This window comes from Pseudorasbora parva, chromosome 10 (assembly GCF_024679245.1).
Source record: "Pseudorasbora parva isolate DD20220531a chromosome 10, ASM2467924v1, whole genome shotgun sequence".
In the NCBI taxonomy this organism is placed as follows: domain Eukaryota; kingdom Metazoa; phylum Chordata; class Actinopteri; order Cypriniformes; family Gobionidae; genus Pseudorasbora; species Pseudorasbora parva.
The window spans coordinates 29,190,593-29,251,540 of record NC_090181.1 but is presented as its reverse complement, the minus strand read 5'-3'; the positions used below and the strand labels follow the sequence as shown (position 1 = coordinate 29,251,540).

The window sequence follows — 60,948 nt, the reverse complement described above, 5'->3', positions numbered from 1 at the left end:
TTTGTGGGATTCTTTGAAAATTGCTTTCTTTTGTTAATCAAATCTTGATAAGTCGTGACCTCAATGTTCATATTCTGTATTTGTTACATTCTTGAATGTGTCCACATTGAATTTGTCTACTAGGATATTAAATAAATTGCCAAGCATGTTTTATTCAGATTGAGTGATTTTTGCATCATTTGCTCTGAGGAGTATCACATTTGCATGGTCTGTATTCACCCTGAATTCAAACACAAACACTTTTGGAAATAAGAAAACTTTTTATTTTCTTCATAATTTGATGTAAGATTCCATCAGCTTGCATCACATTTTATGGATGTAAGCTAAATGATTTAAAAATGTTTTGTTTTTTTGCCAGCTGTCTGAAGGTCTGAAGCTTTTATAAATATGCACAGATGTCTTTTGGCTTCCATAATTGGACATGGAAAATAATTACACTGTGCTTTACTGGTAAATTAAGGTACTTTCCATAAAAAATTAACGGTACAAAACAGCACTATTTATGCCACAATAAAGCTGCATTAAACCAGTGCTTTCCAAGCAGAGCAGATCAGTGTTAAACCATTTGTCGCTGATATCTCCATTCATTTCTGCTCATGAACGGCCTGTTACATTCCTGTTGTCCTTCTGTACTTCTCACTTTCACTTTTTCATGATTGAAGAGATATCCAAAAATACACTCTGTAAAAAAAAAGGAAATGTTAGTAAAGAAATTAGGCACACATTTGAAAAACAATAACTTATATTATTCCTTGTTTTTTCATTAATAATTTCATTATTAATATAAATAAAATTTCTTGAATGTAGATGGCATTTGGTGATTTTTTAGAAAATCCAATAAATTTCTTAGTTTTAGCAGAAAAATCTATTAATTGTACTGTTCCAAAATAAATACGTAAGTTTTTATGTGGCTCTATGCGTGTCTTTTGTGTCTATACTTGCCATAGACATCCGTCGTCCCCCCCCTGGTGGTGGGTTCATGGGCAGGTCGTTGAGGGATCCCAGCTCAGACTCCGATCCTGAACTTCTAGTGGAGGGACAGGACGGACTGCCGGACATGCTGTCCGAGGGCATACGGGCCATGAAACTGGCTTTTCTGTTTGGTGGACAAAAGTCGCTCTCCGAGGACCCTAAAGCATCGTCCCCCAGGTCCGCCACACGGCTGGGCCTGTGCAGAGCGTTTCGAAGGCAGGCTGGTATTTCAGTATGACCCTCAAAAACCGAATGTCCCGAGTTAAAAGGCCTAACGTCCCTCTCTGAGCCGTTAATGCTCTCTAGATGCTGGTCTCGGTTTTCCCGGTCCTCAAGTAGCTCCATGGACGCCTGGGAGTGCAGTTCATGGATCATTCCCTGGCTGGGCTGGCGCATTTGGCGGGGCTGCTGGGTTATGCAGGACACCGGGAGGGTGGCCGCGGCGAAACTGTTGTGCCGCAGCATGTCGTTGCTCGAGGCGATGCATGCATTGCTTAAGAACAGCGGTGGGTCCATTTGCCCTTGCGGGATAAAAGTTTTCAACTGCGGATTTTTGTGGGGCGACAAGTTCGTCATCACACACAGTTGCTGAATGGTCGAATGCTTGGGTTTGCAAAGACTGTCGTCCTCGGCAAACTGGAGACCGCTCAGAGTCTGTTTAATTTTTTTCACCCCCAGGTGGGATATTTCCAAGAGGTTCAGGAACAACGAAACCCCTGCAATGACAATCATGAAAACCATGAAGATGGTCTTCTCCGTCGGCCTGGAGACGTAACAGTCCACGCTGTTTGGGCAAGGCACCCTCTCGCACTTGTACAAAGGATCCAGTCCTATGCCATATAAGATATACTGCCCCACAATGAACGCCACTTCCACCACTGATCTGGTGAGGATATGAATAATATATGTGCGCAGCAAGGAGCCCCTCAGAGGAGCCTTCTTCACTTTCTTTTGCTCTTCTAGCCTCCTCAGTTCCTTCTCCAACTTCTTGTGCTCCTCCAAGAGGGGCTCCGTCTCTTCCAGCTCGGCTCTCAGCTGGATTTTCCTCCTGTGCCGTTCTTTCTCCAAAGCCCTCAGCCGATACAGAGCATGTCCCATGTACACCAGCGAAGGCGAGGAAACGAAAATGATCTGCAGTACCCAAAAGCGAATGAGCGATATCGGGAACGCCTGGTCGTAGCAGACGTTCTTGCATCCCGGCTGATCCGTGTTGCAGATGAACTCGCTTTGCTCGTCCACCCAAACGTCCTCGGCCGCCACGCCAAGAACCAACATCCGGAATATGAACAGGATGGTCAGCCAGATTTTACCCACGATGGTGGAGTGAATATGAACCTCCTCTAAAATGCTCCCCAACAAGTTCCAGTCCCCCATCTTCACCGCCACATGTCCGTGCTTAGTTTAAGACAAAAAAATATGACTTTAGCCTACTGTTCAATTGGGTTTATTCTTAATTTCTCTGCATTTATGCATTAGCCGTCATGCATGAGGCTTTTGCGTGTGTCTAAACTAAACAAAAAAAGGATGTTTGATATAAATCCCAAGTCTAAAAGACATGCACATGCAACAACAAACTGCTCGTATTTAATTTTGCACCAAATGATGACAAACAAAATGACATGACTAAGCTAATCAAAGCATTATCTGCAGAACCAAACTAAAATCACTTACATTTCAGTGGGATTTGCTGTCTAGTTTCCTTGGTATATAAACAACCATGTTTTCCCCAACAAGGAAAATCTTTCCTTCATTTTACAGCCATGGAGTTTGCACATTAAAACGCAGCCAGTCTCTCCGCATAACGTCGGCTACAGTGAATGTTCCCCACAGTTGTTGCATGCAGCGAGTTCACAGGATGTAGAAATTGATCAGAAACTGACGGGACAATGCCCCATGGCGGATCTTATCAAGCAATTGCTGAAAAGAGCACCCCCTCACACACAAAAAGTTGCCCACGATGCCAACCAACCAAAATGTCCCTCATGCAGTCAATACAATGTTCTGCCACACAAAATATCATGATAATGCTCTTAAGCGAGCTGTGTTCATGCAATCCCACTTATTTTAGCTCAACCGGGTTGACTTGAACAACAAAATGGCTCTCAAAGTTTTGTAAGCATGCATATTCATCCTATTTAACCATTAATCTTATATGTAATCTATACTGCAAGTCAATTAGTCAATCCCAGACTCAGAACGAACTGCATCGATTGTGCATGTCTGTCGTATGGGGTTACCAAAATGTGATATTTTATCCGACCCAGCACCTAACACAAAACAACACATGTGAAATCTATCAACTCTATTTCACCATTTTCCTTCGTGTTCCCCTTTGAGTTTGTGCCTAAGCTTTCTGTGTTGTTTACGTTTGTGAACACTCAATGTCAAATGAAAGACCTTGCACTCGATTGCATCAGGCCGCCCCCCCTCCTAAACTCAATCCATCAATACTGCAGTGATTTGTTTAGCATGTTCTTTTTTCTGGTATTATGCACCACAAATCTCACTAAAAGCCCATTTGCACAATATTGTCCATTTACCTTATGAATCCAATAGCAATTGATACAAAAAAACATGGTTTTATATTGAAACAACAGGAGGGATGGTGGCAAGCCGTGATCCACCAATCAGCACGCGCACGTGATTTTGTTGTCCTGATTCGTCCCTGCCCGAACCTCTCAGCTACTGCACAACTCATCTCGCCGATCACACTACATGCTTCATAAAATGACCAGCCGTCCCTCAGGGCCTTTAATTAGCTTTCCATCACATGCTGACAGAGTCAATGGGGGATTGATTTGATTTTCCCTTGCAGAAGCTTGAACAGCAAATGCCAGAAGTCACATCAGGGACGTCGCATTACATAATGAGTTCATATGGTACCAAGCGAACGGCGGAACATCATCTATTGGTCTTTGTTCTGTGGTGCTTCATGTGATCTAATTGCCTTGATTGGGGCCAGAATGTGCACAGTGAATTATATGCATTTTTCGAGTGCAAAGTGCAAAAATAGTCATATGTGCTGAAACCATATGACAGCTGGACATTAGCCGACAATAAACCCTGACAGTCTTGCTCCAATATGAAGGTGCGGTTGTTCGCATATGAAGAGTTCCAATGCAAAAGCCTCTAAAAGCCACCTTGGTCAGAAATGAGATAACAATACTGAGTGAATTCTTTCCATACATAGTATACGTTCATTAAATACTTTCACGTTCACCAGCCTCAGCCCATTCAGAAGTACTGGTGCTTAGGTAGACACCTATACATACCTGACAAAAATGTTAATTTTAACGAAAAACGTCAAATGGCGTTTTCATCGCAGGCCTTCACATTGTTTCACTACTGTTTCATTATTATGTGGCTGCTCATCAAATAAATTATAACGTTCTACTCAGAAAAAAATAATAATAATTGGTCGCTGAATTTAGCCTTTCAAAAGCATTGTTTACTTTTACCCTTTTACCCCGTTACGTGCTGTGTTTGTCCAGTCAGTAACAATGACAAAAGGTTTAGGAATATGCAGTCTGAAACAGCACTTTATGAATACCCAGGATTAATTGTAAAAATTTACCCCAGGTAAATTATGAGCAGTGTGAAATGTAAAGAAAGATAACCCAGGATTCAGCATGACCCAGGGTTAACTATTTCAAGTGTGAATTGTGAAAAGCCCTTGAAGGGTTTCACAACCCTGGGTAAAAAGCAGTGCTAACCCCACTTCACACTAAATTGCAAGTGTGAAACGCTCCTTTACCCAGGGTTAAACGCGGTGTTTAGAATGACGATAACCCAGGGTGAAGCACACTGTGAAAAGCCCTAATGTGTGAAATGGTGCAGTGTTAGAATGTACGTTAATGCTTAGCAACGGACAACCAATAGTGTTCCTCGTGTTCACATGCTTTGGACAGTCACTGAAACAATGTGCATTGTATGGTCATGGTGGATCATGACCCGTGTTATACAACATCTGACCCGCCAAACTTTGATTGCAATTACGGCAACAACAACAAAAAATGATTATGCTCTGAAATACAGCTTAGAGACAATATTTGTCAGCAGAGGGGGAAGTTCCATAGTTGAACAATTGAACAGAGCCTATTATATAAATACCTTTGCAAATTGAAATATTAAAAAATAAAAATGTAATATTTAAATGTGTGACAATGTAACAGCAGTGTTTTTGTTGTAGTGTAAAAACATTATGTTGTTGGGGCGGGAGTTGGATGGACGTCCACCATGCTGATAGATCCATTTCAATCGATACGGACTCGTGCAGCCCTGATCTGACTGTTTGGACATAATGAGATTCCAGTACGCCTGCAGATATTTACCAAGAGGAGATTTTGGGTGTGAACGAGGTAACGAACAGAACGTGAAAAGCGTTCATTTGAAAACATATAAAAACATTAGACGTGGAGGATTCGATTTTTGTTTTGTTTAGTATTGCTTGAGTTTCAACGTATTAAATAGTTTTCAACCTCAGATTTATTATGGACACAATCATTAATCATTTAGTGGAAAAGATACAAATTCTTAATGAAAAGTGTGAGACGAGGAGAATCACTGATGAAATCATACACTATCTAGGATGATTATGCATATGACCCTTTAGACCCCTGCAAAAGAGAAACGTGGCGCTGCAGAGGTCATGGTGGATCATGACCTATGTGTTATACAACATTTGACCTGCCAAAGCTTTCACATGTATCATCAATCACGACAAAAAATACTGCAGTCTTTGCACACATTTCTCTTTATTCTCAGGTTAAACTGCTATCACTGCAGTTTTAATTCAAATATTTTTAATGATATTTTGTATGTACAGGTACACAGATGGAAAACTGAACAATATATCATACTTTACAACAACAAGCATCTAACTTAAAGTAATTCTAACTAGGGTAAAATAAAAGTCTTTACTATTTATTTGGATTGCCTGAAATATTTTTTTTTCCTGATTCACAATATTACAGTCCACACAAACTATAACTTACGGAAGAGGATTAGGACCAAGCAAAAAAAAAAAAAAAAAGCATCTCGAGATTTAAGTCATTATAATGCGGGATTAAACTCGTTAAATTTCGAGAAAAAAGTCGAAATAAAATCTTGAGAATAAACTCATTAAATATCGAGAATAAAATCGTTGTGTTTCGAGAAAAATCTTGTTATATTTCGAGAAAAAAAGTCGAAATAAAATCTTGAGAATAAACTCATTAAATATCGAGAATAAAGTCGTTGTGTTTCGAGAAAAAACTCGTTATATTTCGAGAAAAAAAGTCGAAATAAAATCTTGAGAATAACACATTCGATCAGTGTTCATTGCATAGCATACTGATAGAGGACATGGCAGAGTTGGATCACTTAGTCAAGCTTTCAGTAACAAAGAAATACTATCAACTTTAGCTAATTATGACAAAATTATATTAATGTCCTCTATCAGTATGCTATGAAATGAACACTGATCGAATGCGTTATTCTCAAGATTTTATTTCGACTTTTTTTCTCGAAATATAACGAGATTTTTCTCAAAACACAATGATTTTATTCTTGATATTTAATGAGTTTATTCTCAAGATTTTATTTCGAATTTTTTCTCGAAATATAACGTTTTTTTTTCTCGAAACAGAACGACTTTATTCTCGATATTTAATGAGTTTATTCTCGAGATTGTATCTCGACTTTTTTTCTCGAAATGTAACGAGTTTAATCTCGCATTATAATGACTTTAATCTCGAGATGCTTTTTTTTAAAGATAATTTATTCACATTAAAAGTAATAGTTTATACATATATATGAAAATTCTGCCATTTTTACTCACCCTGATGCCATCCAGTATAATAAATATATATAGCCTATATAGACTGATCAGTCATAACATTTTATTATGTTGGTCAATAATATTGTGTTGCCAAAACAGCTCAGACCTATCGAGGCATGGATGGACTGCACTGGACCCCTGAAGGTGATTCATCAGACCAGGCCTTCTTTCATTGATCTGTAGTCCAGTTCTGATGCTCACATGCCCACAGTTGGTGCTTTCAGCAGTGGACTGGGGTCAGCATGGGCACTCTGACTGGTATGCGGCTATGCAGCCCCATAAACAACATGATGAACTGTGTATTCTGACACCTTTCTATTTTTTTATTTTCTTTTTGAGCAATACTAGTAAAACTACAGTAGCTCATTTGTCTGATTGGACCATACAGGCCAGCCTTCGCTCCCCATGTGCATCAATGAGCCTTGGCCGTCCATGACCCTGTTGCCGGTTCACCACTGTTCCTTCCTTATAGGAGCACGTTTGATAGATACTGACCACTACAGACCGGGAACACCCCACAAGAGCTGCAGTTTTGGAGATGCTCTGACCCAGTCATCTAGCCATCACTATTTGGCCCTTGTCAAACTCACTCAAACCCTTCCGCTTGCCCATTTTTCCTGCTTCTAACACATCAACTTTGAGGACAAAATGTTCACTTGCTGCCGAATATATCCGACCCGCTAACAGGTGCCCTGACTTCACCTGTCAGTGGTCATAATTATATGCCATATATATACTAAAGTGTATATATATATATATATATTATATATATATATATACACACACACTTTAGTTACAACTACATGTTGATGGAGATAATTTAGTCAAATTTAAAGTAACAGTTTCACCATGATGCCATCCAGTATAATATATATTTATAAAATATTATATATTATACATACACACACACACTACTGATTTATCTGGTTATCTTTAAAAGCAGTATTTTATGCTCATCCAGGCTGCATTTATTTGATAAAAAATATAGTACCTACAAATATTATAAACATTATGATATTGTAATATTGTAAAGCATTATTATGATTTGAAATAACTTTTCTATTTTTATATATTTTCAAAAGTAATTAATAATTAGATATTAATAATATGTTTGGCAAAGCTGAATTTCAGCCTCATTATTCCAGTCTAATAGGTCTCATTAGTCTTCAGTGACATGTGATCCTTCAGAAAATATTCTAATATTTACTTATTTACATATGCTTATTTAGTGCTCAATATATATTACTTATAATATTTGTATATGTTTATATCTATATAATTATTCATTCATTTTATTTTGAAGGTTCCCTAGAATGAAAAATTAACCTTGCCATAGTGAAATAATAAGAGTTCAGTACATGGACATCACATACTGTGAGTCTCAAACTTCATTGCCTCCTCATTCATATGTAAATCTCGTAAATCAAAAACTCAATGGAAAAAAAAGTGCTTCTCAACATAAACCCAACCGTGACGCAAGCGTTGGGCATTATTTATATGCACACCCCCAACATTTGCATCTGTCCAAACAAGCCGAATCTACTGATGGTAATCAAGACACTCGAAGATAGCAAAAACGGCTTTCATGACACATGGTTGAGGTTTATTATAATCGGATACCACAACAAATCGTTCGTTTGTTTGGCCCATTTCAAGCAAGCTTTACTCAGATTCTTCAACTAAAGAAAGGGGCAACTGTATTCCTGCAAGCAGTAAGTAGTGATTTATCCACTTATTGACTGTTTAAACAATTTCTGATTAAATTGAAAGTTTCTTAGAGAGACCGCATTGTCTAGATGAAGCAAGATGCAAGTACAGAAACAATAGGAAACTCCAAGTACCATACAAAACTAAATAGTGTGTCTAATGACAAAGGGTAATATTATTTTGTATTACAAAATACAACCGTAGATACTTTGCATACGATCGTTCACGCGATCCTTCAAGCAAACATCACATTTTCCACCATATAAGTTAAAACGATAGTCAATGGAGATTGTTTTCAGATCGTCCGTGCGCGCGAGAGAGCTCGCGTGCATATGGTTGCTAGATTGGACATGTTTAGGTAAAAACCGGAGTGTATACGGGTTTCTTTTCTCAGAAAAGCTCTGTTTGGGGGATTTAATTACTGAAATCTGGCAACCGCACAAACACAAGCTCTTTCTCGCGCGTGGATGATCTGAAAACACCAATAAACAAGTAAGCTGCATTTGATCAATCTCCATTAGAGATGTTTTGCTTAGTTTCATTTAGTCTGTCTATGTTCTGTCAGGATGGTCAGGACTCACGAGCCGCTTTTATTGAACTGCTGTGAGCTGCTGAAATAAGCCAATCAGAGCAGAGCTCAACATTAATATTCATGACTCTTCCAAATAAGGCAAAAACAGACCATTACATCCAAGGGACAATTTATAGGGTTGTAAATGGACCTGTAAAACTGTATCTGGACATATTTTCCCCCTTAAATAAGCCAAATACCCTCTATGTAGATATCAGAGAACAATTTAACATATTGGTTAAAATCATTCTCGGGCACCTTTAATACATTTAATAGACCTTATTAACTTTCATTGCATATAAATTTATGAAATGCCACCTTTCGAAGTTTGTATTCACTTTATGTATTTCTCCAGAAAGGGAACAAAACTTCATTTCCCAGAATGAATTACCTGTTCTGAATTTAAATTCTTCTTCCTGTCATTCAAATTAAAATCCCAGATGAACTTCCTGTGGGGTGTGACCAATCCAATTCACATTCCAGCTCAATGAAATGGAGCCAATTTCTCAATTCTGAATCTTTATCAATCGTTTGAAAGATGGTGAGTAAATGATGACAGAATTTTGTATTATTCCATAATACAATTATGGAATAGTCAGAATGGAATATGGAATAGACAGAATACACTATTCCATTGATGACCTGATGTGAATTCACTTTGAGAAGTTGTAAATATACCCCATAGTTTTTTCTCTCAGTCTACTTTAAATGTACTGTTAGCATAACCACAAACCTAGATATAATGATTCTTGTCCAAATTAAAAGTTTGATTTGCAGTCCTATACATTTTGAAAGAGTTTGCATCCCTGTGTTTTACTATAGTAAAATAAAACTCTACTTTAAAGTTTACTCTGATACATTTTACAAAGTTCCAATATTGTTTATATTGCCATGACTTTTAAATTAAGTGGAATCCAGGTATGTGGGCATTACCGTATATGTGTCAGGAGCTGTTTTTCGTGTTAGTGCGAAGCCTCTGTAGCTCTTCCTCCAGTGTGTTGATCTTCTCCAGTAGACTGGATCTATCCCGCAGAGCTTGCTGCTCAGCCACCTTCTGCGCTTCCTGGATCTTCCTCTCATACCAGCGTTCCAGCTGCGTGGAGACCGTCTCAAAGAAACGCTGCGTCACCTCCATGGCGTGCAAGTTTGCCCGCTCTTGAGTGAAGGAGGCCTCTGCAGGCCGCTGGGAAAACACCAGGGTCTTCATGGTGCCGTGCTGCTGGGTATGAGCGTGATGTGCTTTGATCCTATCCCTCAGGTGCCTGCTGTGTCTCCTGGCTGGGTCCAGCGCTGGTTCTGTATCGCTGTCATTGAATTGCTTGCTGGATGTGGACAAGCTACTGCTGGCACTGCTGTCACAGAGTTCATCCCCCTTGTCTGACCTGGACTTTGAGACATCAACTTCCTGCTGTTCTGCTCGATGCCACTTGGGGTCAGCAGTCGCCAGCTTCCTTGAAAGAGGTTTGTGTTTAACCGTGGAAGGAGCTGTCAGGTTAAGACAATCATCTGTGTGAATATGGAAAGACATTTTAGTAAAACACATTTATTTATTTATTTATAACATTTTTGATTATTATTCATATAAAATATAAATCTTTTGTAACATCACAAATGTCTTACTTGTCTTTCTACCAAAAAAATAAAAATAAATTATTACTGACCCCAAACTTTTTAACGGTAATGGATAATGTTACAAAAGCTTTCTATTTCAGACACCTGCTGTTCTTTTGAACTTCCTATTTATCAAAGAGCCCTGAAAAAAATGTACACAACTGTTTTCAACATTGATAATGATAATTAATGCTTCTTGAGCAGCAAAGTAGCATATTTGATTCTTTTTCTCACAGATTATGTGACCCAGAAGACTGGAATAATGATATTGAAACTTCAGCTTTGTCATTACAGGGATAAATTACTATATTAAATTAATATATTCAAACGGAAAACAGTTATTTTAAAATGCAATATTTCACAGTATTAGAGTTTGTGCGTGTGTGTGTGTGTGTGTGTGTGTGTGTGTGTGTGTGTGTGTTTAATAAAATGATGCAGTCTGGTGAGCAGAAGAGACTTATTTTAAAACATAAAAAAAAGAAAGAATATATATATATATATATATATATATATATATATATATATATATATATATATATATATATATATCCCACACAATATATATATATATATATATATATATATATATATATATATATATATATATATTGATATATTTTTTTTATATATTTTTTTGGCGTTTGATTTATATATATATATAATATATATATATATATATATATATATATATATATATATATATATATATATATATATATATATATATATATATATAAATAGATACATTTTCTCATATTATCTTAATATTTTTATATATTATGCTTCAATGTTAAACGCAAAGCTTGTTTTAACCCTTGTGCAGTTTTTCTTGGGAGTCACACTTGATTAAAAAAAACAATTTATGCAGTATTTCATGTTAAAATAGTCTCTAGGCCTTTAAAATCCAATTTTGAGGGCAGATTAGCGCTGTTCTAGTGGGAGTATAGAAAGAAAACATGTAATACCATGGTGTAACCACTAGTTGCCTGTATAGCACTGTAGAGCAGCTTGTGAATTGCCTAGTTGTTTTTAGACATAATTACATATTTTTATTAGATGAAAGATTTAAATATATATTTAAACATCTCAAAGTTTTAGATTTTTTTTGTTAGAAAACAAAGTGATTTGAAGTGTTAGTTTATGCATTATGAAACCTGAACATTGAGTTAGAAAGAGAATGAAAGCAAGTATTTTGTGATCCGTTTTTGATTCAGAATTAATAAACAAAAAAATGCAATTCATTCAATCACCCTGGGACACAACATCACGGTGGTGAGCTTTTTTTCTGCATTATTAGTGAATTATTGAATTGATTTTAAATACTTTCAAAACTTTTCTGTGTGTGTGTGTGTGTGTGTGTGTTTGTGTGTATGTGTGTGTGTGTGTGGATATTTCTATATCACATTCTTGATGTTTTATAGTGTTATCCCCTCACTGCTGTGTACCTCTTTTCAGCATTGTGTCCGATTCTTAGATTGTGCACACAAAAATTCTCAGTATTTTCGTATTTTTGTCAATTTTCTATGGTCTGTCATTTTTAACCGAAGACTATAAGTGTGACAATTTTTTTATGACCAGTTAGCTTGTACGAATCATGCCCCAAAATTTTTTTTTGTGTTCACATTCCAAGTGATTTTTAACAATTAAAATTATCTGGTCAGAAATGGCCAAAGAGGATGTTTTAGATATTTTACTGGAGATAATGATAGTGATAAAAATATGTTTTTTCCAATGCATGTTTTTAAAACCTGAAGAACCATTCAGCTTCATCTCAAAGTATCTCCTCGCAAGTGCGTCCCCAAACTCAAGACTTTTCACTTCGGTGTGAGGAGCTGCTCCTGGGCTGGGTAACACATTGACGTAGGTGGCTAGTGAGCTGGAGCTCTCCTCAGAGACGAGTGACAGCAGCGGGAGACTCTCTGGGTCTGAGTCCACCAGAGAACGATCCGCCGAAGGAGAGCGCAGGAGTTTGTAGTGCTGTGTCTCGGCAGGCATTCGCACCTCAATATCCTGAATCTTAGACATGCACCAGGTTTTAACAGCGTTGGTAGCCGCTACCTGCTTGAAAGATAAAAAACAGCGCAACATCAGCTTGATTAATCATGTCTATGCTGATGCAATGATGGTTTTGCATCCCTGCTCTAGAGCTGACGTACCTGTTTTCTCTCACCCTCCATGCGTTCCAGTGTGGCCCTCTGATCGATTCGATAATGACACTCCATCCTCTCAGCTGACACACGCTCCTCCGTGAGTTTCTCAAGCACTTTAATCTGAACAGGAAGAGATATGAGTCTTTAATACCCATGTTTTCAGTGCCATTGGTGTCGGAAGTGTTTTTCCAATTTATTTAATCCATAGGGATTACAAAGAAATCTACAATAAAGAGCCATGCACCAAAACCAACCACGATCAAGTCTTTTGTGATCTAAGATAATAAATGGTAGTATTTTTATTGAAATTGAAGGTTTTTTTTACACTACTTTTTGGTGTAAGTAATATTTTTTTAAAGGAACACACTGACTTTTCGGGATTTTAGCTTATTCATCATATCCCCCAGAGTTATTGTCTATCTATCCCCAGACCAAGCTGAACATTGAATTTCTTGAATTTTTTTCTTCAACAACATGAATTTCTTTCTTCAGCTGAACACAAGGGAAGATATTTAAAAGAATGACAGTAACCAAACAGTTAACTGGAGCCATTGACTTCCATAGTAGGAAAAAAAATACTATTTTTTTTTAAATTTTAAAAAATATTTAAGGAATTTTAAATATCTTTCCTTGTTTTCAGTTGAAGAAAGAAATTCATACAGGTTTGAAACAACTTGAGTAGGGATGAGTAAAGGATGACATAATTTTAAAGTGAACTATGCCTTTAAAGTGTCATTCAGTCTACATTTTAGACTTGTCATTCGTCAAAGATATTGCGTTTATATAACGTTAGTCACAATGTAGGCTACGCAGTGACTGTGATGTCCTTAATACAAGCATGCAAAAACATCACACTTCAGTTCTCAATAAAATATAAATATATAACTTAAATTTTTACAAAATGAATAGCCTTATATAAAACTTATATTGTGGAAAAGGTGACGTTTGCTAGAAGGATTAAGAGAACGATCGATCTGTAAGCAATGTATCTACGGTTGTATTTTGTAATACAAAATAATATTAACCTTTGTCATCAGACAAAGTTCTCAGTATTTTGTCTAATTTGACAAGTTTTGTATAGTACTTGGTAGGGATGCACCGAATATTCGGCAACCGAAATTATTCGGCCGAAAATAGCCAAAAAAAGCACTTTCGGCATTCGGCCGAATAAGTAAAAAGGCCGAATAATTTTGGCCGAACAATGACGCGATCAAAAAGTAACCCACGTAGAGTGAGAGTCGCGTGCTTTATGCAGCAAACATGTCAGCAGTGTGGAAGCACTGTTAAGTGCTGCATCTCATGTCATCGATGAGAAGAGGAACCGACTTTCATGTGAGAAAGCAGAGAAGCTACTTTTCATAAAGAAGAACCTGCCACTTTTCCTGAAGAAGTAGGCTAAGTAGGCTTATGTCTAGGACAGTTATTTATTTGTTGTGGGTTCATCCACATTTTTTGCACTATTTAATGCACATTTGTTGTTGTAGACATACAGGAGTTACATTCTTTCAGCAGTCAGTTATAGGCCTAACATAGGCTATTCAAGAAGGGGGGCTTCTAAGATGGCCAAATAAAAATATATTTTTTATTTTACTAATTATTTATTTTAAGTTATGTTGTGCTTAGTTTGTATAATATCTGCTGGAATGTTAAAAAAAAAATTCAGTGTTAAATAAATATTTTGAAATTGTATTTTTGTTATTTGATTTATTTCTCTGAAAAGCAACACAAAATAGTAAAAAGCAAATTTTTACTATTTAATTATTGTAATGGTAAAAAAAAAATTGCCAAATAAATGGAAAAAATGCGAAACACCGCGTTCGGTATTCGGCCTTCGGTCTTCGGCCAAGCATTTCATTATTATTCGGTTTCGGCTTCGGCCAAGAATTTCATTTCGGTGCATCCCTAGTACTTGGAGTTTCCTATTGTTACTGTACTAGCATCTTGTGTCATCTAGACAATGCGGTCCCTCTAAGAAACTTAAATAGCCCAAACAAACGAATGATTTGTTGTGGTATCCGATTATAATAAACCTCAACCATGACTGTTGCCATATGAAAAGTCCTCACGTCCCCTGCACAGCCTGGATCATAATGTGTGTCCGAGCTGCCATTTTTGCTATCCTCAAGTGTCGTTTGATGATTCGGCTTCATCAGTTCCGCCTGACAATGAACATGTTTGGACAGATGCAAATGTTGGGGGCGTGCATATAAACTATCCCCAACGCTTGCGTCACGGTTGGGTTTATGTTGAGAAGTGTTTTAGATTTACGAGATTTATATAAGAAGTAGGAGGCAATGGTGTTTGAGACTCACAGTATGTTATGTCCATGTACTGAACTCTTATTATTTCACTATGGCAAGGTTAATTCAAATTTTCATTCTAGGGCATCTTTAACATTGGGCTTAATGAGCTTCTGCTCCCTTCTGGACCCTAGTGGCCAGTTTAGGAATTGCAGTTTACATTACTTCCGTATTGGCCCCAAAGAAAGCCATCGGTTCACTATCCGTCATCGCGTAAAACCTGGCAATAATGCGCCAGGTGGATAAGCCAGTCTGTGATTGGTTCCCGCAAAAGTGTAACAGAAGTAGTATAAATAAATGTACAGTTTTCCAGACTGAGTTGCTGGGCGAAATCAAAACACTGGCAGTTCAGGCTGGGTTTACCCAGTCTACCAGAGTTAGATACACCATTCTCATCTCAGTGCAAGCCATAGCAAGCCTAACTTAGCACAAAGACTGGAGGTAAACTGCTCCATCTAGCCTACTGCTCAATAAATGACAAAATAACACCAACATTTTCCTATTTACATGTTGGGATGTGTATAGTTACATTCCGTACCGGCGGAAAATGAAAAGTTGCAATTTTCCAGACAGATATGGCTAGGAATTATAATCCCATTCAAATATAAACATCACAAAATATAAATAGGAAAACATTGGTGTTATTTTGTCCCTTATTGAGCAGTAGGCTAGATGGAGCCATTTACCTCCAGTCTTTGTGCTAAGCTAGGCTATGGGTGTGTCAGACAGTTATGGCACGTGCTGAGATATGAATGGTATGGATTTATCTAAGTCTGGGGGATGCGGCGAATAAGCTAAAGTCTCAAAAAGTCGGTGTGTTCCTTTAAAGGAAATTGATCAAAAGTGACGGTAAAGACATGTATAATGACAAAAAAGATTTCTATTTCAAATAAATGCTTTTTTGTTTTGTTTTTTTCTATTCATTAAAGAATCACGGTTTCCACAAATATATTAAAGGGGGGGTGAAACACTCAGTTTCAGTCAGTGTCATGTCAATCTTGAGTACCTATAGAGTAGCATTGCATCCTGCATATCTCCGAAAAGTCTTTATTTTTTTAATAATTATATAAGAAAGATGCGCTGTTCCGAGTCTTTCCGAAAAAAGCCGAGCAGGTGGGGGCGTGTCGTGTGAGCGGAGCTAAATAATGACGTGTGCTCGCTGCTGCTATGTTGAGTCGAGTGCGTCGTAAAGCTGTGTCAACAGCGGGAAAAAAACTTTATTCAAAATAAAAATATGGCTTTTAATCAGATACAGCCATACATCTATGATCCGGAATCAGACCCAGAGGCTGCAGTTGAACAGGAGCAGCAGCAAAAACGACTAGAGCAGGACGTCTCTATGTGGTACAAGTTATACACTAACTATATAATATGCTTAGCGACTTGTGTTATTTACATATTTATACTTGAATTATATCGTCGTATTTTTGTCTTTGAAGGTGTACATGTGAGAAGTGCAGTTGTGAACGTGTGTGTGTGTGTGTGTGTTTACGCGTGGTTTGTGTAGACAGTAAGCGGACTAAAAAAAACACAGACATTTGAAGCAGTCTCACTCACCCTTCTAACGTTGGGACTGCTCCATCATTCAGCATTAGGCGATTGGGAAAATCCGGCGTCGAGCTGGGCCTTGTTTATGAAACAGTCGGCACCGAAATGCAGCGAACAGATATAAACATTCGCGCAACTCAGTTGCTGATCCGGAAAAGCAAATTACATCCACTGTTGCCTTAACGCGGGGGTTTTGGCGAATCTGTGCAGGACTGTCTTGGTCTGGCAACCAAAAACGCACTTTTTTGGTGACATTGTTATGTGCACATCACCTGTCCAGCATCCTACAAGCCAGCGCTTTGATGGGCGTAGCCTGTTACTTTCGTTCTCTCCCTCTCTCTCTCTCACGCGCTTCCGGTAGAATTGTCCGTAAGGCCCATACAAGGAAATTCCGCCCCCATTAACGTCAAAGGGGACGCATGATCTCAAAAAACTTGCCGAAACTTATGACTAACCGGAAGTAGTATTTTTGACAAAGAAATACTCCCATCAAACGTCCACCTTAACTTTTGAAACTTTGTCTATGTTTAGGATGGGATTCCAAGTCTTTAACAGTGTAAAAAGATCAGTATGCATGAAACAGCATTTCACCCCCCCCTTTAAGCAACACAACTGTTTCAATTTTGATAGTAATAAGAAATGTTCCTTGAGCAGAAAAGCAGCATATTAGAATGATTTCTGAAGGATCATGTGACCCTGAAGACTGGAGTAATGATGCTGAAAATTCAGCTTTGCCATCACAGTAATAAATAGCATTTTAAAATATATTAGAATTAAAAAGTGTATTTTAAAGTGTATCATTTTATAATATTTAAATTGTAATAATATTTCCCAATATTGCTATTTTTATATTACCAATGTTACTGTATTTTCTATTAAATAAATGAATAAAACATAAAAAACATATTTTTGAACAGTATGTACAATTAATTTATTTATCTTCTCAAAAGACAGCCGGTGAGTTACAAAGGAAAATGTAAACGGAAAAGCTGCAATACCACGGAAAAAGACAAACCTGATGCTTGTGTTTTTGCTCTATTCTGCTGAGCCTGCAGTTCATCTCCTCTTGGACAGTGTGAATTTCTGACCTCATCTCCATCTTTGTGGCTTTCAGCTTTTTCTCCAGCGTTTTAATGAGGGGCTTACAATGACAGTCTTTTGCAGGAGCCTGTTTGCAGACAGTCACTGGTTAAGAGGTTTTAAAACAAACAAATGCCTTGCACTATTGCTCTAATGTAGAGTTTACCTGCTTTATATGTCCGTCTCTGTCTCTGTATAGCGTATAAAGCTGATAGGCTTTTCCTGGAGTTTGATCTTCCTCTTGAGAGCTGGGACTGCTGTGATTCAATCTCCGGGATGGAGATCCTCTCTCATGGAGCTGATACTCTCTCCGGGACACATGTTCCAACTTTTTAAATAGATCAAAAATATGTATTAAGATTCATTTGATTAATATTAAAATAACAGATATATGTTTATTAAGCCATCTAATGAAGAATAATACTGTATAATAATCAGCATGTCAGCATTATTGCAAAATAAACCCCTGTAGCATGACTATATAGCATTACTTCACATCATCTCTTACATAGTATATGATACATCATAGTGTTCAATAATATAATACAATATGAATTTAATATCACTACCTTCCTTCTTGGACTCCTGATCTTTGGCCTTGTGCAGGGGCTCAGAGTTGCTGTGCTCGGTTCAGCTTGTATCCTGTGAAATACTTGATCACTGTTGTTTGTGTCTTCAGCCACTTCTGTACGGTCCTGCACAATGATGGCAGTGCTCAGCATGCGAGGGATTTTTAGGCGAAAACAATCACATGACCTCTGATCTTTTTTGGTTATGGAAGCTTAGTAGTCATGTGACATTTTCTTCTCAATGGCCCCTAGACCCCAATCATACAAATGCTGCAGCGCAGATGGCTGAATCTTATCTGAATGTTCCACCTTCTCTCTGGAGGTTTGAGCTCTGGGGAGGGACTGAGTTCTCCTCTGGGCCCGCAACACATCTCTTCTTTTTTTCACTGTCTTTCCACGAGCAAACCTCTGGACCTGAACAGGGACATGCAGCTTGAGTTAGAGAAGCTATTGTTAGAATAGGGTTGAAGTTTGGATGGTTTAGAATAGTTCTGTTAGCTCCTGGTTGGTAGATGGATTTTCTACACCATTTAAGGGCACAAAGGTCTTTTTCCATTGATGCAAATTCAAAAGCAACTGTGTATTCTAAATAAAAATGATTTACCGTATATATTTTATTATATTATTACAGCTTTTCCACGGTCTGGCCGAGCAGTTCTAAGAACAGTAGGAACGGTTTATTTCCATTGGAGCCTGGTGCTGCATGGCACGATTACAAACCGTTCTTGGCCTAGAAATTTCAATATGGTTGGCTAACTGTGCTGAACCGCACAGGTAGAATAATTGTAAGTGACGTCACTCAGGATCGGTCCAAAAACGTTCGCTGTTTACATCTCATATCGTCTGTAAACTCAAGGTATTGACTGACACATTTGTATTACGTTCCAAAGAGGTCCATTATCAGCAAAGTCATTTAACTTGGCGGACATCTTCTAAATGCCTCTTGGTCATACAAGTGCAGCTCTTATATGCCTGGACAAAGCTAATGCATATGCTCAATCCTGCCTAAGAACACTGCCTGCTTCTATAGCAACCGGAGCTTCTAACTGCAGCTGCAGTGACGCAATGACTTTACTAATCAATGATTAGCTCCTTCATTTAGAAGGCGGGGCTTATTCGCCATATCGGGCGTTACACTTTCTGCCATTCATAAGTAATCGGAGTGAACCATCTTTCTGTATATAAAGTATTTAATTAGCAGCCCCACAGTGGAAAATTAAACCATATCTGTATTGGCGATTAAGCATTGAGAGTGGTTTGGCCAGATGGTGGAAAGCAGCTTTTGTTTCGGTCCTTGAACTGGTTAGTGGTTGTTCACACAGAATTAGTTTTTGCATTCCACTACTCTTTCTTTGTTTTCTATAAAAACAAGCACATGTTTCCCAGCAAATGCAGAATGTTCCGCTAACGTTGGTATTTGGTTCCCTAATGGCTAGTTTTTTTGAGAACCAAATACCATTCTAGGAATGTCTTTTTAGGTTTTATTTTTGCATCCATAAAATAACGTTCCCAGAACATTCCATGGTGTTTTTAAAGGGGGGGGGGGGGGGACACTCAATCTCATGTCAATCTTGAGTACCTATAGAGTGTTATTGCATCCTTCATATCTCCGAAAAGTCTTTAGTTTTATTATATTTATAAAAGAAATATAGGCTGTACCGAGTCTTTCCGGAAAAAAACGAGCACCTGGAGGCGTATCGTGTGGGCGGAGCTAAAGAATGACGAATGCGCACCCAAAGCGGTGACGTCCTCAAGCGTGGAGGAACCCATGGCTATCGATCTCAGCTAATAGATATATGATCCAGAATCATTCGGAGGCTGAAATAAATTGAACAGGAGAAACAGCAGCAGCAGGACGTCCGTCTCTGTGGTATGTACTGTATTTAGTGGGCTGTCAACATTTGTGTGTCTTTACTCGCAGTTTATGAGGACATGATTCGGTTTATGGACTATTGTATGCGACTAAACCTTAGCAGTAGCAAGCCAAACGGTTTTGCACGTCAGACTAGTGTAACGTTATACATGAACAACAATGGAGTCCGTTTGCGCATTTGAATGACGAAGCACGCGATCGTATCGTTTACTGATGTTTACTCACGCGACGATAGCCAACAGCATAGACATTTGAAGCAGTTTAACTCACCGGCTGCTTCCAAAGCAGGACCGCTCTGTCAAAAACACACTTCTTTGGTATGATTTGGTGAAGTCCTGTGACAGAAGTGACCGTAGAAATCCACTTTGCGACGCGACTAAAGCGATGTTGTGAAGCTTCCCGTCATTTCTGCGTTCAAATCGGTTCAAATGCAGCGCTGCCTTCCCGGAATGCTGTGCTGAAGCGTTGAAGCCGCTTGACGCCACCCATAGGAATAAAGTGGAGCGCGGCGCGTCATAAGTGTTCACGGACGACTGGATCTGCAGCTGAGATTGTTTATGGGCGTGCATTTCCTCTCTCGCTCTAGTAACGCGCGCGCACCCTACTGGGAGAAGAGCCCTTACGGCCCACACAAGGACCTTCTGTTCTATTAACGTCAAGCCGACCCACACTCGAAAAAAACTCTGAAACTTGTGAGAAATACTCCATCAAACGTCCAACATTAGTTTTTGAAACTTTGTCTGTTTCGGATGGGAATCCAAGTCTTTAACAGTGTAAAAAGCTCAGTATGCATGAAACAGCATTTCACCCCCCCCCCCCCCCCCCCCCCCCCTTAAATAACCTTAAAATAGCTTATACAAAACATTCCCTAATGGTTATTTTTAGGTTATTATTTAATAAGCTTGTAAAATAACAAATGTAAAATAATTGCAGATGTTTTTGTTGAATGATACAGAGCCCTAAAATTAGTTTAATTAAGCAATTATGTTGAAATGAGATCAATCAAAATGTGCGTTATAAAGATCAAATAAATCCAACTTTATAGAAAAAGCAAAGACACAATGGTTATCTATGGGGACACGTGTAGATATCTATGGTTTTTAAAATATTAAATGTATTCACAAACATGAATAAATAATTATTCAGTAGGATATCAGACAAACCTTAATTGTTAGCTGAGTTGACTTTTTTGTTTGCGTCTTGCGCCTTTCGTTTTTAAAACACGGCGGTCAAGATAAAAGAAGTTTAACTTTTTTTAAAATACTTTGACATATGACATGTATCATGAGACCTAGCCTTCAGACCTAGTATAATGAGAAAAAAAAACACCTTGTGGCTTTCTGAACAAAAACGCATTCTGTGTCGATGGCCTCTATGGGTTACATCCTAGGGTTACATTAGGCTACCAGTAGTGCAGCGTTCACACCATGCAATAATTACCGTAAATTTGAGATAAAAACATGTGATATTCTATAATTCTATTATTCTACTATAAATTAATCTGCAATAATCAGGTGGTACAGCTGTCACGTGGTACAAGTAGGAGCTCTCAGAAAATGTAGCTTACAAATTGCAATTACAAGCTCCGGGAGAACATGCACGCTTTTTACCAGTTAAAATGATGGGAATTACAACATAGTAACATAGAACGCTCCTTAGGTGGTGGAATGTTTCTGTGTTTATGAGTGAGTCATTTGAATCATTCGTCAACCTAATTGGTTCAAAATTGAATCAAGAGACTGCCTTTGAGTCAGTGAATCATTTATTAAACAGGTTTGTTCAATAGCACTGATTTATTCAGGAGCGAATCAATTTTTCATGTAATGCTTTGCTAAAAAGAGTATGATGGGACAATGAACTGGTTCTAAATGGAAATAGCACTAAAATAACAACTTGCTTACCTGATTAGATTTTGCTATAAGAATAGCCACATCTCGGTTGTTATTGTCTTGGGCTTTATCAAGAGCAGTGTGGCCTGTCTGTTGATAGATTTAACATGTGAGTAAGTTGTCATTTAACAGATGCAGTCATCCAACACAATTTTCAGTGCTAAATGCCATGTTCAAGGGTACAATAGTGATAGTTAAGCTGTAGCGTTATCCAGACACCCCCATTACAATATTCAGTCATATCATATTACACACGACTTACATTGTTTCTGATGTTTGTGTCAGCTCCTGCTTCCAATAACAGATTGACAGCTTTCTTGTGATTTAGCACAGCAGCGACATGGAGCGCAGTGTCTCCTATCTGAAAAATATGTAGGTAGACCATTTAATTGTTTGTTAATTTGCCTTTGAATTTTTCATTGTGTTGTAGAATAGTATAATACATCATCAACTGTACATTTTTATGTAGTTTTGTTACCTTTTGACAGCTTAGACAAAATAATATCCTACATAATAAATAAACCACATTGGTGCTGGATCCAAAACAACCAGAATGAGGATCTGACCTGGTTTTTCTCAGCCACAGAGCAGAAAGAACCCAAGAGGAGCTTAATCATGGCCAATTGATTGTAGCGTGCCGAAATGTGTAAACATGTGTCACCTGCCTGGAGGGGGAAAAAATGATTTTTCTTCTTTTTCAGGTTTTAAAATGTTTTACTTTCACATTAGAATTTATATATAATCATTAAAAAATGAATTGTGATGATTTTAAAAGAGTGCACATGCATTGTTTTTACTGTCAGGCATAGCTCCACCAAGCAGTAGCACTTGAGCGCTCTGGGAATGGCCATTCTGACAGGCTAGATGGAGAGGAGTGTTTCCTGCCTTTTAAAATAAAATAGTAATACAAAATAAATCATTGCATAGAAATGGACTGCATAATGACCATTTATCCGAATCTGAGTTTAACAGAACATCTCCGGTGTTCAAATAGTTGAGTTTTCGCTAGATGTAGACCATATCTGTTAGCTTTCAGTTGATCTGTAAACTGATCAACTTTTAGCAGATACCCATTAAAAATATATGTTTTCATTTGTTTTTTCTACTCTGAAATACATTTTAGAATGAGAATGTCCCTTTGAATGTATTATGTTATAAGTATGTGTTAGCAGAAGTTATTTGGGTAACACTTTATTTTAAGATGATGTAGTTACAGGTTACTACATGTACTTATAGTAATAACAGTAAATTATGCAAAAATAATTACAACTAATCCTAAACCAAACCATAAACATAACTCTATAGTAGGTACATGTAGTTAATTAATATTACTATAATAATAGTAAATATCTAAAGTATCTATCTTCTGACACAGTTCTGACGCCTCTCACAGTTCGAAATGCTTATGCGACATCCGTCATCATACATCACACCAGTTCTTTCAGTTATGCTTCTTTCCGTGAGTTGAATATGGAAGGGGGTCTGGTGGAAGGTAGATATTTTACTTTATACAATTTTAAATGGCCTTGTATAAGTTTTGTACAATTTTAAAGGCCTTCATTCATTAACCTCCGGAGCCGTTTGGAGCACTTTTATAATGGATGGATGCACTTTTATAGGCTTGAAATGTTGTCTGACATTATAATAGCCAGGACATTTTTTAATATAACTCCGATTGATTCCGTCTGAAGGAACCAATCACAGCACATTTCATATTTCGGAAGGAGGCGATTCATCAAAATCTGAACTAAACAACGCATTCGGGACAGACTGGGGAAGAGAGGTGCTGTAATAATGTCAAATTTTACAATTTTGCATTTTTTTTTTTAACAATCAATGAAGAAAGCATATTCTAGTGCATCCCAAAAACAAAACCCAGTCTTTGTAAAAGGGCCTAATAGGAACCCTTTAAAAAGATTGGCTTTTTAAAAATGTTCAACTTCCATTTTCAATAGGAAATACATAAACACATGAAAGAAGTTTCTGCTTTTCAAAGTATTCCTTGGGACATTTAAAGAAACACAAGAAAAAGTACCCTTTTTAATATATAATCCTGAGGTAAAAGCTCACATTCTACTTACTTTGTTCTTTACTTGGACATCGGCACCAGCTTTGACCAGTAGCTTTACACATGCACTGAAGCCATGCCATGACACCTCGTGCAAAGCAGTGTTTCCTTCCTGATGAAAGAACATCTGATTCTATAGCAGCACTGATTTTACCACAAGTAAATGCTTTTTCAGAATAAGAAGGCAAAAGCAACTCCAGCACAATAACAAACTATAGTCTGGATTTTTACGTCTAACAGGTTTATTTACAGAAAGCAAGAGATCTTGATTTGTATGATTTAGAACAATGTGCCAAACAAAGTGAAACTATATTCATAATGTAACAATTTTTGGATTGCAAATGAACAGACCTTGTCTTGTAAATCAAGTGCACAGCCACCGTGGATGAGGGCAGCGATGGCGTCACGGTTTCCCACAACAGCTGCCCGGTGCAGGGCTGTTTGATGACCCTAGAAAAAAAAGAAAAGAAATACAAACAGTTTAACTGTAGTTAACATTTAGCTCTGCTCAAAGGCAGAGGTCACAACAGAGGTCACATTTCAGCCACAATCAAACTTTGCTAGAAGACTGCAAATTGTGGCTTTAGCGGAAAAAAATATCTTAAGACTATGAGCTTAAGCAGTCTTATCATTCTGTCAAAGGAATAATGGTTGACACAGACACAAATAGAGAAGCAAAAGAGATAGACCATGAGTTTACATCTTCCAGGCCTTCTTGGGAACCGCCGACTGCCCCTTGCGGAGTGAGCACCGCTTCTGTGTGACCGTTAAGTGAGATCAGGTGAGCAGGACGTCCTGTGGAAAAACAAGTCACGCATGCTCACATAAAAGAAATCACCCGCAGATGTGCCACAATCCCGCACGCAGGATTGAGTGTATGACCAGCTGGCTTTACTGACATTAAAAGAGTCACATGGGTAATCCCTTGCACAGGAACAGAGGGAGATTCATTGTAGTCTTTCCTTTAGGTCTTGCACATGGGCAATAGGGAATATTTGTGGATAAGCATGAAGCTCTATGATTTAAGCCCTTTTTTTGATTTCAGGTCAGTCTGAAATACTGTGTGTGCCAATATGCTCCTCTTTTTTTGGTTAAACTGGGACAAAACAAGAATTGAGAAAAGAAATTTATTACAAAATTTTCCCACCTGTAATTTAGTGTATCAACACAGTAAGATTATAATGTGTATGCTTTGGATGACTACAACTTTATAAGTATAAATTCATTAACATAAATATTATATTAGTGTGTGTGTGTGTGTGTGTGTGTGTGTGTGTGTGTGTGTGTGTGTGTGTGTGTGTGTGTGTGTGTGTGTGTGTGTGTCTGTGTGTGTGTGTGTGTGTGTGTGTGTCTGTCCAAATGTCCCCATAAGGATAGTAAAACCTGAGATTTACCTACATTGTGGGGACCAGCCAGCGGTCCCCACTTTTCAATAGGCTTATAAATCATACAGGATGATGTTTTTTGAAAATGTAAAAATGCAGAATGTTTCCTGTGATGGGTTTAGGGGCAGGGGCAGCGTAAGGGGGATAGAAAATGCGGTTTGTACGGTATAAAAACCATTACGTCTATAAAGGCTTCCCACAAAGATAGTGAACCAGACGTGTGTGTGTGTGTGTGTGTGTGTGTGTGTGTGTGTGTGTGTGTGTGTGTGTGTGTGTGTGTGTGTGTGTGTGTGTGTGTGTGTGTGTGTGTGTGTGTGTGTGTGTGTGTGTAATAATGTCAAATACATTTATATTTATACATGTATGTGTGCGTGTATCTGATGACGTGATATTTTGTTGTTATTGTGAACAAAAACTATTAAAAATCATTATCACGTACTATAATTGCTAAAACTTAAACTTAATTAAAAATTAGGAAAATATAAATACTAAAATATCTACTAAAATATTAATAAATATACAGAATAATAACACAGAAATACTGTTTTTATTTATTTTTATTTTTAATATTTTTCCACAATGTTAATACATAATAATGCTAAAATACTAAAATAACACTTTTATAACTTGTGATTTTGATCACTATCAAAATGAAATTACTTTTGATATTTATTACTTCTGATCACTATCAAAATGAAAATGGGACATGTTTGTCTCTCAGAAAAGAGCAGGTTATGATCTCATTTTCTCACTGAAAAGAGATCTGGATTGCACACAGCAACATTGCAGCATTAGAGATTTGTAAGTCTAGTAAAAACAGCTTAAAATATGCATTAAACAAAGGACACATAAAAAAAACTAGTCAAGCTACAGCTGGGACATTCACTAGTAGGACAGAAGGAGAAGAGCTCTGTCTCTTTCACTATATTGCAAATGCTTCTCTCAACAGTTTATGGATGCAATGGCGCTCATAACCTCTTTTAGGCTAGCTCATGAATATTGATGTTACGCTGCAATGGAACAACCTTTGTACATGAATATTTAAAATTATTTAAGCTAAGAGACTGTTCTGAAATTGTTTGTATTGGTATAGCTCACAAATGTTGAATTAATACATTACTTTTTTTAAATATACTTTTAGTCGGATCAAAGCTGTTTAGATTTTGCATTCTACTTGGGTGTATCATATTGAGACTTATACATGAACATATACTTCAATATTTGTCAAATAAAATCACTTTAAGCAAAAAGGAGGAGGTATGGTATAGTATTCACAGGACCTGGAGGTAAAAGAATACAAAACTTAAATGATAAAACAAACATACATCTGGATGTCAAGGAGACAGAGATGTCAATGTATCTCAACATCTCACAGATCTTAAAATAAATCAGTCAGCTCCCAACACAGCACTTCTCCATTAAGGACCTGTGTATCTCCTTTGAAGTCATCATGAAGTATGTAAAAGCAACATCTGGGAGTTTAAAGCGGGTTGGTTGCATGCGATCATATGATTACAGCTATTCTGGATTTGTGTGCTTTGCTCGTGCAGTTTTTGTTGTTTTCAAGGCCGCACTCATGGTTTCATGAATATTGCATTACTTCGTCCAGAGGGAAATTACCGCTACATATTAAGATAACACGGAAATTAAAAGTGTTTGCAGGGTAGATGGGTGGATCAGTATTAGGTATCATAAAATAATTAACAAATCTCTGATCATAAAATTTCCTTTGGCAATTTATACATCTAAAGAACACAGCCAGGAAGTGCCCTGAGTGACCTAATAATAATAATAATAATAATAATAATAATAATAATAACAACATTGTGTTGTTTTAATAGTTTAATATAGGCCTATACCATCCTTCTGCTTCAGGTAAAATATATCATGTAATGTTTCAGCATATATTGTGGTTCTTTTAAAGTATAAGCATATTATAGTCTGTTTTATATGTAAAATTTAAATCAGAACAGATGTACAGTTCCTGTTATTGCAGTTACAGCCTTTCTGCTTATAGACTGAGCGTCATGGATCATTTATAAGCGGATCTTGTATAAAATGATCAACTGACCTTGAAGCTTAAATTGAACCCCACTATGCTAAGAAGAAAATTAAATATAGCGTATTTAAATTGGGCTCTTGAAATCACTCATTACCTGGCTGTCACTAAGCAACAACAGAATCTATGCAACAGCAGCAATGTATACGTTAAATATATATGTTTAATTTTATATATATATATATATATATATATATATATATATATATATATATATATATATATATATATATATATACATACAGTGAGGAAAGTAATTATTTGAACACCCTGCTATTTTGCAAGTTCTCCCATTTGGAAATCATGGAGGGGTCTGAAATTGTCATGGTAGGTGCATGTCCAGTCCACTGTGAGAGACATAATCTAAAAATGCATATTTGTATGAATATGTATTATGCCTACTTATTGTGGGCATTACAATGTTTCAAATGAAGATCGATGATATAATATAATTAGTGCTGTCAAATCAATTAATCACGATTAATTTGCATCCAAAATAAAATGTTGACCACTGACAGATGAAGTGAATAATACTGATTATCTCTTCATCACAGCACCTGTTAATGGCTGGGATATATTAGGCAGCAAGTGAACATTCTGTCCTCAAAGGGAAAAATGGGCAAGCGTAAGGATTTGAGTGAGTTTAAAAAGTGCCAAATTGTGATGGCTAGATGACTGGGTCAGAGCATCTCCAACTGCAGCTCTTGTGGGGTGTTCCCGGTCTGTAGTGGTCAGTATCTATCAAACGTGCTCCAAGGAAGGAACAGTGGTGAACCGGCAACAGGAGCGAAGGCTGGTCTGTATGGTCTGATCAAACAGATGAGCTACTATAGCTTAAATTGCTCAATAAATTAATGCTGGTTTTGATAGAAAGGTTTCAGAATACACAGTTCATTGCAGTTTGTTGCATAGAATATTTACTCAATCTTAGTAGAGTTGTTATTATAGGAGAACAGCCCATGCTGACCCTTGTCCACTAAAGTACTAACTGTGGGCATGTGAGCATCAGAAGTGGACCATGGATCAAAATAAGAAGGCCTGGTCTGATGAATCTAGTTTTCTTTAACATGATGTGGATAGCCGGGTGCGTGTGCGTCTCATACCTGTGGAAAATATGGCACCAGGATTCGCTATGGGAAGAAGGCAAACTGGCGGAAGCAGTGTGATGATTGGAAAACTTTGGTCCTGCCTCCATGTGGATGTTACTTTGACACGTACCACCTGCTTAAGCATTGTTGCAGACTATGTACATGCTTTCATGGAAATGGTATTCCATGGTGGATGTGGCCTCTTTCAGCAGGATAATAGACCCTGTCCCTGCCACAAAGCAAAAATGGTTCAGGAATGGTTTGAGGAGCCCAAGTTTCAGGTGTTAACTTGGCCTCCAGATGTGCTGACCAAATAAGCCTGATCTATGGAGGCCGCACTTTGCAACTTTTGTAACATTTATAATGTTAAAAAAGGTTTATTTGGCAGCAAAACATTTCTGAAGGATCGTGTGCCTGAAGACTGGAGTAATGCTGCTAAAAAATCTAGCTTTGCATCACAAAATTAAATTAAATTTTAAATATATTTAAACAGAAAATAATTATTTTAAATTGTAATAATATTACACAATATTACTGTTTTTTTTGTATTTTAAATCAAATAAATGCAGCTTTGGTGAGCAGAACAGACTTCTTTGAAAAACATTAAAAAAACTTACCGATCCCAAACATTTGAATGGCAGTGTTTTGTCATCACATATAGCATAGCAATGTAACATGTCTTGCCATATTGATCGTTTTACGGTGTGTACAATAATACAGTTTGAGACTTTCAGACTTAACTAGAGAATTAATCTTAATAGCCTATAACAATCATTAGGTTTTCAGTGGTGAACATGAAGAGAGAATGAGACTCGTCCCTCCCTCATAAACGTGTTTAAATTCTACATAGAAAAAATGATTGAGCGCTATATCACAGCGCCATCTAGCGGCTCGCACGGATGTACAGCTCATAATCAAATAAGACATCGGTCCTTGGCTTTAAAATAAATATTTGTTTTCTAAAATATACAAATAAAACGAACAATAATGATTATTATTATTTTGTTAGAATATTTAAATCATATAATAATGTTTATGCAAATGATTTAATCATACACTATAAATACTAAATGAGTTAAAATGTCATCAAACATTATATATTAATATACATAAATTACAGTACTATCATTATTGTTGTGTTATTTATAGCCTACATCAAATTAATAGGCTACATTATTATCTGTATTATTATTTTAATGTCTGTTTAACAAGATAAAGAAACTTTTATAGGCGAAGTTCACTAAATAAATCAAACGATTCTCTAAGTGTGAACAACAAAAAAAAAAACTACATCTCCCGAGATCCACTGTGTGACAGCCATCGTTGGAGTCCATACATGCCTGTTTGTTTGGGGAAGGGATTCGAGGGAGGCGTCCTCTTGCACAAAGTTATTCTGCACTGGCGCTTCATTCTGTGATGACGGTGATTGAATAGTCGCAATGTGCTGTGATTTCTCACGCAGGCTGGCAGCTGTTTGAGTGTGTGTGTGCGCGTGTGTGTGACAGAGCTAAAGAGCGAGGGGGGAGTTGAAAGTTCACCATGGCTTGACCATATCAGGTGACAATTTGGAAAAGTTCGGCTGCCTCCTCAGATTAAATTTCTCAAACTCGGAGAATGACAAGCGAACTGAACTACATTGAAGTGGATGGAGAAAACGAAGCACTGTCTTTCGATTATTATGAAGACGATGATGATTTCGACACATTCACTGACGGGGACGGAGACTGCGGCTGTGATGAAGGAGGTTAGGTGAAAGTTTTAATTAAGCACTCAAAAATAAGGGCTCATGTATATTTTACATGTTTCTAAACGGGCGCAAAGTGTAATTTCATTACAAACATCAGCATGGGAAACATTCTTAACACACAACAGTTAATTAGTAGCCTACTACATGTTTCAAAACTGTTAACTTGATGGTAGTCACCAATATAATAAATAACTTTAAATAAATATTGAAGATTAAAGAGAATACAATTACACTGTTTGAAATCATATTTAAAGTTTTTGAAAATACCAACAATCATTGGCCACTAACGTTAGCCTACTGTGTTTTGGTGGAAACTGGTTGGTTAATATTTATGAGGGATTTATTAATAAACTCTGGTAACTTGATATTATTAGCATTAGTATTTAAATTATATATTCAGTAAAATATTCTACTACCTTAGCTACCATTAGCTATCATAAAATAAAAAGATGCCAGAAACAAAAAGGATGGTGTTTAAAGCATAGATATGTATATGTATACATATCTATGCTTTAAAGTAGCAACAATCATGTTGGCAACTACTGTGTTTTGGTGGAAACTTTGGTTGGTTAATATTTATGAGGGATTTATTAATAAACTGTGGTAACTTGATATTATTATTATTTAAATTATTTTCAGTAAAATATTCTACTACCTTAGCTACCATTAGCTATCCTAAAAAAATGATACCTGAAATAAAAATGATGGTGTTGAAAGTAGCAACGAATGGTTGTAACTAAATTAATAGAACTAACTGGTGAAAATACTATGGTAAATATTTACAAGGGGTTCATGAATAAGTGCACACATTTCTTGTCTTACCTGGTTTTATTTAAATACCATAGATTATCTTTTTTATAGGTGTATGTATGGATTTGTGAATTTTTCAGACCTTTATGTAAGCTTTGCATCAGGCGGTTCTTTGCTGCCACGTCGTGCATTAAAATCATTTAATGCACAGCTAGCTGTGGATTATCCTGCTCATACCATGGTCATTTGTCAAAGTTAAAGCTGTCAAGTTAAAGCTATCATAAGCTATCATTAGTGTTCTATGGTTATTTTCATCACTTGTTAAATCTAGAGTTCTGCCTACTTTAAACCAGACACAGAGATAAAGTAGTTTAATAAGGTTTACTTGATCATATTATAACGTTTATTTGAATTAATTATCTGAGAGAGATGTGCATGTGAATTACCTGCATCTGTGCAGCGTCTCTTTACTAGCAATAAAGCTGTTAGTATAATTACTTCAAAAACAGCAATGTTACAACCTCCTTGCTGTGTAATATAATTTAGCCATTAAGTAGCAAGTTTAATTAATTAATAATAAGGTCATAGCTTATTAACAACTAGGCCTGTCAAAATTGCTCAAATTATGTTCGAATCTTCCCTCTAAAACAAACATGAATATTCAAACTATTCGAACATCTGGGTGCGCATTTTGTTAATTTTCACCTTCAAAATATTTTTTTTTTTTAACTATTTGAATATATATTCGAATTTAGAATATTCGTTGACAGCCTGATTAACAACCCGCAGAAGCGCTGTAAAAAATAGTCCAATTTTGCTGGAAAACCACTGTCTCCAATCTCTGTCTAAGAGGGACGTATATGTAACAACGCGACACAAGTCAGTAAAAAAATTATAATCAGTGATGTTGTCTACACTGGATGCGACCGACAAATCCTCAATATTAAAACGGATGCCTCGTTCTATTTATTACGAACCCCAAGCGTCTGCGATACTTCTCATTCATGCGGACTGTGGTGTCATTGTACTTTATCGCCGCCATTTTTGTGTCCCATCACAGCTGTCCCATCCCATCCCCATCCCAGCACAGTTTCAGTCTATAGGCACAGCAAGCACAACTACCAGAGAAAGATCAACGAAACACTCCCAGAAGGGTTACAATATGCCTGGGATATGTAGTGCAGTTAGCTGTAACAACAGTCATCTGAGAATCACCGAACTATAATTTTATTAGATAGCAAAGGAGTTATATCGGCAGAATAAATGGCTGGCTTCAACCAGAAGGGACAACTGGCAGACAAACAGCAATCCACAACATTAATATCTACTGGGACTAATTCTCTGGGTTTTTTTGTTTTTTTTTTGTTTTGTTCTTTCAGCACACTTTTGTGTGAAGAGCATGTTGGCTTAATGTACACATTCTGCACATTAGCACATAACAAGTTTCAATTATGCAGATAGCTAAAGATTGTAATATGAAGTTACGTAGTACAAATATCTGATTAATCTCATATAGATAAAATGTGTTTTGTTGAGGTAAATTGCCCACACTGCATTTTGTTTCTTTGCATGTAGCCTAAGTAATGTTTTACAATGGTACATTGCATTTAGGTTTTTTATTGCATTTTATTTTTATGTTAGGCAATAGATTTTTTGGTAACACTATCTCCATGTATGGCAATGGATTATGTTCTAGATATCCACCTTATTCTCAAAGGCACTACTGTAGAAATGTCCGGAAAAGCAAGTTGGCATCTCAGATTTTAAGGGACAAAACACAGTTTGATGTAATAAATAAGGATCATAACCAATAACAAATGTTTTTTTCCAAATATAGATTTTCTTCTCTTAAATGTCTCCTCTAGAATATGCTGTGTTCGTTGCCATGTCAGACAAAAAAAAAAGCCGGTGAGCTTCGGTACCCATGAATAGGAAGAACAACTGGATTTCCAACGGCTGCTTTGTTGTGTCCAGAGTAAACAGCTTCTAGCTATTGTAGCGCAACGTTACGTGTCTGGTGTAGACACGGTGTATGTATGCTCTTCAATAAAAACAATTAATTATTATTAATATTTTAATATAATATAGATTAATATAGAACGGTGATTAAGATTACTTGAAACTACCTGTAAATTACTGCACACCTTCCAGCCAATCAGAATCGAGTGTTCAGACAGACCATGGTATAATTTAACTTCAAGTTTCAACTTGTAGCAAGATTTCTTAGAAAGCAGTTCGATTTTAAATCTAAGGATTTCTTAAGGCTCATTCCATTGTTTCTACACAAATTTAGATACAAACGATGATTGTCAGCTAAAGTTTTCCTGTACTGGCTTGTTTGCAATTGGTTGTTTACACACTGCTGCTTCTCACTATGTGGTTCCCCAGTTAGACACTTCGATAAACACTGCAGGCTGTATTTTGAGACTAGAAGTGTCCCTCAGTCTCACCAAATGCAGTTGGCATTCCTCAGCTGAGAGCTAGCAAGGTCACAGTCATCAAATCAGCTGAAGCATGTGATATGAAGGAGTGGAATGCCAGTGTAGGCTGTGCCCACAACTCCACACTCATGCACTCTACCAGTCATCCTGCGAATGTAATCTTTGCTAATTCTTAGCTACATGTCTAATCAAGAGTGTATGGAGTCGATGAACTTGTCCCCAGCAGTGTGTGGCAACTTCCATGCCTCTTTTAGGTGCGAAAGTATTGGCAATGATGCAGAATGATACTGTTTTGAAATTAAATACAAATTATTCTAGCCACCTTTATTCATTCTCATACGTCTCATGGTTTAGGCTACCTACAGAGAGGGGGAGAAAAAACATGTTTAGCCATCCTTTTTGTTGTCCTTAAATTTTTCAGGGTTGTGTTGACATTAGAGCTGGTTGCAGTTATTTTCAGTCAGGTCTTTTCTGTTTAGAAGAGTCCACATGCAGCTCTTCTTTAGGTGTACTTACATTTTGGACTAGTTGTTATTATTTTAAATATATATGACTTTCAATCAAATATTTTCTGTATACAGTACACATAACCAATGTCAATCCTTTTCTCTGACTAATGATAACCTGTCCTTGAGTGATGCCGGTAACCATAGTGACAGATAAACGCAGACCTGGTAGTAAATATCAAGGCTTTGTTTGTGTATTTTGAAGAAGTAACTCTTGAATAAACTCAAGCTGCTGTCATTCTTTAAATATTTGGACATAGATGTGTCTCACTCTATAAACATAATTACCTTAACGTTAGTGATTGACACCAAAATCTCATGCTATAGGCTACATCAGTGATAAGACACTTAACTGGACTCAGTGTCACATTTAGGTCTACTGTAAATATAACGTGGTCACTTTTGTATGAACTGTGTATGAAAGGGACATTAATAGCATTATAGAACAAATATCAATTTAATGCAATCTTAATAAAAAATACAAATAAATAAATACATCTTACTAACCCCAAACTTTGTTTGTTGTAGTACAGCTTGTGTCGCTAGCAGAGTAGCATTTATTTTGGGCAGTTAGTTGTTTGAATTCTGCCTTTGGTTTACCATTAACGAGTAATGGCCGCTGTGTTTATGATGCATATTCTCAAGCAGTGTTTCTGTGTTTGGCTGTTGTACAGTGCTGGGGTTCAGTGATCCGTTCAGCAGTGAGGTGAAACCTCGGATCCTGCTCATGGGCCTGAGGCGAAGTGGCAAGTCTTCCATTCAGAAAGTTGTATTCCACAAGATGTCACCCAACGAGACGCTCTTTCTGGAGAGCACCAATAAGATTTGCCGAGAGGATGTTTCTAACAGTTCCTTTGTCAGCTTCCAAATCTGGGACTTTCCTGGTCAGATTGATTTCTTTGACCCCACATTTGACTATGAGATGATATTTCGTGGCACAGGGGCTCTCATCTTTGTCATAGACTCTCAGGTTATCTATCTATCTATCTATCTATCTATCTATCTATCTATCTATCTATCTATCTATCTATCTATCTATCTATCTATCTATCTATCTATCTATCTATGTCTGTCTGTCTGTCTGTCTGTCTGTCTGTCTGTCTGTCTGTCTGTCTGTCTGTCTGTCTGTCTAAACTATAATGAGAACCTATAATATCTTTCTTTACAGGATGACTATGTGGAGGCACTGAGTAGACTTCACCTCACTGTGACAAGAGCCTACAAGGTCAATCCAGACATCAACTTTGAAGTGTTCATTCACAAGGTGGATGGGCTGTCAGATGACCACAAGATTGAGAAACAGAGGGACATACACAAGCGAGCCAATGATGATCTAGCTGATGCCGGTTTAGAAAGAATACACTTAAGGTTTCTTTTATAACAGCTCAGATATTATGTGGTAGTTTTAAAAACATATGAAGACTTCAGATGCAAAAGCCGAAAGTCCGTTTGACGTTTTTTTTTATTACTGGTATAAGTACCAGTAATTCTGAATAGGCTGAGGCTGGGATTTAGTGGGTTTGAAGTGAAAGTATTTGATAAAAGGATTCTGTGTGTGGAGAGCATTCACTCAGTATCATTATCTCATTTTTAACCGAGGCTGCTTTTAGAGGCTTTTGCAGTGGAAGTCTTCATATTCAGATATCGGAATAGTGATGTGAAATGTATTATTTCTTTCAGTTTCTACTTGACGAGCATCTATGATCATTCAATCTTTGAAGCCTTCAGTAAAGTTGTGCAAAAACTCATCCCTCAACTTCCCACCCTTGAGAATCTGCTTAACATTTTCATATCTGTGAGTAGCTGAACATCTTTTAGTTCTCTGTGTGGCCTAGCTACCTCTCTAGTTTTAATATCTTAGTTTCACTTATTTTCAGCATTGATAACCAAAGTGAATCTCTCATCAGTACTTAGAGTTGAATTTATTATATTCACTCTTTGTTTGTACATGAACGAAGTTTGCAATAACTGCCAATTATGACGTCATGGGTTGTAAATGATGATGCATTAGAAGGCTTATTTAGAATTAAACGAGCAATACACTAATTTTAATAATGCTGCAAAGTGGTTTCAGTATCATGCAAGACCATGTCAAAAGAAATTATATATTTGATGCTTTTTGCTAATCATTTTCACATATAGATTCATAACCAGAAGCATAATTAGCTCTCTGTTGCGCATCATATTTGGTAACATTCATCCATTATTAGCATGGAGACATTTTGCACTGCTCTGTGATTTGCCGCTTGAAGTTAAGTATAATGGAACAAATATTCCTACAAACATCATTATTACAAAACCCATTATTATTTATTATGATCTCTCTCCAACGTAATATAATTTCATGGTGCTTGTGTTTTATTTTTATGTTGATCAGAAAAGCAATTACATTTAACAGAATCATAAACACTTCAGCAGTTAGCCAGCTGGTGGCAGCAGAGGGTAAATCCATTGACATGGTAAAAAGACTATAGGAGTATGATAGCTGAACAATTTATGGATTTTACATTATGGAGATTGAAATAACCATCTGACAGTCAATGTCAACATTGTGATATTAATCTGTTTTTGTATGTTTTGTCTGGTTTGATGGATTGATTTCTGTCCTTGATCTCTACACTGTGAATACATTTAAATAAATGTATTTACATAGACTGTCATCCAAAAGTTTGAATCAGTAAGATTTGTTTTAAAGAAGTTAATACTTTTATTCAACAAGGATGTAAGTGTTTTTAAGTGTTCTGTTAAATGAATGCTGTTCTTTCCTGAACAAAATCATGATTTTCACAAACATATTAAGCAGCACAACACTTTTTAACATTGTTAATAATAAGAAATATTTTTAGCACCAAATCATCATATTATAATGATTTTTTTTTTTTTTTTTTTTGTATGCGTATTATGTTTTTATTTAGGCAATAAGACAACTGGACAAAATAGAACTTTACAAAGAAACAGGAATCACAACAGCAATAATAATAATAAATAAGAAGAAGAAGAAGAGAAAGAGAGAGAAAAAAGGGAATTTAAGTTAGATCAGTTCCATACCTTTTATATATTTTGAGATGCTATATATATTCTATATACAGTGATAGTATAACGTAGACTTGTAGGTGATGAAAAGGGTCAAACTTTTAAGCTATTATGACTAAAAAGGGTTCCCTGGTGGCTTCAAAGCCTACAGTATTACCTGAGATGTTATGTCTAAGTCTCTCTAAATGCAAAGTAGTGGAGAGTTCAGCCAGCCAAGATTTGAAAACCGGGTTTGATGCCTTTTTCCGTAGACATGGAATTATTTTTTTGGCTACCACCATACCAAATTGGAGGGCTTTCTGAATTTGATAGACAAAGCCATGGAGAGAACTGGACCAGCCAAAAGCGGTCAAAAGAGAGGTCACAAGAATAAGCTTCTGAATAGAATTAAAACAAAATTGTGCCAAAACTCATACACTTTCTGGTATGACCAAAAGAGATGTCCCAGGGTGCCTGTAGCAGATTCAACCTTGTTACAGATAGAGGAGGTGGAAGGTTAGAATGATTTCTGAAGCATCATGACTGAAGACAGTGTTACAGTATTACAGTTTTTTTAATGAATTTTTAATCAAATAATCACAAAAAAACCTAAAAGTAAAAAAAAATCATACTTTTGAATGATATGACTGATAGCCTATATATTCAAATGCGCGTTTAAATTATTAAGTATTATTAAGTATTTAACTGCAATTTAAAACATACTCTGATGCTGTCAAAAAATTCACATCATAACTTGGGAAGAGGCTTTCTAGTCTTTCAACAGCTTTTATAGAATTAGATGCATTTTCTAACAACAGTACTTGCAATGCAGTTGATTACTTGGTTGCGTAATTCATTTCCACTTCAAAGTGTTCTTAGATATGATGTCCTGTTCCGCTGCATTTCTTCTTAAGAATAACAGCTGACCCCTAACCCCGGTCCTGTGCTCTCATTGCAGAATTCAGGGATTGAAAAGGCTTTTCTCTTTGATGTGGTTAGTAAGATTTACATAGCAACCGACAGCAGCCCGGTGGACATGCAGACCTACGAGTTGTGTTGTGACATGATAGATGTGGTTATCGACATCTCGTGCATCTATGGGTGAGTGACCCCAAGATTCCCCCCCATCTCAATCCCTTACAATTATTCCCTCCACAGTCTCTATGGACCTCGTTTTTATCCCATAGACATCAAGCACCTTCCCTCAATGTGCCATACATCTAAAAATACACAATAAAATACAACATTCTCAAAGAAGCAACCTCGTTTCCGTATAGCCGGTCCTGGCTATGATTTAATCTTTTGATTAGCAGCATATAACTCGGGGATATGTAAATACTGGCTGTAAACATTGGAAGGGCAGAGAGTTGCACCTCCAGCACCATTGACCCTATTTGTGCTGTAATTTGACGGGACACGCGGTCTGGTTAGGTACAAGAATGCAGGCCTGACCCGGGGCCGCACAGCTGTCAGTTTGCAGTGGCTTGCAAGAGCAGATGGGCCACCTCAGCACTATCCCATGAATAGAGGAGCAGCCAGGACTGTTAACCACACGAATATTAGCCTTAGTCGGTAACTGAGAGGCATGGAGTTTATGCCACAAAAATGGTTATATTCAGGTCGGCCCATTTTTGCAGGTCTGCTTGTGGGCCAATTTGTAGAATGTGACTTCTATTTATATTTGTACATTAGTCGAGCTGCTGTGGAATTAATTTCCTCGAGCCTTGTTTATTACTCATTGAAATGAATAAGCTACTTACTTGTTTCCTATTCATCATGTTCACACTGATCCGTGCTCTCAGTATCAGGAAGCTTCAAATTACACGCTTTATTATGTCGACTCAATTTGTTCATCATCTTTTCTGCGCTTTCTTTTTTGTGTGAAAATATTTATATATTTGTAACATCCATGCAGAATAGCATACATTTGTTTGGTTATAAAAGCAGGGGATTATGACAGGGCATCTGTTCATTTTGATAATTATGATATGAATCAACATCTGCTCCACAGAGATAAAATTTCAACTTTTTTTTTTCAACTGTATACAATCTGTTCTTTAGCCGAATTGTGAAATTGTCTTCCTGATGAAAGCCGCCTGTCAGGGAAGTGATCATTAGGACATTTGTCACAGAAATCTAAGGACAAGTGCAAAAAAATGAAACACAAGAAATACATGATGAGAGGTGGTTTTGTTTTTGGTGGTGATTTTGTTTTAATTGTTCTTTTTTATATATAGATTGACTGGAGATGAGACAGGAACTCCATATGATAAAGAATCCATGGCCATAATCCACTTGAACAACACTACGGTCATGTACCTAAAAGAGGTCACCAAGTTCCTTGCCCTGGTGTGTTTCCTCAGGGAAGAGAGTTTTGAGAGGAAAGGTGAGCTTTCTGGGCAACAAGGAAATATCTTCGGTATAATATTATTGTTATTGTAAATCTGCCTTTTTCATTATTTTTAATAATTGTCAATAAACAGTTGATTTGGCATTCACCAGTTACTTAAAATGTGATTAACTGAACAAATGATTTTCTTTCCTGAGCAATGATTGTAGAAAAATGGTACGTAGCCAAACATAAACTGACTTTTAAAGGGATAGTTCACCCAAAAAGGAACATTTGATGTTTATCTGCTTACCGCCAGGGCATCCAAAATGTAGGTGTGGGTTTTAGTAGAACACAATTTAAGATTTTTAACTCCAATCGTTGCACTGTGCCAGTCATTTAATTTATGCCAATGGGGTGTAATTCAATGAGAGTAAAAAAACACATACACAAACAACTTCATATTAATCCCTGCGGTCCGTGACAACACATTGATGTCTTTGATTGATGAAGACTAGGGATGGGTACTGAAACCCAGTATTAAATGAGTCCTGGTGCTAAATTATGAAAGACCGCAGTATCGATAAGCTCTGACGCTATCGGTTCTGCTGTCCGTACTGGAGCAATGAAGAAAATACACTTATTATTTATAATTGCTTTATAGACGTTATGTTGTGACTTCTATATTGCCAGCTGTTTCTATAAGCAATAATATTGTGTTAGATTTTTGCTAGTCACAAACCAGGAGAGAAGGAGAGAGATCGCACGCGGAGCTACAGCGCACGACACGACAGTCCCTGATTAATGAGTGACGATGGCCAACTAAAGCTTAGTCTAGTTACACTTTGGCCTGTGATATTAATTGAATTGTATTTTCGATTTTGGTTGCCAGGAATTATAAATAAATATGAGGTAAAACTATTAAAAATGCCGCGTTCCGTCTTGCAAAACTTCCTTCCCTTCACAACGGTGAGCATTGGTTCCCCCAAACTTAACATATGAATCATCAATAAAAAAATCAGTGATTATTGTAAAATGCAGTCTCTACTGTTGCTAAATTGTGGAACATGTTTGTTAATAAATAGATAGAGCTATTAAAATCACAATAATCCACGCAAGAGTTTCCAGCTTCAAGGGAGCTTATGTGTGTGTGCTTTGAAAGCGATGCAACTCGCACATTACAGTACTTTAGTCTTTGTGTGCGTGTCTAAACCATCAAATACACACAACAAATAGCCTATGTCAAAATGACCGCTTAGAGAGAATTCACTTAAACACAGGTCATGTCTTAAATGAGCATTAATAGTTGGGAGAAAATATTATTTATATTATTAGATCTGCATTCGGTCTTAAAGGGGCAGCATCTAATAAACCCTGACGATTGTCATTTAATGTGAATCAAACAACAAAAGGCGAAGAGAAATATACTCGCAGCTTTAAAAAGCATGAATCTATTAATTTGTACAGTGAAAACTATGCAGTGTTATTTTATATTTGATTATTAGATGTCTTTTGTAGGCCATTACCCAAACAGTAATGTTAGTAGACCATCCTGAAATTAAAGCACCGTATTTTATTTGTATCTTTGTTTTATTTTATATTTACTCTATTTATTTGACCATTTGTTTGTACTTTTGTTTCTTGTTCTTATGCATATATAAAACAAAACAATGTCTGTAAATGCACTGGTGATAGATGTTTTATATTCGTTTTGTTTAAACATTGCTGTTTATTTTGCTATAGATATTTTACATGTTCAGATTATAAAGCAATGTTAATTATTTTCTTAAAGGAACTGTATGTAAGAAATGTATTTCAGTTAATCATAAATTATCCTGATATGTCACTAGACATTAAGAAATCATGTTAAGTTCAAATACTTATTTCACTGACAACAGTAGTCCGGCCAGGATATTGTCATTTAAAAGTTGTTGTTGCAGCCCTCAACTGATGTTGATGTTGACATGTTGCGTTTTGGCCTGAAGCTCCGCCCTCCACCTATCTACCAATCATGAAGTCAGTAGTGTTCAGGATTGCCAGCTCTACTCTAGTTACCACAAATGCAGTTACAAACGTTCCTGCTGATCCTGCAGCCTATCTGGCAACCTCGAGTCAGGGGGAAAGGGGAGAGGGGATAGTGATTGCTGTACCAGTTTTGGCCACAATCTTACATACATTTCCTTTAATTTTTCTTTTTATTATAATAATCTAACAAAAAGAACCGATAAGAATACTGTTAAAGTACTGGATCGATAATCAGTATCTGTAAGAGTAGTAATACCGTTAAAACCTTAACAATACCCATCCCTACATAAGACGATTTGTGTGAGAAACCTAACAGTATTTATATAATTTTTACCTCAAATACAACACTATGTACAACAGTCATGGGCGTGCCATCACTTCCGCTGGGTGAGGTCAAATGTACACACCTACAAACACACCGACATCTTGGATGCTCTGGGGGTAAACAGAAAAACAAATTTTAATTTTTTTGATGAACTATCCCTTTAAAAAGGTAAAACTGAAATACTCACTGGAGTAAAATGTGACAACAAGCCCCTTTTATCAATAGCCATAATTTTCACTGCTCTACCAACATTTTTACCAATAGATTTAAAAGGGTCAGGACCTGCATAAGTCTCTTTCTTCTGTTGAACACAAAAGAAGATATTTTAAAGAATGTTGGTAATCAAACAGTTGACGGTAGCCATTGACTTCCATAGTCTGTAAAAAATACAATGGAAGTCAGTAGCCACTGAACTGTCTGGTTACCAACATTTTGGAACAACACGAGGGTGAGTAAATGATGATATTCATTTTGGGTGATCTATCCATTAAGTGTGATCAAATGTGATAACTGATATGAAAACTAGCATCCGCCATATATTTATTAACAATTCCCTCATGCAGCACATAGTCAACAGGGACGACAGTAACAGGCTGTTGCTAAAAGCTGATTGGAGCAATTAGAGCTACAGTACGTTGTCTTAAATCAGTCAAAAAGAAACCTGCTGGTGTAAGCTGCACTCACATGAGAGAATGGGATAATTAGTGGAATCCTTGGGAGGCTAATGAAGTTTGAAATATTCATGCTAGGAATTTCTAAGGGGGTTAGGGAGAGTATCATGAGCAATCATTTTAGTCAGTGGGGAAAACAAGGCATCTTACATAGGCGTGGATTTGTTCAGAGGAAACCTACTGGCTTCTTTGATGACATGACTCAGCGTTTAAAGAGTCGTAGTAATATATACATTTGTAGTTATTTATCCACACTAAATAGATCTTTATCTGAACTGATGATTAATACTTGGCAATGGCTATTTTACACAGCAGTATTTTCTTTGCACTAAGGTTTTGTGTCCACCAAAGCATTTTCCCCCCAAAGCTACCGTATTTATCCAATTATTTCCAGTGGGTGTGTTGTGTTGTTTTTTAAACGGCAGCAGCATTATGAGGCACTGAGCGCTCATTTCACGCTGAGCGCTCTGCATTTTTTACTGTTCGCCGAGAGTTGAAGAATGTTCAACTTTGGGTAAAACGCAGAGCTCATCACAGTCACATTTTACCCCAGGCGTCTAATCACAGTGGAGGAGGGACGGACAGTTACCACTGCTTGTGCAACGATACCAAACGCACATTTCTTCAAAACTAGTGCCAGAGCAAGTACATGACATTGTGTCAACATTTTAATGATCAGAAACCACTATCTGCGAAATCTGATACTAGCAACGCTTCAGCGGATATTCCATATCATATCACATATTAGTGCCTCAACTGCCACCATTTTCAGAAGAGCCCTGGCGTTTTCAGCTGGCTAAAAATGCATTGGTGGACTCACGGTAGTTAGATTTATGCTGTACAAATAGTGGTACTAATGTATTGTCATACATTATAAAACAATATGTGATGATGATAACACCTTTAGTGTATATTATTATATTTATTAAAATAGTACATGGATGCCACCATTTTGGGCATCACTTGTCCCTATATTCCTAAAGCCCACCCCAAGACCTGCTCCAAACCCTACTCATTAAGCACTTTTTCCTACTATTAAATACCCGTTAGGCACTTAAGTAATTCACTTTTTGAATATTTTCTTCAACTAAAACACCCCTCTTAGCTGATATGCGATAGGAGAAGAATGAGGTTGGAAAAAGGCGGATTCAAACACAGGTCATATCAGAAGCTAACGCCATCCGCCTGGCCATCCAAACCACTGCTTCTGTTATCAGATATCAGGCTCAACCCGACAATGGTAGGCGGAGTTAATGTAAATATCCTCTGCCAACAAAGTAGGCAATTTGCACTTGATGTAAATAGACACTCCGTTAATAGTTTGACTCATTTATCAAGGGGAAAATCTAGAGAACTGGCCCGGTTTTCTGTTGAAACCAAAGTCCCATTAAAGGTTTAGTTCACCCAAAAATGAAAATTATTTCATTATTTACTCACCCTCATGTCGTTGGACCCCCGTAACACCTTTGTTCATCTTCGGAACACAAATGAAGATATTTTTGTTGAAAGCTGATGGCTGAGAAAGGCTTTAGAAAGGACTCCATTGGCATTTAGTACATTCCCACTGACCCACTCACAAGACCCATAAAAGGCACAAAAGACGGCGTTACAAAGTCCATCTCACTACAGTGGCTGTACAATAATTTTACAATGTGACGGAAATAGGTATTGTGCGCCCAAAAATCAAAAGATTGACTTTATCCACCAAGTTATTGACGTGAACTTGACGCATGCGTAAGAATATGACGCAGCTTCACCGTTCACCGTTCTATCGCGTGAGTTCCAGGTGAGTTCACGTCAGAGACCAACACAGAAGACAATAACTTGGTGGACAAAGTCATTACTTTGATTTTTTTTTTTTGCACACAAAAACTATTCTTGTCGCTTGGTAAAATTATTGTACAGCCACTGTACACATGTCAATGGAGCCCTTTCTGAAGCCTTTCTCAGCCATCAGCTTTCAACAAAAATATCTTCATTTGTGTTCCGAAGATGAACGAAGGTGTTACGGGTGTCCAACGACATGAGGGTGAGTAATTAATGAAATAATTTTTGGGTGAACTGACCCTTTAAGGCAAGTCATTGGGCAGCTATTTCAGTCATGCAAGTACAGCTCCTATCTCTTCGAATGGGAAAACATCAAATTCTCCAAAGCTGTTCACCAAGTGTTCAAATCACCATTGAAATCTCGTCTCGTAACATGATGACTACCAATTGCCGATTGGCTCTTTTAGAGATGCGACTTGTTGTCATATTGCGCATTGCACTTTCTCCCATTCATAGTAATATGAGTGTGCCATCTTTGTACATCTTAAACTGAATATTTCATCATTTGTGAGTGGCACCCATCAAGTGGTGCTGAATGTTTTATACTAGCTTTCATAGTATAGCTGCATGAAGGTGTTAGTAAATGTTTTATGTTTTTTTTTTTCTTTGGATCAAAGCTAAATGACATCTTTTGTTATGTGTGTCAGTCTTAATTCAAAGAGCATTTATGCAGTGGTCTAATTTGGGAATGGGTATAATGACTTTCCTACTGCAGGCTAGTTACACTTGTCTTTGCTCACACAGGAATTATCGACTACAATTTCCACTGTTTCAAAAAAGCCATAGAGGAGGTGTTTGACGTGCGCTTGAAAGTTCAGAGGAGTCGGAAGCTTCTGAGCCAGAGGAGGTGGAGCAGACAGACCGTGCCAAACGGGACTCAGGTGCATCCTCATTGAAGAGCATTGAAAGCCGTCCAGCCTGTTACAGTGACTCGAGTGTGAGGGATTCACACAGACTTTTTTTCAGGGCTACTTACTGCTCTTTCGGCAAACGAATAGAGCAATACAGACTGCTTTGTGCATTAAATATCTTGCACGTCTAACTTGGCCATTCACGTTTTAACTGTTCATAAAGAACACATTTTTTGTAACCTTTTTTACTGGGGGAAAAAATCAATAAATTGTGCTATATATTCCCACAAAATACATGATGATAACCATTATTTGTCGCATATGTACAGTAGGGCATAAATATCATTTAACTTCTATATGCACTATAAAAAAAGAAAGAAATTAAATTGCTTAAAATTAAAATAAGAATTGACCCTTTTAATTCAGTTATTTATATTTATTACCCCTGCCTTTCGTTGTTGTTGTTTTTTACTTTGTCATTTGTCCGTGGTTAAATGGCTATTTAGTTTCATAAATATTTAGCTTTATTAACTTAAAATTGTAATGTAAGTTTGTCAGAAACTTTTTGAGGGTCACTTATGTTGTGCATTAAATATCTTGCACGTCTAACTTATCCATCAATGCTTTAACTGTTTGCAAAGAATGCAACATTTTGTATTTACTGAAGAAGAAAAAAAATCAATCAATTGTTGCAATTGTACATTAGGATATAAGAACTTTATTTTGTATATGTACAGTAGGGCACAAACATCTCCGTTAACTTACATGCAATGTAAAACAAGAAAACGTTTTTTTAGATCATTTTTAATGGCTGAAAATTGAAAAATATTTTTCAATTTTAATTCATAATAATTTATTTATATTTCCCCTCCAGCTGATTTTTGATCTGTAAAATTGTAAGTGTGTTACTTTAAGTTAACAATCAAGCAAATGATTGGGGGTTTTGCATATATCAGTGGTTCTCAATTAAGGGGCCGGAACCCATTAGGAGGCCTCAGCAAATTTCCAAAGGGGTTGCAGGATTACTTAAAATAATTAATATTAATATATATTATTATTATTATTATTAACACTATCAAAGTCACCAATTCCAATTTTTTTTATGGAATATTCAAGTATTTATTATAAAGATTTATCCGTAAACATAATTTTTTTAAATAAATGAATATCTTCCTCTCTCTTGTCTTCTCTGATGATGTGTTGACTGCACAAGGGTGGGACAACCTATCTCTCACATGAGATCAAAGTAATAGCAAACTACAATGAACCAATCAATTCCTGATGGACAAAATCAAGCCTACATATCTGATCTTGTTCAAGAAGCCCTCTTCTCCCCACGTGCTTCAATGAGCCTTGGATGGATGCACCCCATGACCCTGTCGCCGGTTCACCATTTTTCCTTCCTTGGAGCACTTTTGAGAGATACTGACCACTACAGACCGGGAACATCTCACAAGAGCTGCAGTTTTGGAGATGCTCTGGCCCAGTCGTCTAGCCATCACAATTTGTGCCTTGTCAAACATTTTGCCCATTTTTTTCTGCTTCTAACACATACACTTTGAGGACACAATGTTCACTTGCTTCCTATATACCACCCACTAACAGGTGCTGTGATGAAGAGATGTGTTATTCACTTAACATTGTGTGTGTGTGTGTGTGTGTGTGTGTGTGTGTGTGTGTGTGTGTGTGTGTGTGTGTGTGTGTGTGTGTGTGTGTGTGTGTGTGTGTGTGTGTGTAAAAAAAAATCAAGAAGAAATTTCTTTGTTTATTGTTTAATTTTTTTAAAACCAGTTTATGCTTATAAAAAAAAATTAAAAACAAGCAGCTTTGTCATCAATAAAACAGAAATACTGGAGAAAATATCTTACCTTTCAGGGACGGGCCTTTGAAAATTGTTTCGGACAATGTGGGGCCTTGAAACCTTAAAAAGGTTGAGAACCACTGGCATACAGTTGGCAGATTGTCTACATTTAAATGATTTTTTTTTAATGTGTAATAATTTGCAGAATGTTTTTTTTTATTTTGTTTTTTAAAAATGTGCTTTAAAAAAATTCACAACTAGAGTAAAATCATTTTTATTTCACTCCCACAAATATATTGTTGTTCAAATGTTCTCATTCTGACAAATGCAAGAACCGTTGTATCGTCACTTGCAAACACTTCCCCTATTCAGGCCATCCACACTTGGCCAAGGAACAATTAACTTCTTTGGCGTCACAGGAAGTACATGGCCCCGCCTCCGCCCGACACTAATATCATGTAACTGATTTCAGAGGTTGGTGTGTGTTGTCAGGGTTTTAATGCCTACGCAGTGGAAGTGTCTCGCTGCGGGTTAGAGCACCATGCGTTAATCCCAGGGGATACCTTTGCTTGAGCAATGAGGGCTGATGGGTAAATCTCATGAGGTCAGAGCCGCTTACGCAAGAGCTGCTCCTCTCTGGATGGACACTAAATCATCTGTAGTGAAACTACAATGTGTTATGTAAGACAATTTCATGTTTAGTATTATAATCTCTATCAGCGGGCCAAACGCTATTTACTCAGTGAGAGCAAGGACGCATCTGTGACTGAGGGCTTTTCCCCTCGCGCTTGTGTATTGTCAAGGCGCACAAGTGAGGTTGAAGTGAAAGTTGAAACTCTCCTAGTGTGAATATATTAGAATCTAGGAAAGACTCTTTCCTCACAGCATTCAAAATAGCTGTCAAACGGAGTGTAATTTAAATCTATCAGCCATAGTTATCAGTCACAACTAGTCAGCACAGCAGATAGCGAACGTACCAATCAGAAGCTGTCATCGAGGATTAGATTGCTTTAAGACTTAAGCTGTCGCTCCACATTAAGAAAAGGCTTTATGGGCACTTCACAAGGTCTTCGTTGATTGGGTGAAAAGAGAGCAATCTTCATGTAACTCGTGCTTTCAGACATGAAGTACACATCAGACACGTCAGGTTAGATATTTCTGCTGCCGTTCTTCCGAGTCCACAAACTCTAGATTTATTGTTAATGTGTATTTAAGCTTCTAATGTAGTTTTTCGAGAATAGCTTGTTATTGTGCAACATTGTGAGTGAAGCACATTAACTTTTTAATGAAAAAAATCGTACAAAATGTAAGTAATTAAAACATACGCATAATGATATTCTTGAATGTACATGAACAAATGTTCAGGGTTAGGGTAACAAAATCAGGATCACCTTCCTATTGTGTTAAAACAGCCCTGACCCATCAAGGCATGGACTCCACTAGACCCCTGAAGGTGTGCTGTGGTATCGGCACCAAGATGTTAGCAGCAGATCCTTTAAGTCCTGTTAGTTGTGAGGTGAGGCCTCCATGGATTGGACTTATTTGTTCAGCACATCCCACAGATCCCAAAAAAAAAAAAAAAAAAAAAAAACATTGTGCTCCTCAAATTATTCCTTAACCATTTTTGCTTTGTGGCAGTGCACAATTGTTTATGTTGCAATCAGTGTGTTTTGGGGCAGTTGTGGCCTAATGATTAGGGAGTAACCCAAAAGATGTGGGCTCAATTCTGCAGGTTCAATTTTAAATACCGGCAGGAAACGACTGAGATGCCCTTGATCAAGGCACCGAACCCCCAATCACTCCCTGGGTGCCACAGCAACCATGGCTGCCCACTTCTCCGGGTGGGTGTGTGTCCACGTTTTTGCAGTGTATGTGTGTGTGTTCATGAATCACTACTCTTAATCTGTGTGCACTAACTTGGATGGGTTAAATGCAGAGGACAAATTCCCAAGTATGGGTTACCATATTGGCCTTCACGTCATGTCACGTTTTTTTGTCATGTCAACTTTTGTGAGATAAATACCTTAACCAAGTTTAGTGTTTTGTTTAGCCTTCATATTTATTTATTTTTAAATATACAATAATTTCCTATTATTTTTCCTTGATCAAAATTGTAGGATAGATTGAACAAAGATAGATACAATGACTGAGTGATAGAACAACAGAATGCTTGAACGACTGAGTGATAGAACAATAGAATAACTGAGTTATAGAAAGAGTCAGCAAGGATTGACAGAAGGATGCTCGATAGATAGATAGATAGATAGATAGATAGATAGATAGATAGATAGATAGATAGATAGATAGATAGATAGATAGATAGATAGATAGATAGATAGATAGATAGATGGATGGATGGATGGATGGATTAATGGATTGAGCGACAGTGATAGAATGATAGACAGTGATGGATGGAGCAACAGTGATAGAATGATAGACGATGGATGGATGAATGAATGGATGGATGGATGGATGGATGGATGGATGGATCAACAGTAATAGAATGATAGACATGGATGGATGGATGGATGGATGGATGGATGGATGGATGGATGGATGGATGGATGGATGGATGGATGGATGGATTAATGGATGGATGGATGGACGGACGGACGGACGGACGGATGGATGGATGGATGGATGGATGGATGGATGGATGGATGGATGGATGGATGGATGGATGGATGGATGGATGGATTGATAGAGCAACAGTGCTAGACGATGGATGGATGGATGGATGGATGGATGGATGGATGGATGGATGGATGGATGGATGGATGGATGGATGGATGGATGGATAGAGAGAGAGACAGTAATAGAATGATAGACAGCAAAGGATGGATGGATAGATGGATGGATGGAGAGACAGTGACAGAATGATAGACAGCAATGGATGGATGGATGGAGTGACAGTGATAGAATGATATACAGGGATGGATGGATGGATGGATGGATGGATAGATGGATGGATGGATGGATGGAGTGATAGAATAATAGGCAGCGAAGGAAGGATGGATGGATGGATGGATGGATGGATGGATAGTGTGATAGATGATCTCATAAGTAGATCTAGGAGTTGATTTCAGTGTCTGATTTCAGAAGTCAGTGAGGGCGTTTATAGCTCAAGAGATGATTTAAAGTCCAGAGGAACTCTTCCGTTTCAACCTCTCTTAAAAGTAATCTTTGTTGTTGCATAACTTTTGGCCCTGATCAACAGCCCCAGATTCTGTGACGACTGAGGACAGCCCAGCATCCAGCCTGCGTTTCTTTGACCTCGCAATTTCCCCGACGGGATGAAAAAGTTGGAGGAAAAACAGCAGATCTGACTTGTGAATTTACCTCCCGCTGACATATGAATATGCAGCCCGAATATTATTATTAACAATTCAGAAGTGTCTCATTAAAGATAACTTATAATTTAGACTCTCAGCATCCAGCAAATCTAAGAACCATTTCAATTTTTCAGGAACCGAGGCAAACATTCAATTTAAAGATATTAACAATTTAATCTTATTTCTTTGTGACCCATTTTCAAATTTCATATGCCACAATTTGTTTGCAACCCAACAAAAGGGAAATGACGGTTGAGCTAAAAAACGGTTATGCCTAGAAATAAATAATTTTAAAATGAGATTATGAATTATTTGAAAACTTCTCAGTGATGTTTTGATGTTCCCTGTATTGGCAATGGTAACAGCAGCCCTTATTTTCTCTTGTATTGACAGATTGAATGTGTTTTATATCTTTGGGTTAAAGGTCAATGACAACAGATGTTTGAGTTTTTTGTTCTTTTCAGTTATGCAGCATGTCACATGTTTCTCGAGTTTAGATTAAATGTCAGATCGGTAATCATACATGTGGCACAAAACAACAATAGCACACGTGAGCTTTTCTTTAGTTGTGACAAACTGCTCTCTGCTTGTCTATATTTACCCTTCAGTACTGAACAATTTGCTGTTTTTTATCACCTTGGAAACAGATTCAAAGAGGCTACTGTAGATCCCTTCTTAAACCTGAAACCTTCTGCATGTTTCTGTTTTATTTCTTAGTGTATATAGAGACGCTGCATTGAAGTCACTTATATGTCACATTGGCACAACTTTTGATTGAACTATACTTGCTGTAAGTAAATTTAATTATAATAAATATATAATTTATACAATTCTCTGCATGGGTTTCAATATACATTTAAACAGTCTGTTTGCTATACCATAGTATTAATAAACAGTTATACAACTACTGGTTTATCTTTCTTCTTTGTTGGATTATGCTGAGCTTGCAGTCATTTCCTTGTCTGGCTATCACCAGACCAAGCTCAATCTTTTAAAGGAACATGCCGACTTTTTGGGACTTATTCACTGTATCCCCCACCCATGGTCGGACAGCAAAATTCCTAGATTATTACACAAGAATGAGAGTAATAGTCCTAAGCCATATCGGTCTAGAAAATTGCAACGTTTCATTTTTCGTCAGTCTTAGTACATGATGTAATTATACACATCATGTGAATAGGAAAATGTTGGGGTTATTTAGTCACTTATTGAGCAGTAGGCTAGATGGAGCCATTTACTCCCAGTCTTTGTGCTAAGCTAGGCTAGCTGGGTGTGTCAGACAGAGTTATGGCACGTGCTGAGATGAGAATGGTGTATGCACTTACCTACTCCGGCAGATACAGTGAATAAGCTAAATTCCCCAAAAGTCAGAGTGTTACTTTAAGATTCAACATTGGTCTGTGGAGTCTGCTCTGTATTTTCTATTGCACAAGAGGCGTGAACAATGGGCATTATTCAAATGACTTTGTATGCAATTGGATAGGCCTTCAACCAATCAGACCTCAAGAGGTGTGATCAACAGGTATCCTTTGCCTCTATCTTTCATTAGGTGTGTTCGACATCGGCTGCGGCTGGATGCATGCAATCGGCGAGAGTAGTTGAGTGCAGGCGGGGAGGAGCTGCAAACGGAGACGTGAAGTCGGACACTTTCTGCTTCCCATGGTGACGTTCGCGCTGCGTTAACAAACTTTATCACAGCTAAAGTTAAATAAATGCAATATTTCTCAAATACACCGATGTTTCAAATGACATTTTCATTCAATACTTTATGTACTGCTTAATAAAGCGTCTATTTGGACAAGATTAAAGTTCAACATATAAACCTACACTATCAATGAAGTGTTGTCAATAGTTTTTATCAGTTTTAGTTTGATAAACATGACAATATAACATCGCGACTACATGAAAAGAGGTTTTACTGTTATAAATAAATTATATGTGAGCATTAGCGTAACATAAGGTTTTAGAATATACAACCCCAAATCAGAAAAAGTTGGGACAGTTTGGAAAACGCAAATAAAAAAAGAAAGTAGTGATTTCTAAATTTACTTTGACTTGTATTTCATTGCAGACAATATGAACACAAAATATTTCATGTTTTGTCTGGTCAACTTCATGTCATTTGTAAATATGCATCCTTTCCTGTCATTCAGACCTGCAACACATTTCAAAAAAAGTTGGGACAGGAGCAATTTAGGGCTAGTAATGAGGTAAAAGGGTTAAATAATGATGTGATTTGAAACAGGTGATGTCAACAGGTGATTGAAATTATGATTTGGTACAAAAGCGGCATCCAAGAAAGATCTAATCCTTTAGGAGCAAAGATGGTCCGAGGATCGCCAGTTTGCCTACAAATACGTGAGAAAATTATTGAAATGTTTAAAAACAATGTTCCTCAAAGAAAGATAGGAAGAGATTTGGATATTTCACATTCAACAGTGCATAACATAATTACAAGATTCAAGGAATCTGGAGGAATTTCAGTGCGTAAAGGACAAGGCCGCAAACCTAAGCTGAACAACCGTGATCTCCGATCCCTCAGGTGGCACTGCATCAAGAATCGTCATTCATCTATAAGCGATATCACCACATGGGCTCAGGACTACTTTGGCAAACCTTTGTCAAGTACCACAATACGTAGTTACATCCACAAATGCCAGTTAAAACTGTACTGTGCCAAAAGGAAGCCTTATGTTAACAGTGTCCAGAAGGGCCGTCGACTTCTCTGGGCTCGGAGGCATCTGGGATGGACCATCACACAGTGGAAATGTGTACTGTGGTCAGATGAATCAGTATTTTAGGTATTTTTTGGGAGGAATGGACACCGTGTGCTCCGGACCAAAGAAGAAAAGGATCATCCAGACTGTTACCAGCAACAAGTCCAAATGCCAGGGTCTGTCATGGTATGGGGTTGTGTCAGTGCCCTTGGCAAAGGTAACTTGCACTTCTGTGAAGGCACCATTAATGCTGAAAAGTACATAGAGATTTTGGAGCATAATATGCTGCTTTCAAGAAGATATCTTTTCCAGGAACGTCCATGCATATTTCAACAAGACAATGCAAAACCACATTCTGCACACATTACAAAGTCCTGGCTGCGGAGGAAGAGGGTACGGGTACTTGACTGGCCTGCCTGCAGTTCCGACCTGTCTCCAATAAAGAATGTGAATCACAAGAAAGGATGCATATTTACAAATGACATGAAGTTGACCAGACAAAACATGAAATATTTTGTGTTCATATTGTCTGCAATGAAATACAAGTCAAAGTAATTTTAGAAATCATTTTTTTTTTTTTTTTTTGCACATTCCATACTGTCCCAACTTTTTCTGATTTGGGGTTGTACACGAAATTATAAATTTTTGTTTGTTTTGTATGTCAACAAACTATCGCTCTTGCGGTAGTTTGTTGACATACGTCACAGTCACGTGCAGTCGCCACTGTCTCAAGTCGGACAAAATTTCTAACCGGCATGCACTGCTTCAAGTCTGCCACCAATCGGTCTGCGCATCGCTGGGTGAAGTCGAACAAGCCTATTGTGTTAAACCCGCCAATAGTGCGCCAGGTGGATAAGCCAGTCTGTGATTGGTTCTTGCAAAAGTGTGACAGAAGCAGGAGGGCTGCGTCCGAAAACCTGGAAAATGCTGCCTTCGGAGGACACATTTGAAGGCAGGAAGGCATCAAGCTGCGTCCGAATTTAATGTTTGCTTCACTTCCTGTCTCCAGAGAGACCTTCATCTGATCGATTTTTGAAGGCAGCGTACATGTATCCTTCGCTGCCTTTGAAATCCCAAAATCCTGTGCTTTCCATTTAGTGACAATTGAGCTGGGGGAAAAAGATGGCGTCTAGAAGTTGCGTTTGCGGGTCAGTTTGTGTGTAAATGTACGATTTTTACCAACATATTAGACTTCTGATGTCATTTCTAGCGAGAAATCAGTAATTAAATAGTTTAGTTCTCACCAAAGCTCTCTCTATTTTGCTGTAGATCATTAAACTGTTACACTGCCTTAGGAGTCTGTCCGAAATTAGTTTCATGAGATGCCTTCATGCACAAAACGCTGCCTTACAAGTCATTGTCTGATGAGGTAGCGAGGCAAAGAGTCAGCAGCCTAGGTTTTCGGACGCAGCCTAGAAATGAATAGACTGAATCGAATCGCCAGCAGATCAGGCTGGGTTTACCAAGTCTAGTCATTTCCCACATATTTGACATCTATTATTGCTTCCATATCTGATTTGTAATTAAAATAATCTTTGAGGCAGGGACCTTTTATTTTATTTTGGGGGGATCATAGCAAAATTAATATTACAATCATTTACATGGCTCTCTATGATGCCATCTATGATGCTCTCTATGTTCAAAAGCAACTGAATTTTTTAGCTGCTGTAGTTTCATATCTTTCATTACCTTATTTGTTTCTTCAAAATAGAATTTAAACTCAAATCAATATTTCATGTCACTCATCTGTTTACTGTATCTCAGTGAAATGAATATTATAATAAATGACTTGGCTCTTGTGTATTTTTCCATAATTGACTTATCCCAGACGACTACATATTTTTTACATATAGCTAATTTCTTATCTCTTATCTCATGATCTGTGTAGTTCTTTCATCATAGCTCCGTTGAAATTCATATCTCAGTATGAGATTGTTTGCACGTCTCAATCAGTCAATCAGTGCTGAAAAAAAATACAGTGGAAAAAGACACGACGTGGTTGTCACTCTCCCTTTATTATCTAAATTTGTAAGAGCAATGCATGCAACATTAGTCCACAATTGGTAGTTTCCAGCAGTGTGAACTGTGAGAATGATTCCAAGACCCATCATCTAGGGAGGAGATGAGCAAATTTAACGCAAAAGAGGCCCTACGGTGCTTTGCTCCACACTTCAAAATATGTCGCCCGTCTGCATGAGCGGTAACCTCCAATCAGAGTCACTCAGACTGACAATCTTTGTCACTTGGCTGTTAGCGCAGAGCCAGTGTGGCAGCATTTATTTGGACACACTTAGTGGCTGGATATCATGAGTTTGACATGGCATGTTTTAAAAGCCTCCTACATGCCATCAGCCACGTCTTTTCAAAAAAGGTCCAAGGATAGCTTTGTTTATATTTCCAGTTGAATTTCTCCATTTTGATTTGCAGACACTGCAACACAAAAGCCCTGGATGTGCAGGGGACAGATTTATCCCTTTAATATGAAAGGCCTGACAAACTTTTACGTAACAGATCCTTTAGTGACACACTGGCGATGCTCCAGCTCAGTGGCAGGCATCAAGTGGATACGGAGCTGGGGCGTGGCAGTGCTGAATTGCTGTGAAATCCCAGATAAGCTGAGTTTCAGTGGCAGTAGAGCCAGAGCTGAGTGAGTGGGAGGACAAATGCATGAAAAAAGAGCCTTACCATCTGCTGCTGTGACAGTGGCAGAAAGGCAGACCTTAAGGCAAGCCCCTGGATGGAGATCCCCCCCCCAACCAAATCTTCTTGTGAAATCTTCATGAGATTGAAAGATTTCAATTGCATTAGATAACAAAACAGACCTTTTCTCTTAGATAACTTTACTTTTTGCAATGACTTTTGAAAAAAATATGAAAAAAATACTGTTGTCTGAGGTCAACTAATGATGTTCGTGTGTTTTTTACATTCAAAACCATCATAACCAATAAGTAATAGGCTATTTTCTACACTGGTTTTGAGGCTCTCTCCTGAACGCTGGGTTTTGATGGGCATGCTGCACTGGAGACTTGGAAGTAAACGCCCAGGGCTAGGATTGGATAAGATTTGCATATTTAATGAGCTTCAGCTCCGCTGTCATATCTAGCCCCTGTCAGTTCAGTTCACATGAGGGAGGGGTTGTTTTGAAAGTGGCAACAGGATTGATTCAAGTACGTCTTTATCAAACAAACACAATGATTTATTTCTCATCTACCCGCGATTGATTGGACTATTATTTTCGTATTATATGGCCCGCATGATCGGTCGATATAAGCGCGAACCGTGCGCATACACATACACGTGCGCGAGTGCCCTTCAAATGTCCCGTCAAGAGAGAGAGAAAACAGCAGAACAAAAGGAATATTATGAGATTCATCGGCCTGATAGACGGGCTTCCGTTTTGGAGAAAACGCACAGCTCTGGGACATTGGGCTTTGCGAGCCCTGGCTCAATGCAATACTATTACATTAAAAAACACGTTTTACTCACATAAGTGTGTTGCAACATTCCTCCTGTCGGATCCAATATAGAAGAATAACATTGTGACTGTGAGATTTGTTTACAAACGGTCCCGTGGTGAAATAAGTGAACACCATGTCTCCCACCCACACGTGATGGAACTTCAATAAAAATAAAGTTCAACCACACATTCCTAATATTAGGATCCGAAGGAAGCTTATACAGCGACTGTATTCTTCCACAACCAGAATAGTGCAGTGTCTTGCTCTAATCTTCAGCTTGTTTATAGCTGCTGCTTGCGTGATCCCATGAGTCGGTGGGCGGGGCTACTGAACTTCACGCGCTGTAGAGGCGGTGTTTCGTCGCGCACTGACGTCAGTAGAAGCAAACACTCATTTTCTGGGCCTATAAAACCTTTTCTTTGACTAACAAGAACATTTTCAGCTCTGAAACTTACAGGATATTCTTATATTACCATGCCCTTTTATATATCAAAAGCTCAAAGGAAAGTTGATTTCTCAATTCATCACCCCTTTAAAGGGATACTTCAACGCTTTTTCATTAAACTATTATACCCTTAACTAAACGAGTTGATACATACCTCTCTCGTCCTAGAGCGTGGTGACGATCTGATACCATTTAGCTTAGCCAACTAAGCCCAGTTCATTCACTATGGTAGGCTACCAAACAGAGATCAAGTAACTGGCTTTCGCAACTGGCTTTTAAAGGGAATGGGAGATGATACTCTGATTGGTATATTGCACGTTATGCTCAAAAACACACCCATGACTCATTAAGAGAATATGTACATCCCTTTTAGACCATGTGCCTGGTGCGCCAACCGTTTTTTACCGTCATTAAACTAGTAAAAGTGGATTCGGACATGCCCTGACATGATTTACAGTATATATATTACCACAGTAATGTAATAATACAGACAGGCCAAAAGCCAAGTAAACCTTAGGTACAAGAAGTTAAAAGGGATAACCTCAACCTCCCTAAGTGCCCCACCGGGATAAACATCACTGATAGTGGAGTGTAGATGGTCAGTCAGCTGATGGAGACTGCTTCCGGCTGCAGAGATTTAACATGCTCTAAAAAGGTTAACAAAATCCTTGAAAATTTAACCATGGAACCACAGAGGCAGAGTTACATTTTTTTCCAATTTAGCAAAAAATAGGGCATCTTTTATCCACTGCTCTTATCTGAGTATGAGGACCCTTCCTGTTCATCAAAATACAATGTGTATTTCAATGGGTATTTTGTGTAAGAGTGTGTAAGAAAGGAAGGATGTGGTTTGCTATTGCTGTAATGTTATGTGAGAGTGGCAGATTGTCCCGCCCTCAAGCCTGTAACAAGAGGGAGGGAAGTTATTTTGATTAAAGGAGCACATGAAGAAAAAAAAAAAAGAATATGTGCATGGATCAACCTTTTATAATTAATACTACAATATGCCATTAAAAAAAAAAAACATCAATTGTCCGTTTTGATTTCATGGTGAATTTAACAATATTAAAACTGTATTAGTTTATGTAATACAATAACAAAATACTTCTGAAGAATTTATTAATCTTAGTTGATGTAAATTTAATGGAGAAGAAGACATGGTGAAGAGTATGCAAAAATAAAATAATATATATATAGCTGTTTGGATTTAAATAGACAAATGCTTAAAGTTGTCATGAACTGGCTTTTTTTCTTTTTATGAAAAAAATTATACTGTTGTCTGAGGTCACCTAATGATGTTTGTGTGGTTTTTACATTCAAAAACATCATTAATAAGTAACAGGCTATTTTCTACACTGGTTTTGAGGCTTTCTTCTGAACGCTGGGTTTTGATGGCTGTGACGCACTGGAGACTTGGAAGTAAACTCCCACAGCTAGGATTGGATAAGATTTGCATATTTAATGAGCTTCAGCTCCCCTGTCAGTTCACGAGGGAGAGGATAGAGTAAGGGAAAAACAGCAACCAGAATGATTCACAAACACAAGGATTTGTTTCTCATCGACCCGCGATTGAGTTGATTATTATTTTTATATTACACAAAGCCCGCAAGATCGGACGATATAAGCGTGAACCGCGCGCACACATACAAGTTCGGCATGCGTGCCGCCCTTCAGATGTCGAGAGAGAGAAGAGCAGAACAAGAACGGAATATAATGAGATTCATCGGCCTGCCGGGCTTTGCGAGCCTTGGCCCATACGTGTCTGAGTCCAGCTTGCTAAAGTTATGCTCTGTTAGACATGTACATACTATCTTCCTCGGCATGTTTAATGTTGTTGAACAGCTAGCACGTCGCGGCGAACAGCTCCATGAGTTGGTGGGCGGGGCTACTGAATTACGCGTTCTGTAGAGGTGTGTTTCGTCGCGCAATGACGTAAGTATGAAGAACAGGACTGTTTGCTGTGCCTGGTGTCAATAAAAGCTTTTCTTTGACTAACAAGGAAGTTTTCAGCTCTGAAACTTACAGGATGTTCTTATATTACCATGACCTTTTATATATCAAAAGATCAAGGGAAAGTTTATTTCTCAATTCATCACCCCTTTAAGAGTCTATAATTGGATCATTATTGCAGTGATTATTGTTTCTAGCATGTTATATATTTGCCATCAATTCTTCTAATCCTCATTGATGGAGCCTGTAGCTTTTCATTTCTTAAACAACCATAGGAAGACACATCATGGCCATATATTTTTCAGGATGACAATGTCAAGATTCATCAGGTTCAAATTGTGATCATTTTCACACATGAATTGGCACCTCCAGTCCAGGAGGAGACTTTACAGAGTGCTTGACTCTTGCATTGTCAATACGAGATCATGACCAAAAATGTATGCACCTCTTGATGGAAATAGATGTTGTGAAGTTTCTAGCATGGTATATTTTTTGTGAGAGAATGTAAGTTCATTTGAATATATATATATATATATATATATATATATATATATATATATATATATATATATATATATATATATATATATATATATATATATTATAGTTATATATTATAGTTATATATTATATATAAAGTTCTGTTAATGTCCTGAATGTCCTGAGCTATATTTTGATGAACAAATGTTACCCAAGATTAATAAATAGGCTATAACAAATGTAAATGCCTTAGCTAACATGAAGTAATGTCACGTAAGTGTTACCAATATTTATAATTGTATCAAATACTCATTTATGTTTTCACATTATGTATGTCTCCCAACATTATTCACATGCAGTTTTGTCATTCCTAAACTGGATCATTACCATTCAAAGAGACACTTTTGGAATTGCGGCCATCGCTCAGAGGACACAGTTTGTCTTGTTGCAGATACAAAAAGCATGCAAATTAACAAAAGAAAATCCGGCAGTGCTACTGTAGGGTGCCAGTCGTGGCAAACTGCCTTCTGTCTGATGTTCTCTCAACAGGAAATAAATTAATAATTTCAACTCAATTCAATAAATTGAAAGAAACAGTGACTACTATGTGGGGAAAGGCATTGACTACTATTATTTTATTCATTTTTAAAGTTAGAAATCAGTAGATTTTCAGTTTTTATATCATGATATTAAAATCTTTTCATAATTTTGTTTTTATTAATTTAACTTAGCACGACAATTCCTACTCAGTAGAGCTGTTATGTTTGTGGTCCTAAAATCCAAAACAGACCATTTCAATCCATGGATTCCCTGTGGGTTTTTTTTTGGTGGTTTTTGATTTTTAAGTAAAATAAGGTCTGTGGATATTACTTGATAGAACTTACCAAGTTTTTACTTTTAATTAAGTTGCTAACAAGTTACCAAATGAGGGCTACAATTACCTCAGGAATTGTAAATTCTTATTTTCTACCTACAGGGTTTTTTTCAACAAACAAACACGCGTTTCAAAATTCATGTTTGAGGTAAACTGCGAGTAATATGTGCTTAAACCACAGATTTTACACAGTAATAAAAACAGCTATATTAAATGCCTAATCATTGTCGTGACAAATTGGGTCCCTCAAAATCGGGACTCCTTTAGGACCCCAAGCGATCCAGTTGGTTCAAGTAGCTTTTAATATTTACTCTCTTCAGCACCTGATTACATTCAATTAAACATAATTATGGTAAATAATTCACTCAATAGGCTGTATTATTATTAGTTATTAATTAACAGTTAATCAAGTGTACGAAATTATGTTCAATTGGTTTTATTATGCTTTCGAATGTGTTTTTGTATGCATTACATAATAAGCTATCAGTATTTAAAATTAATATCATTTGTATATACTTAGGATAATCGTTAACTGACAGTTTGAAGAGACTCGATTTCAAGGGAAGACCAGATTTGTCATGACACCGGGCTGGGCCTCATTATTGGGCTTCATTTTGAGTTAGGCCTCTACCCATTTTTGTTTGATGATGTTTAATTTAATGTCCTTGTATGTTTTGTTTAAAGCTGAATAAAAAAATACCAGTTAACAGTACCAGTTT

The 60,948-nt window shown here is 37.4% G+C and overlaps 2 protein-coding genes across 3 annotated transcripts; one reads left to right on the top strand and one right to left on the bottom strand.

Moving 5' to 3' along the window:
• Nucleotides 1-359: 359 nt before the first annotated feature.
• Nucleotides 360-22,917, bottom strand: LOC137091397 (gap junction Cx32.7 protein-like). Of its 2 annotated transcripts, XM_067455777.1 has the most exons (12): nucleotides 22,871-22,917; nucleotides 22,655-22,749; nucleotides 22,351-22,449; nucleotides 22,101-22,178; nucleotides 18,636-18,740; nucleotides 18,327-18,452; nucleotides 17,924-18,085; nucleotides 17,693-17,845; nucleotides 12,836-12,949; nucleotides 12,428-12,740; nucleotides 10,002-10,574; nucleotides 2,282-2,367 (listed from the first exon to the last, which is right to left on the bottom strand). In XM_067455777.1, exons 1-11 carry the CDS (start codon nucleotides 22,893-22,895, stop codon nucleotides 10,012-10,014), a joined length of 1,833 nt encoding a protein of 610 aa, XP_067311878.1. In that variant the 5' UTR covers nucleotides 22,896-22,917; the 3' UTR covers nucleotides 2,282-2,367; nucleotides 10,002-10,011. The 2 variants fall into 2 exon arrangements, with proteins under 2 accessions (XP_067311879.1, XP_067311878.1); XM_067455778.1 differs by lacking the exons at nucleotides 12,428-12,740; nucleotides 12,836-12,949; nucleotides 17,693-17,845; ... (5 more) ...; nucleotides 22,655-22,749; nucleotides 22,871-22,917 and adding an exon at nucleotides 360-681 and having other exon boundaries at nucleotides 943-2,367; nucleotides 10,002-10,281.
• A 7,086-nt stretch (nucleotides 22,918-30,003) lies between these two features.
• Nucleotides 30,004-45,464, top strand: rragd (ras-related GTP binding D). The gene is made up of 7 exons (XM_067454647.1): nucleotides 30,004-30,432; nucleotides 34,807-35,102; nucleotides 35,301-35,500; nucleotides 35,813-35,927; nucleotides 38,103-38,245; nucleotides 39,382-39,530; nucleotides 45,066-45,464. Exons 1-7 carry the CDS (start codon nucleotides 30,303-30,305, stop codon nucleotides 45,215-45,217), a joined length of 1,185 nt encoding a protein of 394 aa, XP_067310748.1. The 5' UTR covers nucleotides 30,004-30,302; the 3' UTR covers nucleotides 45,218-45,464.
• Nucleotides 45,465-60,948: the final 15,484 nt, after the last annotated feature.

What these genes read in the sequence shown, in the direction of transcription:
- rragd (XM_067454647.1), top strand. Translation starts at nt 30,303, where the DNA reads ATGACAAGCGAACTGAACTACATTGAAGTGGATGGAGAAAACGAAGCA. An exon ending in TTAGAAAGAATACACTTAAG is followed by an intron (nt 35,501 to 35,812) that starts GTTTCTTTTATA and finishes TATTTCTTTCAG; the next exon opens with TTTCTACTTGACGAGCATCT. An exon ending in GACATCTCGTGCATCTATGG is followed by an intron (nt 38,246 to 39,381) that starts GTGAGTGACCCC and finishes TTTTATATATAG; the next exon opens with ATTGACTGGAGATGAGACAG.
- LOC137091397 (XM_067455777.1), bottom strand. Translation starts at nt 22,895, where the DNA reads ATGCCTGACAGTAAAAACAATGCAT. An exon ending in TCAGGAGTCCAAGAAGGAAG is followed by an intron (nt 18,086 to 18,326) that starts GTAGTGATATTA and finishes CTATTTAAAAAG; the next exon opens with TTGGAACATGTGTCCCGGAG. An exon ending in AGCAAAAACACAAGCATCAG is followed by an intron (nt 12,950 to 17,692) that starts GTTTGTCTTTTT and finishes CTTCCTGTTCAG; the next exon opens with ATTAAAGTGCTTGAGAAACT.